The sequence below is a fragment of the Aotus nancymaae genome, unplaced genomic scaffold (genome assembly GCF_030222135.1).
Source record: "Aotus nancymaae isolate 86718 unplaced genomic scaffold, 86718_ANA_hifiasm-v0.15.2.pri h1tg000064l_0, whole genome shotgun sequence".
Lineage (NCBI taxonomy): Eukaryota > Metazoa > Chordata > Mammalia > Primates > Aotidae > Aotus > Aotus nancymaae.
Genome location: NW_026988478.1, coordinates 11,826,531 through 11,898,619, shown reverse-complemented (window position 1 = coordinate 11,898,619; position 72,089 = coordinate 11,826,531). Strand labels below are relative to the sequence as shown.

The window sequence follows — 72,089 nt, the reverse complement described above, 5'->3', positions numbered from 1 at the left end:
CCATATTGAAAATGTCTGGCATATGTAACCAATCAAATATTGTTACAATGATGAAATATGACCTCAGAGGCTAGATTATAGAGAAAACTTCAGTTTCTATCTTGCTCTTGTTGGAAAACTTGCTCTGGAAGAAGCCAACTTTCATGCTCAAGCAGCTCCAAGGAGAGGTCTACATGGTAAAGAACTGACGGCTCACAGCCAGTAAAGGATTTAGGCTTCCTGATAACAGCTATGTAAATTAGGTACCTTGGAAGTAGATCATCCAGACTCTGTCAGGCCTTCAAGTGAGCAAATCTCTGGCTGAGATCATGACTGCAACCTCTTGAGAAACTCCAAGCCAGAGCCATTCTGTAAAGCTGCTCCCAAATTTCTGACCAACAGAACATTACGAGATAATAAAAGTTTATTATGGTTTTAAGCTGGTAAGTTTGGAGTTAATTTGTTGTGCAACCATAAATAGCTACCATATTGCAAGCAGTTATATATTATAAGCAGAAAATCATTTAGTATACATGTATTGGTAATTCAAGGAATTTTGGGAAGAGTTTGGAGAACTGGGTTTACTCAGCGAGGAGCCACATCACAATCACACTGCAGAACTGGTCCACTGAGGACATTATCATGGCTTACTCTAATGACTGGAACAGTTGCCTGAAGGGTCTGGGTACTGCCACTAACATTGCTCCTTCTCAGGAAATCAGTCTCCCTGCAACTACTGGTACCATCTCAGAGAGCTTTTTGTATTCCCTGTGAATCTTTCATAGTTTCAATGGAAGCTGGTCACGTTTCAGTTTCTTTAATGTGGCGTATAGGTTTTTTTCTTCCTACCAAGGTTCATAAGATGGGAGATGCCTTTCCTCATATAAAGGGTGGTCAGATAGTGGACAGCCAGAATCAGCATGCTTGGCAATGTCTCTTAACTTCAATTAGAATACAATAAGCACCTTACTATGATTTATAAGACTTTACACATTTGGGCTCTAATCTCTTTCTGTAACTCCATCTTCCATCATTCTCCTCCCCCTTCCCTATGCCCCACATTGAGATTCTCTGTCTTTTTAGTACATAAAGCTGGTTCTCATCTATGTAACTCTGCACTTACTATTTCCTGTGTAAGAAGAATGTTTTTTCCTTTTCTTTCTTCACCCTCAGATTCCATGTTATCTCCTCAGAGAGGGATTTCCTGATCATCATAGTTAATTTGTGACCGTTCATTTGCCAGTCTCTCTCTCATTTCTAATTTACCCTTTTGATTTTCTAAAATTATGTTTATTTTCTCATGGGTCACCTATTTTTGGACAACAGATTCTTTTGAGTAGATATGTCACTCTTGTGCGCTGGTGTATTCTGAGTGCCTAGAATAATGTCTGCAGCCTTAATATTTTTAGTAAATATTTGTTAAATAGCTGAATAAATGCATAAGAATAATTATGCATCCTATTTATATAATAATTAAATATATGTAGATAATGAAAAGGTAATACCAATTTATTTATGTTATTCCTTCTTTGAAAAAAAATCCCTAAGGAGAAAAAATAGGCACTTTAAAATAGACTTATTTTCTTCACAGAAATATTTGCGCTTAAAATATTGTTGCTTGTTTTCATGAAATTTGTTTATCTCTCTTTTTCTAATCAGACCCGAGATTTTCTAATCATGGATTATGTGTGAAATTGACCGCACACCAACCCCTAACTATATTCCTAAATAAGGAAATCACATTCCTTTCATCACAGTAACTACTCAGAGGTTGACAAGGGAACTAGGTTGATTTAACCAAAAGAAAGTTCAAGATTTTATGTGCTAGTTGCAGAAAAAGAGCATATTTGCGTTCCTGGGTATTCTGGACAAAAAAGCCTGTAATTCTGCTTGAATCTGGTAACTAATCTGAGAACACCAGAATGTCCAGCGTTAGATAAAATTTATATCGTGGAAAGGAGTGGAGAGTCAGTACGAAATTCAGACTAACATTATTGAGGAACTACATCTTCCATGTTTCAGTTACCTGAGACACTAAATGGTTTCTGCTACTTTCAGCTGAAGGCAATTAACCTGCTATAAAATCAAACCAGAATCAAATCTCTTGCTCTTTCCAATGCCTTATGAGGATTAGATTTTGAGCACTGTATAAATTTAAACAAATTGCAAGAAAATTTCCTATTTATTTGTCATATGTAGACCTTTCTCCTCCTGTGTTAGGAATGAACCTTCATATTTTAATGGAATAAATGGGAAATAATCTGAAAATGATAGATAATTGTACAGTTGAAATAGGGTATCAGTGAGTGTGGTCTTTGTCATGAACATAAAGACAACTTAAATAATAGTGATTGCACGCCCATAGTAAAGCACAAGAATGCTTTTACTCCTTGATTGAGTTATATCCAATGTCACCAAATTCAGTTTGTGTGCCAAAACAGCCAGTGTCAGAGGGCATAATTGTTGGTAGTATTACAGTAGGTAGCTAGTCAGGCATGAGTAGGGCCTTAAAGGACTCTCTGCCACCCACCAGGAATGTCAGGCGACCATCAGGTGATGGTCTGGCAGCTGCCATACTAAAGCGATAATTGGTCACACCTGATGCCAGGGAGAAGCAATTTCCCAGTAGATTAAAAACACTTGAAATTAGTAATTGGCAACTTCCAGTAAAATCTCAGGAATTAAGTGAGTGGGCACAAGCATACATGTTAACAGACAAAATATGGAGTACGACCTTCCAGGGGCATTCCACCGTAAAAGGGAAAAACACCTCGGGTGAACATCCATATAACTTCTTAAACACATTGCGCATGCTCACCGCCCTAGTGCAAGGAGGGTACCCTCCATGCGGGAGGCTCACCCTAAGGAAGAGTGAAGGGAGAGGGATGCAAGATGCCAGAAGTGGGCCAGCAATATTAAGTCCTAGGATCAAGGTTAAACAAGGTACTTGACCTCCACAGTGCCTCCTGGATCTCTTCCAAGTGTGGTTTCCTTTCTTTCCTGCTCTAAAGCTTTTTGATAAAATTCCAGTCCTCTGAAATTTGCCTCAGTCTCTTTTTCTGCCTTATGCCCCTCAGTCGAATTCTTTCTTTTGAGGAGGCAAAATAGAGGTTGCTGCATACCCATAAGGATTTACCACTCCTAACTTGGAGATTCGCTGTCCCTAACAGAAGCAGTTCAAGAATGCTGATTTGCAACATGCCACATAACCAAATTCAACTTGACTTTTCAAATCATAGGATCTATTTCATCAAACTTTCTCAAGCATAGTGCTAAGGGAGTAGATTTCTTCTTATACAATGCAAAATAAACATTGTTGTATAATCTTTCATTCATTATATATTATCTATCATAACCATATATAGTAATGATGAATATAGATTATATTATATACACACATGTTTATGTACATAATCATTATATACGTGCATGTAAAATATACCTGTATATAGTATATAATATTTCTCTAGAGTAGCAGATTTTCTGTAAGTAAACTGATTCCTGAACAATGTCTACAAATATATAAAAATTATTTGTACGCAGCTATTCTGTTTACATAATATATACAAATCTAATTTTTGAGAGAACTTCTTTATAAGGAGTCACTGTCTCATGAATATAGTTATAATATAATGGTAAACTATAATGAAAATAGTTCAGCAAAACATTTAACAATTTTCTGGTAATCAAGTTAGACTAAAATACAATGTAAAAAATGTATAGGTACACTCCGGGTGTACTCAGTAAATCTATGGATACTTGTGGACAAGACAGAAAGATTATCATTCGCATAAAATAATATTTTTGATTAAAAATTTGTTAAATGAGCGTTAAAGTAGAGAAGCTATAAGTTTTTTAATGATATTTTCTGTAATACTGTTGTCACCTTAAATTTTCAATGAAAATAATGAGTTCAATAAAATTTCTGAGGAAAATTTCACAAACAAAATGTATTTTTATTCCAAAAATGTTTTTGACAAAGTGGTAGAGTTGTCACATAAATAAAAAAATTAATGTATCACAATTTCTAGAAAGCAATTATTTGATCTTCTGATACTTAAAAGTCATGTTCCAGTGACCCCCTGCATAGATAAGCTGCATGAACCATGCTCACTGCGAATGTACTGACTCTACCAGGAGGCAGGGCTGTGCTTTCTTCTCAGCTGTTCGTATATTGATGCTTTTGGATCACTGGAAAGAGAATAAAACTGCTGGTCCCTAAAAATAAATCATAATTTAGATTAATTAAAATAATTGAAAATATCTCAAATCTATCCTTTAAATGCATAATGAGATAATGTCTCTAGTGATAAAATAGTCCCTCAATAAAGACAGTAATCGAAGCCTTCTAGAAATTTTCAGTCTAGTAAAACTAACGTTTCTTTATTTTAATAGAAAACCTTAAGGATTTATGAAAAGACACACATTCTTCTCATTTGGTTATTTTACTTTTTGAAATTTACTTTTGCCTTTTTATTTTAAAAATAATATGTGCATTTCTAAATAATTAAAAAATTATTCTATGTAAACTAAATGCTGCCTAGACCCTCATTTTGATGACCAGAAGTAACCAGAGTTATTGGTTTTTCATGTATCTTTCCATTAATATGGTTTTGTTTCGATGTATGAGTATATTTATTGGATAAATTTTTTAATAGAATTTTTAGGTCAGGAAGTGTATATGTCAGGGGAGGTAAGTTTCCACTGCAGTAACCAATAATTCCAAAGCCTACAAGACTTTTTACAACATAAATTTAATGCTGACTCATGCTACTTATTTATGAATGTTCAGTTGAGGTCTCTGCACTGCCCAGATTAATGAAGCATCCAGTACCATTAATGTTGGTCAACATTAATGTAGAGGGTTGATCCTCATCCTCAGACATGTGCAGAGTAACAAAAAAATTGAGTTGCCTAACAGTTCAGGTTTCCAGTTGAGGACAAACACAATGATGCTCTGCATTCTTATTTTAGCTCTCATACCGTTTTTTTCTATCTATTTAGTACTACTTTTTTACATTTTGTGCTTTTCTATTGGTAATTTTGCCATTTAAAATGGCCTAAAGTGTAGTGCTACAGTGCTGTTTAGTGTTCCTATGCATAACAAGGCTGTGATGTGCCTTACAGAGACAATGCATGTGTCCAGTATGCTGTACTGTATTCAGGCATGAATTACAATGCTGTTGACCATGAGTTTAATGTTAACAAATCAGTAATACAATTCATTCAGAAAAGAGGAAATGCGCCAATCTATATGTCAAGCTGACCCAGAAAGTGTGCCAGTAACATCTATTGTATTAGGATTCAAGCTATATGGTAATTATTTATTTATTTATTTATTTTCAATTGCATTTTAGGTTTTGGGGTACATGTGAAGAACATGCAAGGTTGTTGCATAGGTACACACATGGCAGTGTGATTTGCTGCCTTCCTCCCCTTGACCTATATCTGGCATTTCTCCCCATGCTATTTCTCTCCAACTCATGCTGTCCCTCCGTTTCCCCCCAACAGACCCCAGTGTGTGATGCTCCCCTCCCTGTTTTAAATGAAATTTTGCTCTTGTTGCCCAGGCTGGAGTGCAACCATGCTGTCTCTGCCCACTGCAACCTCCGCCTCCTGGTTTCAAATGATTCTCCTGCCTCAGCCTCCCAAATAGCTGGGATTACAGGCACACACCACCATACCCAGCTAATGTTTGTATTTTTAGTAGAGACAGGGTTTCCCCATGTTGGCCAGGCTGGTCTCAAACTCCTGACCACAGGTGATCTGCCTGTCTCGGCCTTCCAAAGTGCTGGGATTATAGGCATGAGCCACTGTGCCAGGCCAGTAACATCTTAAAATATGCATAAGATGAAAAAAATGGCTAGACTTATGGATTCACTAGATGACAAACAATAAAAACAGTGTTAAACATTGTTACAAAAATTTCTTTTCTAAAAACAAATTTTTAGTCATGTTACCCAAGGTGAAGAAAATGCTAAACTATTCTTGGCTAGTGTTTTATTATAAAAAATAAACACTACATATAATTATTGGTGAGAAACACATGTTCATTAAGATATCTTTAAACAGAAAGACCTGTTAAAAAAGTATTATTGTTTGTATTGATTGGTAAACAGTCTACATATTGTGACCAGAGGTTCATAGAAACCCAATTGTGCATTTCTCGTCAGAGGAATGGCAGTATTTGATGAACAACCTGCATTGTTCATGGAGAATTTATATAACACAACTATTGTGAATACTGAGAATTTTCTATAGCTTGCATTTGTCCTTAAAGCCCCAAAGTGAGACATATAATTTCTTCTTACATTTTATTGTCCAAAGCAAGTCACATGTTCATTATAGGCTTCAATGGGCAAAGGAAGAGCAATTTTCCTACAGGAAAGGGAACTGGCTATTGGTAAATTATAATGCATATACCAAAAGGAGTTTGGAATAACCACAGTCCCTTCAAGAAGACTGTATTCCTAACAGTTTGGGAACGCCTGTTTACCCACATATTCACCTGCTGACATTAGTAAGGTGTCAAAAGTAGATCAAATATTGCCTTTGTTTTTATACAGCCTGTGTAACTTCCTGTAAATGTACTGCTGACCAAGGAGAAATATTATTCCTTTGGGAATTTCCTCTGAAGAATTATTTCTCCATCATCATTCTTTTGGGCTTGTCAGAGTGCTTCTATGTGTGCCATGCATAGGGTAATATTGAGAAAAGATTGTTCAGCAAAATAAAATTAGCTGTACAAAATTATTCTAGTTTATTTTGTCTAGATTAATACCTCTTTAAATATATTGATCATGTTTAAAGTCTTAGATTTATTTTGAGATGTGTCAGTATACATGAGCTATTGTAAGGTTGCTGAAAAAGTAGATCGAAGCCCTAATGTCTGTTTAACATCATAAGATTATATAAATATTTATTTTAAAGACTCTTGTCCAGAAGAGTAAGTGGTTCCCACATCAACCCTTATTTTTACATGAGGACTCAAATCTTTCTGTTTGTGTGTTCTATTAATTACCTGCTGAAATGTATTAATCTCCCTTTAGATTTTTAAATTTAGTTTTTTTGAGGTTTTCAATTTTGATTTATATATTTTGAGGCCATATTTTTCAGTGATCAAAATTTTTAAATTATATAGATCATTATTGTGAATTAAATCATTTTACTTCAAAAAAGTTATTTGTTTATTTATTTATTTAAGTTTTTTGAGACAGAGCCTCACTTTGTCATCTAGGCTGGAGTGCAGTGGTGCAATCTTGGCTCACTGCAACCTCTGCCCCCCAGGTTCAAGTGATTCTCCTGCCTCAGGGTCCCGAGTAGCTTGGATTTTAGGCGAGTGCACCATGCCCTGCTAATTTTTGTATTTTAGTAGAGACAAGGTTTCTCCATGTTGACCAGGCTGGTCTTGAACTTCTGACTTCAGGTGATCTGCCACCTCAGCCTCCAAGTGCTGGGATTACAGGAGTCAGCCACCCCAACCACACCCCCAAAAAAGTTTTATTGTCATAAATTCTATTTGTTTGAAATTATTTTAATAATGTTGGGCAGTATTTGCATGACATATTTTATTCCATTATTTTAGTTTATATTTTCTATAACTTTGTTTTAAATGTATCAAAAATAATTTCGGAAGTTCATGATTTTTGTTTTTTTACTGAAATATCAACTGCATATACATTTAATGCATTTACTGGTGTGTTTGAAATAATTTTACCATCATACTACAAGCCTTTTTGGCCCCCCCGCAAACTATATTGTTTAACCTGAGGGGTACAGCTTCTTAGTTTTCAACTCCTCAGGTGTGTTTTAAATCCCAGTCCTCTGTGTCAAGTAAGTTATAGGAAATGCCTACAGGGGATGCTTACAGAGCCCTTGAGAAGTCCCCTTCATTTGGATTAATACAAGAGGAAGCATTCTTTCCCTGCCCTCATGGAGTGGTACCATCTCACTGACAAGCTTTTCCAAACCTCCTGTGACTATTCAGTCTTCACTTTGTTTATATTTATGGCAGGTGGCTGGCCTTATAAAATCTAAGAAGCATTTGTCATGTTCTTGCATAGATGAACTAACATCTCCACGTGATGTGTATGGTTACTTGGCATCTATTCTATAGTTCTCAGCCTTTGGGGCCCCAGCCAAAATCAGGATAGAAAGATTATCATTTTAAACTCTTGTTGCATTAGTCTTGAAAATATGCTGGCATCCCTATTTTTTTTAAGTAGGATTGCACTTTTAAATCTAAAGATTTGAACAGACTTTTGTATTTCTTTTAATATGATTTGTGTGGATTAAGTTGCAGTCGTTTTCTGTTAATACTGTAAAATGTGTTTTATAAAAATGTGTCAGAACGGAGTAATGCTGATTTCATTAAAATTACAAATGTATAGTTCAAGGTCACTCTAAAGATTATGTTAATAGAATGGGCTTGAAGTTCAGCAAAAAAATTGTAACTCCAATTTGAAAACAAATGTTGTCAATAAGACTCACTCCTAAACCCTGTAACTGAAAAGATTATTTCCTTAAATGTTAACTACTCCTTGCCAAAGGCCAGTAGATTAGTCTAATGACATTTCAAACTTCTGATTTCTAAACCATCTCTTTTGTTCCAGGATAAGAATGTATTTTGATACATTGTTCAAACCACTAGGCTGCAGACTGTATTTTATTTGGCTTGGGGACATGTTCTCTCTGTCTCTTTCGCATTTGTTTTTCTCTGTTCCTTACATATATGAATACCTGTATATTTGAAATAGAAGAACAAATACTTGTGATGATTGGAGAGTGCTTCACTCTCCTTTAGGATGTTTTTGACTGCTTTGTAGAAGGTTGTAAGATAATTATGAACCACATTAACACAAGTTCATAGGTAGAGGTAAATTCAGTTCTTAAAGATAAAAGGAAAGATAATTAGTAAAAGAAAAAGGCTCTCTTAATGTAATGGGGCCAAAGAATTCTGCAGTTTTACTTGAGGACAATGTTTATGGATAAAAATAAAAAGTGAATTTGAATTTGTTTTTGTTTCTTTGCTTTTACTTAATTCTTACCGATATCTATTAACTTCTAATGCATTCATCTGACATTCATAAGCATTAGCTGTACCGGAATCAGGCAGCAGAAGAGTGAGTCTGACGTTGTTTTTGGAATATCTGGTGAACGTGGTAGCCTATTTTGGCTAATTCTTTTATCTTCTCCTTTCCATTGAAGATCAACTTTGCAGACAGATTTTATAATATTTATAAGCTAAAGTAGTTTTTGCTTTGCCTGCCAAACTTGCATTGATTCTATACACTTCCTCCATTTCTAGCAATCTTAGTCACTTTTAATGGTTTCTCATAGCCCTGGGGAATGTGGACACAAAACCCTTTTCAACCTGAAAACTATTAGTGAGGCAGATGGAAGTCAAATTGAGAGCCAGATATGCGGTTTTATGGATTTTTCTCCCTCCAGTATACATTAGCTTGACTAGAGAGCAAGAAAAGGCACTTCTCAAATTCGTGCCTAGACATTCAAAGTGTGTAGCAGGAAGGAGAGAGGCTGCCTTTGCACAAAACTTTCAGTAACATTTATTATTTTTATCTCTATTACATGGATGAGTGGAGAAAGACTTAAGGTCTTTAAGGCTTTTTTTGTAAAGTCACATGAAAAGATCATTATTTTCACAAGTTTCTTAAGTTTGCTTTTATGCAACTTATATTACCAACTGTTCTATTTTCCTATTGAATTGATAAGGAACAAAATAGCTAGATAATTTGTTCAAGGTCACACAACTAATTTGCAAGGCATTTTGATTCCTAATGCCTTGCCTTTTTCTATTGTATCTGCTACTTTTGGGATCGGATTTTTTTCCTTCTGCTACCACTGTGCTAATTCTTAGCAATGAGCATCTGAATCTTGTGACACAACATAAAGAGCTGAAGGTTGTGTGCCCAAATTCGCCCTGTGTTTGAATTTCAGCTTGTGCATTAATGCCTGTGGCCTCTTACATGATTAAACCTTCACCTCAGATTGCCAACCTGTAAAATGGGGATTATAACACTAAGTTGAATGGCTGTTATTACATTAGAAAAATATGTAATGCTTACTAAATAATAGACTATTAATGAATAGTATATGTTTTCATCATTATCTATGTTCTTATATTTTTGTGTTATATATCAAGCAAGCTGTATTCCAGTAATATGAGTAAGAAGGAGTGTGTAGGACAGAACAATAGCCATGGAAATAACTCAACTTTAGAGAAGCTTTTTATAGAGGGGAGGTTTCCAATGAGCCATATCAGAAAGTCATTGTAAATTCTATGGAAGCTGTAATTAGTATGGAGTGTACAGTTGGAGAATCAGACTGACATGACAGATGTAAAAGTGGGAATTCAGAGAGGGACATTCCTTGTCACCCATTTCATTCACAGTGGGTCTCCAGTAATTCAACTTTAAGAGCTAGGGTTCTATGCACAGCTCTAGTCCTATTAGAAAATAAGGATTCTAGGAGAAAGACCAAGGCAGAAATCAAGTTTTTCAAAATGATTCAACATGTAATGAAGGGGACAGGAAATATTAGAGTGTAGAGATCATACAAGCCCTCTGTGCTCACTTCTAGGGCAACACATATTAGGCCTATGGACAAGTTCATTCCGTCTATGTGGTGCTGTAAATGCTGATGAACTAATATAGGAAGAATCTACCCAGGAGCGAGGAAAGGGCTAAAACCACCACTATCATGTCTACAGATGCCATTACTACCAAGTCAGCCTGCGAGGGCCTGAGGAAAACAGGGGCTGACAGGAGGGAAAGGGGACTGAAACAGAGCATGGTTATTGTCATGGCCTTTGCTATAGAGAAAAGTGAAAGCTGGTTAGATAATCAATTAGCAGCGATTGCCTCCTCTTTTTTGTTTGTCTGGTTTTTGTTTGTTTGTTTGTTTCCTTACCCTTCTCCAGGTTGGAATAGCTTCTTTTGCTCACAGATGACAGAAAGGATGCCCGAGTAACTGTACTTCAAAGCTGCAGGGACTTTAGATCTGCTCCAGGTGGGGCGTGTGTGGGTGGTGTGTGTTCATGTGTTACAACAGGAAGAGACCAGTGGAGAGTGGGGAATGGGAATAATGTTATTTCTAAAATAGAAATACATCTGCTTCCACCAGAATACTTGGTTTTCATGTTTAAATTTAGCCTCTGTTAATCTACCTATGTACACAGTCATGCACCACTTAGCAACAGGGATACTTTGTGAATTGTGTCCTTAGGTCATTTTGTTGTTGTGCAAACATAATAGAATATACTTATACAAACCTATATGGTATAGCTTGGTACACACCTAGACTACATAGTATGGCTTGTTGCTCTTAGGCTACATATCTGTACAGCGTGTTACTGTACTGAATACTGTAGGCAATTGTAGCACAATTGTAAGAATTTGTGTATCTATGCATATCTAAACATCGAAAAGATACAGTAAAAATACTGTTATGATCTTATAAAAATCATCACAATATATGCAGTCTGTTGTTGACTGAAACACTGTTATGAGGTACATTATTGTGCATATGTATAAAATATGTACTAAATATCTCTATCTATCATCAGTCAATTCCATTGAAACAAAAGACAGGGGAGTTTTTAAGCACTGGGGTAAGGTAGTGAAAAAGAGCTGGAGGATGTTAGTGGGGAGGTTGGTCAATGTGATTAGGTCATCTGTGTTTGATAATTGGCACTTACCAAAGTTATGCACATACTCTTCCACAGAGACAAAGAGATGGGATTACAGTTCGTACCACCATGCCCAGCTAATGTTTTATATTTTTAGTACAGATGGGGTTTCACCATGTTGGCCAGGCTGGTCTTAAACTCCTGGCCTCAAGTGATCTTTCTGCCTTGGCCTCCCAAAGTGCTGAGATTATAGGCATGAGTCACTGTGCCTGATGTGATTAAAATTTAAAAAGGGAAAAAGGTAGAATAGCAAAAAAGCTTTCATCAAGGGAAGCACATTGACTTATCACATGATTAATAGCAGTAAAAATTCCACTTCTTACACAGCATTAAATCCTCCCCTTGTAAGCACAGGTACTTACAAGCCTAATGTCCCATTAATATTGGCGGGTGCACAATGAGACATGCCAAAAGAGTGAAATGGTAAACACTTTGTCAGAAATCTTGCAACCACAACCAGAAATGATTCAGGCATAAAAGAATATTCTCACGGATAAACAATAAAGGGGTGGTTACAATAAAAAATAATTAGAAGATAACTAAGATTATACCTAATGTACAGAGAAAAATAAAACTTGCATTTTAAAATCTTGAAGCAGAGGTTAAGGATACTGGCACAAATGGGGCTGTTTTGTTTTTGCCTTTTAGTTTAGTTTACCATGCTGTAAGTCTTTTTTTTTTTTTTTTGAGATGCTTTAAGTCTTTTTGCACTTACTGCTATCTGCACTCCATAAATACTTATGGGGAGAAGAAAAAGGAAGGAGAAAGGAAAGAGAAAAGAAAGAAAAGAAGGGAGAAAACAAGAAAGGAAGGAAAGGATTAGAGAAATAAATAATCTCCATGCCAGTATTGTAGAGAGAAATAACACAATTGAATATTGAGTAAGTATTATCAAAGTTATATGCACATAAGACAGCACAAAACTGACTACAAAATCTGGACAGAATTTCACACATATTTGTGCAGTTAAGTAGTAGAGAAATAAACCTCTCTTATCTCCCTGAGAGACAAGAGGACCTATTTGTGATTATCTCCTGTATTTATTATGAAAGACTTCTAAATTAATCTCAGAGAAACGTGTTTATAATTTCAGTGGTCAGAAGGTCCTGGATCTTACATTGAAATGAAAAGGTTGGGCCTTTTATTGGGACTCTTAAGGCACGTGTATACCTACGTAACAAACCGCCACTATCTGCACATATACCCCAGAATTTAAAGTATAATCGAAAAAAAAAAAAGAGGAAGAAAAAAGAATTTTTAAATGAATATTTTCAATGTGAAAAAGAAAACAAAAAAAGATGAGCAGGGAGAGATTGGGGAACAAACTACCGTCTTTCTTTTTATTACACACAGACAGTGTGATCTTTGTTTACTGATGGTAGATTACTCTACCTTTACAGCAGGAAGAGGAGGAGGGAAGAAAGGCAAAAGCCAGAAAGAGGACTCAAGGAGGAGGGAGACTGAATGGGCAAGAGGTTCAGTGATCTAAAGCCTAGATGTCCCACAGCAAATTGGGCATCCTTCCATTTCCCTGGTTGGGGTTCCCAGGAATAGCACCCTTATATTCCTTTGTTAACAGAAAAGCTAAACTCTAAAATATTTTAAAGAGGTTCATTCTAACCAGTCTGAGTGACTGTGACCTGGGGAAACAGTGTCAGGAGATAATGAGAAAGTTTGCTCAAGATGGTTGGATTACAGGTTAGTTTTATACATTTTAGGTAAAATCACAATCAACACATGGACGATGAACATTGGTTCAGTATACAGGGCAGAATATCTTGAAGGAGGGGGAAGATGGAGATGGGGCCTTACTAGTAATAGGCAGATTCAAATATTTTCTGATTGGCAATTGAATGAAAGGGTTGAGCTATGTTTAAAGACCTGAAATTGTTACCAGCAGCAAATGTGTATGGGTCTGCATTTTTTGCTGCCTCAGGAGACAGAATTCAACTGAGAGAACATAAGTCAGAGTGAGAGACTGAGGCAAGTTTTACAGCAGAAGTGAAATTGGCATAGGCAATTTAAATAATTATTTTAAAACTTTAAATAAAAGGCACCCCTGTGCCTCCTGACTAAGAGAGACCTCCCAACAGGGTTGACAGACAAGTCATACAAGAGAGCTCTGGCTGGCATTGGGCTGGTGCCCCTCCGGGATGAAGTTTCCAGAGGAAGAAGCAGGCAGCAATCTTTGCCGTTATGCAGCCTCTGTTGGTGGATACCCAGGAAAATAGGGTCTGGAGTGGACCTTCAGCAAAGTGCAGCAGACCTGCAGATGAGGGGACTGACTGTTAGAAGAAAAGCTGAAAACAGAAAGCAATAACATCAACATCAACAAAAAGAAGCCCCACACAGAAACCCCATCCAAAGGTCATCAACCTCAAAGATAAATCCACAAAGATGAGGAAAAACCAGTGCAAAAATGCTGAAAATTCCAAAAACCAGAAGGCCTCTTCTTCTCCAAACACAACTCCTATTCAGCAGGAGCACAAAACTGGATAGAGAATGAGACTTGTGAATTGACAGAAGTAGGCTTCAGAAGATGGGTAATAAACTCCTCTGAGCTAAAGGAGCGTGTTATAACCCAATGCAGGGAAGCTAAGAACTTTGATAAAAGGTTACAGGAACTGCCAACTAGAATAACCAGTTTAGAGAAGAACATAAATGACCTGATGGAGCTGAAAAACACAACATGAGAACTTCAAGAAGCATACACAAGTATCAACAGCTCAACTGATCAAGCACAAGAAAGGGTATCAGAGATTGAAGATCAGCTTACTGAAATGAAGCATGAAGACGTGATTAGAAAAAAAAGATAGAAAACGAATGAATAAAGCCTCCAAGAAATATTGGACTATGTGAAAAGACCAAACCTATGATTGATTGAGGTCCCTGAAAGTGACAAGGAGAATGGAACCAAGCTGGAAAACACACTTCGGGATATTATCCAAATCAGACTAATAGCAGATCTCTCTGCAGAAACCCTGCAAGCCAGAAGAAAGTAGGGGCCAATATCCAACTTTTTTTTTTTTTTTTGAGACAGAGTCTAGGTCTGTTGCCCAGGCTGGAGAGCAGTGCAGTGGTGCGATCTCAGCTCACTGCAACCTCTGCCTCCTAGGTTCAAGCAATTCTCCTGCCTCAGCCTCCTGATTAGCTGGGATTATAGGTGGACACCACCATGCCCAGTTAATTTTTTTTTTTTTATTAGATATGGGGTTTCACCATATTGTTCTGGCTGGTCTCGAACTCCTGACCTCGTGATCCACCTGCCTTAGCCTCCCAAAGTGCTGGGATTACAGGTGTGAACCACCGCGTCTGGACTCAACATTTTTAAAGAAAAGAATTTTTAACCCAGAATTTCGTATCCAGCCAAACTAAGCTTTGTAAGTAAAGGAAAAATAAAACCCTTTACAGACAAGCAGTTGCTGAGGGATTTTTGTCACCACCACTTGGCCTGCCTTACACAAAGCTCCTGAAGGAAGCACTAAATATGGAAAGGAAAACCTGGTACCAGCCACTGCAAAAACACACTGTGGACCATTTGCCTTCATTCACAAAACTATCAGTAGCTTATAAAATCTTTTAAATTGTAATGCTACTTAGTTGACCATGACATAACGATTTCAAAGAAATAGAGATGAGTATTGTTAGAAAAACCAACCAGCAACCAAGAGAAATTTTTTTACTTTAACAGGAAAAAATAATATGTAGAAACAAATAATTTCAGTATTAGCTATCTTTTATTTATTTATTTAGCTAGTTTTTTTTACAAACATTTATTAACAAAGTTAAAAATGCAACAAAATGCAATATATGTATATTTTTAATATTTGAGTTCCTTGAGTAGCTAGTTTGTTTCTTTCTCAAAAATGAGAATTATGTAATTCAACCTGTTTCTTTTTAATATCAAGATATCTTTATTGTTATTATTTTTTAATTTAAATAGGTTTTTTGGGAAAAGGTAGTGTTTGGTTACATGGGTAAGTTCTTTAGTGGTGATTTCTGAGATTTCAGTGCACCCATCAACGGAGCAGTGTACACTGTACCCATTGTGTAGTCTTTTACTTCTTAACACCCCTCTCACCCTTCCCTCCAAATCACCAAAGTTTGTTGTATCATTCTTATGCCCGTGCATCCTCATAGCTTAGCTCCCACTTATGAGTGAGAACATACGATGTTTGAGATTCCATTCCTGAATTGCTTTACTTAGAATAATAGTCTCCAATTACATCCAGGTTGCTGCAAATAACATTATTTCATTCCTTTTTCTGGATGAGTGTATTCCATGGTACATATCCCACATTTTCTTCATCCACTTGTTAATTTTGGTTCCATATTTTTTTTGCAATTATGAGTTGTGCTGCTATAAATATGCTTGTGCAAGTATCTTTTTCCTATGACTTCTTTTCCTTCGGTTAGATGCCGTGTAGTGGGTTGCTGGATCAAATGGTAGACCTACTTTTAATTATTTAAGAAATCTCCAAACTGTATTCCACAGTGATTGTATTAGTTTACAAGCTTACCAGCAGTGTGAAAGTGTTCACCACATCCATGCCATTATCTATTGTTTTTTAAAATTTTTTTATTATAGCCATTCTTGCAGGAATAAGGTGGTATCACACTGTGGTTTTGATTTGCATTTCTCTGATAATCAGTGATGTTGGACATTTTTTATATGTTTCTTGGCCATTTGTATAATATGCCTTCTTTTGAGAATTGTCTATTTATGTCCTTAACCCACTTTTTGATGCAATTGATACAATTGTTTATTTTTTTTTTCTTGCTGATTTGTTTGAGTTCCTTGTAGATTCTGGATATTAGTCCTTTGTCAGATGTATAGATTGTGAAGATTTCTTTTACTCTGTGGGTTGTCTTTTTACTCTGCTGATTATTTCTTTTGCTGTGCAGAAGCTTTTTAGTTTAATAAAGTCCCATCTATTTATCTTTGTTTTAGTTGCATTTGCTTTTAAGTTATTGGTCATGAAGTCTTTGCCTATGCCAATTTCTAGAAGGGTTTTTCTGATGTTATCTTGTAGAATTTTTATGGATTCAGGTCTTAGATTTAAATTTTTGATCCATCTTGATTTGATTTTTTGTATAAGGCGAGAGATGAAGATCCAGTTTTATTCTACATGTGGCTTGCCAATTATCCCCATGTGGCTTACCATTTGTTGAATAGGGTGTCTTTAACCCAACTTTATGTTTTTGTTTGCTTTGTCAAAGATCAGTTGGCTATAAGTATTTGGGTTTATTTCTGGGTTCTCTATTCTATTCCATTGGTCTATGTGCCTATTTTTATACAGTATCACGCTGTTTTGGTGACTATGGCCTTATAGTATCAGGTAATGTGATGCCTCCAGGTTTGTTCTTTTTGCTTACTCTTGCTTTGGCTATGCGGGCTGGTTCCATATGAATCTCAGGATTTTTTTTTGTTATTGTTGTTCTGTGAAGAATGATGGTGGTATTTTGATGGGAATTGCGTTAAATTTGTGGATTGCTTTTGTTGGTGTGGTAATTTTCACAATATTGATTGTATAAATGCATGAGTATGGGATATGTTTCCATTTGTTTGTGTCACCTATGATTTCTTTTAGTAGTGTTTTGTAGTTTTCCATGTAGAGGGCTTATACCTTTGTGGTTAGGTATATTCCTAAGTATTATTTTTTTTTTCAGCTATTATAAAAGGGGTTGAGTTCTTGATTTGCTGTTCAGGTTGGTTGCTGTTGGTGTATAGCAGTGCTACTGACTTGTGTACATTAATTTTGTATCCTGAAACTTTATTGTATTCATTTATCAGTTCTACGATCTTTTTGGCCAAGTCTTCAGAGTTTTCTAGGTATATGATTGTCTCATCAGCAAATAGTGACAGTTCAACTACCTCTACCAATTGAATGCCTGTTATTTCTTTTTCTTGTCTGACTGCTCTGTCTAGGATTTCCAGTACTACATTGAATAGAAGTGGTGAAAGTGGGCATCCTTGTCTTCTTCCTGTTCTCAGGGGATTTCTTTCAACTTTTCCCTGTTCAGTGTAATTTTGGCTGAGGATTTGTCATAGATGGCTTAATTACTGTAGGGTATATTCCTTCTATGCCATTTTTGCTGAAGGTTTTAACAAGGGATGCTGGATTTTGTCTAATGCTTTTTCTATGTCTGTTGAGATGATCATGTGATTTTTCTTTTTTATTCTGTTTATGTGGTGTATCACATTTATTGACTTGTTTATGTTAAACCATCTCTGCATCTCTGGTATGAAAACCACTTGTTCATGGTGGATTATCTTTTGGAGATGCTGTTGGACTTAGTTTGCTACTGTTTTGTTGAGGACTTTTGCTCTATGTTCATCAGGGATATTGTTCTGTAGTTTTTTTTGTTGTTGTTGTTATTGTTATGTCTTTTCCTGGTTTTGATATCAGGGTGACACTGACTTCACATAATGATTTAGGGAGGATTCCCTCTTTCTTTATCTTGTAGAATAGTGTCAATAGGATTGGTACCAATTCTTCTTTAAATGTTATATAGAATCCAGCTGTAAATCCATCTGGTCCTGGACTTTTTTGGTTGGCAGTTTTAAAATTACCATTTCAATTGTGCTGCTTGTTATTGGTCTGTTCAGAATTTCCATTTCTTCCTGGATTAATATAGGAAGCTTGTATATTCCTGGGCATTTATCTATCTCCTATAGGTTTTCTAGTTTGTGCGTGTAAAGGTGTTCATAGTAGCCTTGAATAATCTTTTGTATTTCTGTGATATCAGTTGTACTATCTTCAGTTTTGTTTCTAATTGAGCTTATTTGGATCTTGTCTCTTCTATATTTGGTTAATCTCACTAATGGTCTATCAAGTTTATTTATCTTTTCAAAGAACCAGCTCTTTGTTTTATTTATCTTTTGCATGTTCTGGTTTCAGTTTCATTTAGTTCTGCTCTGATCTTTATTTATTTTTTTTCTTTTCTTCTGCTGGGTTTGGGTTTGGTTTGTTCTTGTTTCTCTTGTTCCTTGAGGTGTAACCTTAGATATCTATTTATGCTCTTTTAGGCTGTTTGATGTAGGCATTTAATACTATGAACTTTCTTCTTAGCATCCCTTTTGCTGTATTCCAGAGGTTTTTGATAAGTTGTGTCACTCTCATTGTTTAGTTCAAAGATTTTTTAAATTTCCATCTTGATTTTATTGTTGACCCATTGATCATTCACAAGCAGGTTATTTAATTTCCATGTATTTTCTTGGTTTTGAGGGTGCCTTCTTTTGAGTTGATTTTCAATTTTATTCTACTGTGGTCTGAGAGAGAACTTGATATGATTTCACTTTTCTTAAATTTACTGTGACCTGTTTTGTGGCCTATCATATGGTCTGTGTTGCAGAATGTTCCATGTGCTGATGAGTAGAAGCTATATTCTGTAGTTGTTGGGTGAAATGTTCTACAAGTATCTGTTAAGTCAATTTGATGTAGAATATAGTTTAGATCCATTGTTTCTTTGTTGACTTTCTGTCCTTAGGACCTGTCTAGTGCTGTCAGTAGAGTATTAAAATCTCCTATTATTATTGGGTGGCTGTCTATCTCATTTCATAGGTCTAGTGGTAATTATTTTATAAATTTGGAAACTCCAGTGTTAGGTGCATATAAATTTTGTGATATTTTCCTGTTGGACTAGTCCTTTCATCATTATATAATGTCCCTCTTTGTCTTTTTTAACGGTTGTTGCTTTAAAGTTTGTTTTGTCTGATATAAGAATAGCCATTCCTGGTTACTTTGGGTGTCCATTTGCATGGAATGTTTTTTCCACCTTTTTACCTTAAGGTTATGTGAGTCCTCATGTGTCAGATGAGTCTTGTGAAGCCAGCAGGTACTTAGTTGAATTCTCATTCATTCTACTGTTCTGTATCGTTTAAGTGAAGCCTTTAGGCCATGACATTCAATGTTAGTATTGAGATGTGAGGTACTATTTTATTTTTCTTTCCCTTTGCCTACTAAAATGTTGGACTTATTTAGCTTTCAGGTAATGCTTGAAAAGTACAACATTTATTTTTTATTGCTTTTTAAGAAATATCTTATTTAGATCTTGACTTCATGTATATAACAAAAATTATCAGGAGATGAAAATAGATGTTGATCTCAATTATATGGACCCAGCCCCCTCATCAAAGCTGATGGCCATTGGGTTCCTTTATTTATTTTTTTAATTTTTTTTAAGTTAGAATTGAGACTTCTAGTTAATTGATTCAAATTTAATTTCTCTGTGCACTGACTTGGGAGCTGTTAGATTGCTACTTCTTTTTTTCTTCTCTAGTTGCCTCATTGTTGTCCTTTATTTCCTTGTCATCATCAGTCTGGGAGATACATGGAAGGAGGTTACTTGGGGGGAAGTTCTCACCGCTCACTTCTTTTTATGTCTTTCCTTTTAAGACAAACTGACATGAATTAAGATAGGATAAAACAAAACCCTTCAGTTTGCCTCCTCTGTCCCCTCTCCTTCATGCTGAGGTACCAGCTTTTGAAACTTTATTTATATTAGCTTCTTTTCCCCATTTTCTAAAATGGATAGTAGTATCTTAACTCTCAGGCATGTCTATGAAATACATAAATAATGCATAACAGCACTCTTTTCTGCCTGGATATAACATGATTTCAGGCTACTTTTTAACACATTACTACAACTGATTGAGATTGGCACATGGAAAGAAATCCACTTGCCATCTCATTTCCTGAGTCTTCCACTGGCTACAGTGTTCCACTGGCTATGCCCAAAGTGTAAATAAGAGCTATCACAAAATGGCTTGTAATGGGCTATATCACTTACCAGTCATTTGTTTGGGATTAGGAATACCTTTCTGGTTTTGCACAGAAATAGTGGATAATTAATTATCGTTGCAGTCTCAGGATGGTCCTCAAAAGCTTATTATAAAATCATTTATTAACTAGTACTGATTGAGAAATCTTTAGATGTCACTTATTTCATAATTTGTATGGGAGAACATATTTTATATTTTAGCCCAGCTCTCCAGAAATAGCTCTCTTTATACTAATTTCTGTCCTCTTTACCTTGGCTGCCTTGGTTCCTTCCCAACAGTCATGTGTTTGGATGTAAGGAAGCCGCTCCCTGGGTGCCAGGTTTTCATATGTTCTTTCCATTCTGGAGTCACTAAAGTAAATTTTGCATATTCACAGTTTAAAATATAGTTATTATGTTGTTTCCATAGTGAAAATATGATGGATATAATTGTAATTTGAGGTCAAAGTAGGTTATTTAAGATAAATGAAAAGCACAGTTTAAAATATGCTTAATTTAAAATGTGCTCATCTTTTTATTGTTAGTTATTTATAAGTACTTTTCATTTAGTCACATAATATTGGGCTTAAAAGTTTCCCTAAACATCCTCACCAGAGCATATGCAGGGCCATTTGTATGAGTTTAAAAAGGCCAAGAAAGACTGAGAAATGCCTTGAACACCTGTCAATTTAGATTGCATTCTTTGTCATGAGAACCAAAAGTTGAGGGACAAATCAGAGCTCTCTAGTAGGAAGCCATCAGCAGGCAATCTGGCACCTGCTCCTGCAGACTCTATGCCTGCCCAACAGCAGCCTAATGTAAATCTGCAAATTCTTCTCCTTTGCTTTTATTGAGGGCTCCCATCTTTTAATAACATATTTAGGTGGGCGTTTGAGGAGAAGAGGTAGGATGGATCTTAAAATAGAATATCCCTGCTTTGATAGGGGTGGCATAGTATAATCGAGTTCAAAAATGATTAAGTCATTTCTGGATCTGTTTCATCTAAGTCCCCACAAATTTTGCTAGTTACCTTGACTCCAGTTTCTCAGAGGACATTGAAATTGTCAAGTATTCACTCTTATATGTTACTTACTCTTCACCTTGAAATATCACAGGAGATGCATCTATCCTTCCTGCTTCGAAGGAAGTGTAGAGTTTCCTGTACTCTAGATCTAGTTCCTTATGTGTCTCCATATGTTGCCTTCATGATTATTCCTCCGCTCTTTAGCAACTTCAACTTCTCTCTTTCCTTTGGCTCCTCCCACTCTGCTTTTAAAAATTGCAAAGAATGTTCTCATAAAAAAGTCAAAAATCTTAATCACTCATCAAGTTATCATTTGTTGAAAAATTAGTAAGTGACTATTTAAATGCACACTCTGTGGTAGACACACCTGTTAGAACCATCCTCCCTTTCTCTTTCCTTTCTTCACTGAATGTTGGCGACCCCTGATCTAAAATTGTTTTGTCTGAATTCCTTTATAACAACATAAAATTTAGTTTCAGATTCTACCACACTAATGCTATTCTGTTGTGGTTTCTATATATCCTCTAAATAAATTCTTCTTGGAATTTGTCTTATTTTCATTTTAGAATTTAACACTATGGAATCTCTCATGCCTTTTTGAATACTCTCATATTGTTTCTGTATTTTTGCTATTTCTCTATTTTGCTTCTATGCAAATTACTTTTCTGCTACTTTTTCCCCCAGTATCTGAATATAAGCATTTCTCAAGCCTCTGACTTTGACCCTTGCTCATCTTGATATACTGTTATCATTGTTTTAACTATTGTTCCTATGACTTCCAAATGTAGATGTGATCTCTGACTTTTGCTCCAGAATCATATTTTCAGTATCTTTCTCATCTTTATTTGCATGTTTTGTCATTAATTGTATAGTCTAAATATCTCTACAGCTTTTATGTCCTGTTTGCCAGCTCCAGTCACCTCGTAGAGGTTCAATGTTTACGAAACACTTGAAGGAAGCTGTCAGTGTTATAAATGCCCCTTTTGAGAGCATTAGTTTCCTTCCAGGTGCTGTGTCCTCTGACCACTCAACCTTCCACACTCCATTCTTTCTCTTACCTTGTTTTCATTTTGTTAATAACTCTTATTGCTACCGGACATTACATATTTTTTAAATATTTGTTATTTTGTAAATTTTGTTAGACAAGACTTGGTCTTGTTCACGATTCTATACCCAATGCCTGTACCAGTATCTGACACACTGAAGAGGCTGAATAAATATTTATTTAATGAATAAATAAATGAATCAATAAACTTGGGATGCCAACCCATAATGTCAAGCTAGTGACATTTTTACTGTAACCTAGGCATCGACCCTGTGGTCCTGTGCCCTGTGTTCCCATAATTACACATGCTAGACAAAGACCAACCTTGCAAGCAAAGCTTTCTAAGGATAGCAGTCTCAGGTCTACTGTGTGAGCATAAAAACAAAGGTCGATAATGAAAACTTCAGTAAAATTTTTTGATTGCAAGTGTTATACTGAACACATGTCCACATCAAGTTGGCTAAAGTCCTTATTCATATTTGAATGCATGACATCTAGTCTTTTAGCAGATTTCCTTCAGTGTTGCAGAGGGTTTCCCAGGAATTTTTCATGCCCCACAGTCCTGTAGTCACTGACCATGTCAACCAGGCATGGACCAATGCTCTGCTATTTTTGATGGTTACTGATCTCTCTATTGCTGGTTACCTGCTGCCATCTCAAGGTATATTCCTCTAAACCCACTGCTCCTCTCTCCTGCAAGTAACATTTCCCCCCAAAACTGGCACACAACAGTTTTTCTCATTCACTCAAAGAGAAAGTGAAGATAGGCTGTAACTTTTAATCATGTACAGAAAGACTGGGAGTTATACAAGGAAAGTGGGGTACAAATATACTTTGACTCCTAAATGTGACTTACAAGCAGACACCACCAGCTATAATTCAAAATTTCAGAAGTTTTCTTGAGATGTTCCTCAGCCTACTTGCTAGTTTGACACCATTTGATAAAAGCAAGTTTACCCTGCAGAAGTGTTTTAATATCTCCATTAAAAGCTGCTGCCAGGATCCTGAGAGACAAATGCATTTCTTTGGCACGTCCACTGAAAGGTCTACATCTTCATTTTCATTTTTGTCATTAAATTACTAGCAGTCCAGAATTTCCAACCTTCCTATTTAAAATCTCACTTCTACCTCCAGGGATGTGGTCTGTTCTTATTCTTTTAATACAATAATCTGGTGTTGGAATATCCACTGAAGTCTGAGTTATTCAGCCTTAAATACAATCACACGTGAAGTATCACCAGGGCCAAGTAGCACATTCTTGAGTATAAAATTGGGCTGACAGGCCTTTCCTGTGGTCTATTGTTTCTCTGCTTCTGATCCCCTGTAACTTCTTGATCAAGAATATATACACACAGCTGTCTGAAAAGAAACACTAATGTACAAATAGAGGGAGGAAAAATGTTATACAAGAAATGTTTCTGCAAAGGATACATGGTACAGATGGCTGCAGACTTGTTCCCACCCCAGCCAAACTTTTATATCACTTGGATTTTCCCAAACAATTGATCCTTTAAGTTTTTACCTTTTATACAGAGAAGAGTGGCACTTAAAGTTCTGAAATTGCATGATTTTCTTGTTTTTTAACCTATGACATATACTTTCCTCACTGGAAAATGAAAACTAACATTTCTCAACAATACGTGTTTATGGCATAAGACAGGAATTAAACTTAATTGCCATTTTGATGTAACTGTATTTATGCTTTATATTCTTGATTTGAAAATCATGAATGAGAAATATGTCTCCCAAGGAGCTCTAAGAGACACTACAAATGTATTGTTTCAAGTTTGATTTTATCTAAGAAAATTAAGCCAATGTGACATTTTTACAGTCATATTAAAATAAAACATTAAATATATATATATATGTGTATATCCTAGAGGTTTTCAGTTATTTTTAGAAAAGTCCTCTATACAAAATTTGAATTATTTAGGTTAGCTTTAGTGGCTTGATAATTTGGTGATTGCTAGTAAGTGGAAGTAGAACATTTACAGAGCAATGCCAATGATCATTTGTAAAGTAATACTATGCAAGAGTTAAGAAATTACTGTGAGAGAACAGACATTTGAGTAGCCTTCATAAGTAAGTGTACATTTGACTTTTTTTTTTATATTTCATTGATTTAACGTTGAGATGTAAAACAAGGAGTATTTCAGATCTAAAATTCTGATACTCAGTTTGACCTTTGACAGAAACTTTGCCAATACTTGGATGAATGCTTGCAAAAATCTTTGAGAAACCTCCAGCAAATTCAAAAAGAAGAAATGCAAAGCATTCTAAAATGATGGCTTTGCTCGGAGGAGAGGCAAGGTCAGAGTTAACGCATTTTGGAACATGTGATGAGAGTAGAATTGCTTCCTAATCTGAGAATATTTTAAATCAAAATGTGTCAGTATTACCCTGCCAGATTAAAAGTTTAGTATTTTTTTATAACTACTTTCTAGTTCAAACCCTGAAGAAAATTTAGCACTCAGTGTTCATGCAAACATTTGATTAATTTTGGTGGAGAGTTTCTGACATAAGTGAAAAGAGATGAAAATGACTGCTCTTAATGATGTTATCAGATTCAAAATAAATATTAAAAAATCCCCCCAGCTGTTTATTATTTTAACTCTTGGTTATGAGTCATAAATGTAAGCTAAATGACAAGTAATTTGCCTAAAGAAAGTTACTAAACAGATTGTTAAAGAAGAATGGTTTTGGAAAGCCAGACTATGGATTCTTCTCAAAAGCAGCATTTAGCCAATGGCTTGAGGTTTAATTGCAAAGGCCAGAAATGAAGGCCAGGAAAGCTGGGATTCTGTGACTTGGATTCATGGAAAATAAGCTTATTATCCTTAAAGTTTCCTGAAAATTGAAATTGCATGTGGTTACCAAAGATCTTGAAAAAATACTGGCCAATTGACCCTCAAAAAGGAATTTTCTCCACTTGGCACAAACAGAAGCATTTAAATGAGACTTTGAGGAAAAATAGCACCATGCTCAAGCCACAGCTCTGAAGTATGCTGAGATTTCCCCTTTAGATCCTGGAAAATAAGAAATATTTATGAAATGGAAATTGTTTTTACATAATTTGTTTTTTTGAATTGTGAGGGAACAATAATTTGCTAAGTTTGTGATCACCAACCAGGTAACTTAATTTAGCCACACAAATATACTAGGAACTTTTGATGATTTTCTTTCTTTTCTTGCTATTATTTCTCCTTGAAATTGCTTTATCATATAGATATCACATTGCTCTGTTTTTCTCTTTACTTTTTTGACTGCTACTTTCTGATCTTCTGTATTGATTTTTCTCATCTCTTTAATCTCTTAATATCGAACTGTCCCAACATACAGTCCTTTACTTCTTTATTTTTTTTCCTACTGATTCCCTCTCTTGGGAAATCTCATCAAGTCTTAAGGCTTTAAGATACGTATACAAGTTAATTAACTCTCCACGTACATCTACGTCTTACCTCCCCTCCCAGCTCTAGACTCATGTAATCAACTTTCCAAATATCTCCTGTTGGATATCTACTGGACATTCCCAACTTGACATTTTAAAAATCAAACTCATAATCTCACCACCACCCACAAAACCTTATCTCTCCATAACAGGCACCTGCCTTCCTCTATTTGCTTTGACTAAAATCTTTGGAAGCATCTTTTACTCTTTTCAGTTGGTCATACCTCATACCGTATGCATCAGAAAAATCTGTTATTCTACCTTCAAAATATATCCAAAGTCTTTGTCCTTCAATCTCTAGAGCTAATGCCTTGCCCCAAACTTCTGTTACCTCTTTTTCTACTGATTCTATTGCAATGGAGCCAAATTAGTTATGTTGCTTGTTTCTTTCCTTTGACCTATTTCCAACAGAATCACTGGAGTAATATTGTTTAGAGTCATATTTCTCCTCATGCTTTATTTTTCTTCATAGCACTCATTATATTCTAACATATTGTGTATTAACTATTTATCTTATTTTTTGTCTTTTTAATCCACTAAACAGTACACTTTTTAAGGATGATAATTTTTCTTTTGTGTTACAATATCAGTAGCTAGAAAAGGGCCTTTATTGTAATACATACTAATTTGCTGAATCGATGATTAAAGCACACCACCAAGGTTGGAGCAGAATACAGTTGTCCTAGTTCATAATCAAAGTTTTTGGATTCAGTATAATAAAGGAAATATATGGGACATTCTAAGTACTATCTAAAGGAAGAGTTAGAATTGAGTTATTCTTGGGGCTCAAACTGGGAAGACTGACAGTGGAAATGTTTGACCCAGAGCTAAACAAGAGTAACAGCACTAAAAATCCATCATGTGTGAATCAAGTTATGCACGATGATTTACTGTAATAAATTTCCTAGTATTTATATCCAGAAAAGTGTAGCCAAGGAATTTTATTTTTATATAGTGGGTAAGAATTCAAATCTTAAATAGAGAAATTATCTTAATTTTTTTCTATTTAATTACTCATAAGCCACTCAGTGATTTATAGAGTGCTTTGTATAGAACAGTCGATCAAGGTGTGGGCTTAATATGTAATCAAGGTCTTAGGGGACTGCATGGATCACTTCAAGGAAGCATCAGGAAGAAGTCTCACTCTGTGCATAGTTTGAATCTGTAAGAAAAGTCTGGTTGGCTGATGAAGTAGTAGAAACCAGAACCTTGGAACAAGAGCACCGTGAAAGACCAAGACATATTCTTTTTGGAAATATCCTTTTGGATGTCTTAGATCCAAAAGGATGTTTCAAAACATTTTCAGAGAGTAAAAAGGTATTTTTTAGACCAGAAATTCCAAGAATATGTTAGTCTGAGAAAGAAGGTTCTGTAGTTTAATTGCACATGGAAATTATATTGTAATGATGCATATATTTTGAGACATCTAAGAATCTGGAATATCTACAGAGAACACCCTGTAATTTACAATTGAAGACATAGACAAATTGGAAGGAGTAACACATCATTAAAGCCAAGGAATAAAGAGTGCCACAATGTAATTGTAATATCTGAGAAGTAAAAAAGCCAAAATTAAGCTAAATCTTCAGAAAAGCATTAAAAATAAGTTAAAGGGTTTTAAAGACATGTTTGTAACAAAACAAACTACACTTATTAGATTATTTGCTTATGAGAACTTGAACATGTAACAATCACACAAAGAAAAATAATTTAATTCCAATATTGTCTGTGTTGTCAAAGATAATCATTTTAAACTGAAAAATGTGAAACAACTATGCTTAAAAGAGATCTAAAGTCTAAGAAAAGTAAAAGAATGTATACTTCTAGATTGGGAGGAGAAGAACGAGATCCACTGGGAAGAGATTTCATAACTATAATGGTCTGGGGAGAAATTTTTGCCTAACTTCAAATTTTTTACTATAGAGTCCTATAAAAGAAAGATCTTATAAAATAAATAATTTCACTTTGAGTTCTCTTCCTTTTGTCCCTTTCCTTTGGCTTTCACTCTTAGGTGAATGACATCTCATATAAGTCTTAGCTGTCTTGATATCTAGAGACATTCTGTCAATATTTTTCATATTGTTTCTAACAAAATATACTTTTCATCATTACATTTAACATAGTAAATAACTCCAGCAGTAGTTGTAAAACCATATTTACTTCTTCATTTAATTCCAGTTGATGTGATTTATTACCCAAGAGAGTGAGATTTCCCTTCTGTGTGGACTTGGAACCCTGGTGCAGTGGAAAAGCAGCGCACCACAGTGGTGCATTGTGACTGCTGTGAGTTATGGCAGTGGGAACAATGGCAATGAACAGATCCCAGAACTCTCTTACATTTTCCAGGAAACTATTTAGGAGGCAGGGGCTAGAGCATGTGAACAATGCTTTTTGTCTGTGGAATGTGAGCTGTGGAGTTGATATTAATTTTAGTTTCAAGGAAACTGAGATGTAAAATAATAATAGTATTAACATCTGTAGTTGTTGATTATTTGCCATATCTTTTTTCTTCTTCCAAAGTTTACAATATTTGATTAAAAGATGAAATTACTACTTGTGCCCCAAACTTCTTTTATGCATAGGAAAAAAAATAAAATCATGGTCTATCTTTATTCAGAGTGTATATGCTATTTCAATGTGATTTTAGATTTTGTAATGTGGCACTCAAGAATTATATGTTGAGTAAATGAAGGGCAGAGAACTTCACAGTTAACCATGTGAATGGATCAAGTCACTTAGCTTCAAGTGACTGTTTTGTAAAGCTTTAGATTACTTGAAGTTGTATCCTTAGAGATTTTTTAAACTCACCCTTTAAGGTCACTTCATTATTTTCTTGTTCACAAGAAAATTTTCAAAATGGAAAATACCTCTTATTACCTTTATATCTATAGCTATTATTAGGGAAAAATATACTATTTTGGTTTGTTGTTTGGTTCAATGGTTTAAAAAGTCTTGGAGTGTAATTCTTGTCCTGAGATGCTATACAAAATTAAATCAGGTTTTGAATTTTTTTCCTTTTTTGATTCAGAGAAGGTTATTAGTCATTATCACTAAAGATTCCTTCTATGAAATTGGATCTCTTTAAGCTGCTTATGTGTGCTTTTCTAAGGTACACATTTCTAAGACTAATAAAGATTATAAACCTGCTAGGAAGAATTTAAGACTATAAATTCAAATCCAGTTAGCACAAATTTAGGTAGCACCCTTGAAGTTATTAAATTGTTCTTATGGATATTTCTTAACTTCTGAACCAAAAGGTAAATGAAACAGTAAGTCTGAGAATCTTCCTCTGCTAGTGGTTTTCACTTTATTTAGAAAGCAACAGATGGCTTGGCAGTTGTTCAGACAGCATTTAATTCATTGACTTAAAATGAAACATAAGTTGTGTTTTTAATTCTCAACTGGGTCCAAATTAAAAATTCTAATTTTTATTTTATTATTTAGAATTTGCAAAGCTTATATAAAATAGTAATTGATAAAGAATAGTATTCAATACAATTATTTTGTGCCTTTTCTGGGGTTTTTGAAGAAAATAAGGAGAGTTAAGATCCTGCTCATTGTGAAATAACCTGAGACAGGAGTGATCAGTGAGAAGTAGATTCTAACATAAAAGACAAGAGATAAGAAACATAAACCCATGTTGAAATGTGATATCCCTTTCAGGAGGACAGTTTAGGACCCAAACATCCTCCATGGCTTTCTCCAAATGGAAAAATTGAGGCTTTCCAAACTCAATAGATGATACAGCAAAGGCCATTAACATTGCTTCATGCACAGTGTTTTATTATAATTCTTCCTGAGAATATAGTTCAGTTCTTGTTTGTCTGCTGATGCAATTAATCCTAGTGCAGATACCTAGTGCGATTAAACTAACCAACTGCATAAATCACTAATTTCTATGAATGTGTCTGATTGGAAATGTGGCAGTCAAGGTTTTTTATTTCTTTCTTACAATTCACAGGGATAATTAATAGCAACCATTTCTTAGATACCCAACTAGCTAAATCTGATACCCTTTTTTTATTTTACATGTTGTAGTCACACCCCAATCTGGTCTCAAGGATCTTCTATTCTTCTCTTTAAAAAATCCTTCCAGCACACAAAATGTAAATGTTTGTGGACATAGCCTATGTGGCTCCATTGTGAGAGAATCCTGTGTGGCTCCATTGTGAGAGAATTCTTAGACGCTTGAGCTTGGTTTCTCTTCAACATCACTCCATATGCCTTTTCTTTTTGTGAATTTTGCTTCGTATTTTTCCCTGTGCTGAATCATGGCTCTGAATATGACTATATGCTGGGACTGAGTCCTTCTAATGAAACTGCAGGTCTTTGGGACCCTTGAAAGAGAGAGTTAATAAATCTGTAAGTACTTTACATTAGTTACATTCTGTAGGGTTGTGAGAAACAATCTTACCCGGGATTCCTTTGACAGAAGTTTACTGCAGTGCTACACAGAACCATGAAGGATGAAAAAATGAAAAGCATTGCCCTCCTTTTAACTATTGCTTATTCTGGAACTGAGTGTTTCCATAATTGAAGTATACAATAGGCATTCAGAGAAACAGAAAAATAACACATTTTGGTGACTGTCTCTTTGTCAGAGGCCCAAGAGACAAGCTCTGGTTGATCAGTTGTTTTTTTTTTTTACCATTATATACAGGAATACATATTAGGCAGAATTTAGGCCAGGCTACCTCAAGGATTGGTGGCCTTCTTCATTTCCAGCCTAGACATGTTTGCCCTTGAGTTGGGCACCAGCTTCTGATTTAATCATTTGTGGATAATTTGTCAGTGTTGTTATGGCTTGTGTGTCACAATAAGAGCAGAATTAGGAAGAATGAGTCCTTCAGATTCACGTTTCACTGATGGGACATTGGTTGTGGCAGATACTCGAATTTTATTACAATAAACTCTTAGTCAGTAGTCAGGAAGAGGTATAATAAGAATGCATAGTTATTCTTCCTTTATAATGAAGAAAAGACAGGGAAAAATGGCATTAATTGAAAATAAGAAAAGGACACTTACTAGGATCTAAATAAAAATTTATTGATGCTCCTAAGAACAATGTGGCAGAGAAGTATAAGGTACTGTAAGCTCTATAAGGATGAAGTGTCTGCTCCAGTCCCTGCAAAAAAAGTCTCTTGTATTTTTGTTCATTCTTTCGAATTTTGTATGAATTGAATCACATTTAGTTAGTCTTGCATTTTTCACTAATAACCTAGCTACTTTTCCTGGCTCCCTAGATGAGCATCTTCACAAATATCATGCTCTGGCATTAGGGACTCATAACCAGATGAAAAATTCAAACACCTGAAGATGAGGTGTTTGAATTAAATTATTAAGGACATGTCTGAAAAGTAACAAGATTGCCAAGCAATGCTGAAAAATAAGTAGCAGAAGAGGATGTAATTTGCCTATAAAAAGAAATCGTAGATTTGGAAGTTCTATTTTTTTTTTTATAAGACCCACCAGAGTATTCTTGAGAGTATTCTAAGCACAAAGACCTTTTCTTTTAATTTATATCCATAGTAGATGACTTGAGGTAATTAAGCTAATACAACTTCTGGAGAAAGACTCTACAATCAATAGAAATTACAGGAAAAAATGAAAATTAAAAGTAGTGGCAAAAACCGAATTAGTTTTGCACCAACCTAATGGATTGCAAGAGCCTAAACTATGATGACATTTTGTGTCTAAGATGCTTGGCAATTATTGACGACCCTTCAGCTTGGTAATTTGTCAAACCTTTTCCAACTTGGACTACTGGGAATTCAGAGCCATTTTATTCATATCAAGGGCAGATAGCTGCCCAAAGTGGGCCTGACTAGTGAAAGAAATTATTATCAGAAAACAAAGAGAAAAGCTAATTTAGGCACATTAGACCCTATTATCATAGGGGCCAAATGGTTACCTTGAAGATTTTCTCTGTGCTGGGCTCTATTTCGGTACTTATAGAATTTTCATTCTAAAAGGTGGCTCACAGATGTCAGACCAGTATTATGGTCTGAAGGCCCTCCTGGTCTATTTCTCCAGCTCCCATTTTTACAGACACTACTGCTAATTAATTGTAATTCCATGTTGTCATCTGCTTGTTAGAAAACCCAAAATGACTCAAATTCTCTTCCCAAATTTGTATGCCTGAATAATTCTTATTATTAATAAGTGAAAAAGAAGAAAGAACTGAGGAACAGATTTTCAATAATGCAGCCTTGGTAGGGATGAAAGAAATTGAATGAATACATTCTCTGTCCTTTCACTGTGGAAGACGGAGATACTTGTGTAAGGGAGTTGATAGTTGAGTGGGGCATTCCTCGAGGACTAAGCTTCTAAAGGAAGTCATTATGATTAAATTATGTCTGTGGTCTGGGGAGAGAGGTAAGACCAAATCCTTATTGTCTCTTTGAATAGTATTGCATAAAACAACCTTTCCAGGTTTTCTCTCCAAGGCATTAGACCTACTCGTGACCTCTGGAACCACTAACATCTCAAACCCAGGGTGTATCATAATTTCTACCTGTTTTTCCAGACTGGAAACCTGAGTTTGGTACCATGCCTCTGTGTGTGTTACAATTAAAAGCTATCTATTTGATTTACTATTTCGACTGTTTATTAATATTTATTTTATAGTGACTCTGCCAGACTACCACTTATCTGAGGATAAGAAAGGAGGCTGGCTTTTTTTTTTTGTTTTACATTGCCATCACTTATTACAATGACTGGCACATGGAATGTCCCTCACGTGTCTAAGTGAAGTGAAAAGTGTTTCATAATTTGACTTTTTAGCATATAAATTGTCTCTTTGCTGAGTTGGATTTTCCTCAGTTAATGACTTTGTTGCCACATATATCTATTTAGAAATACATATTAAGAAAAACGAAAGAAACATAGCAACAAAAACACATTGCTTTATTGTAATATGATATTTAAGGCATTTCATTGCTGAACGATTTCTGTGGTAGTGTAAGTGTCATTGCCAAAGCATATTGAGGAAAATAAGGGTGAACAAATATGGTATTTTGATTTTAGAACATTATTTATTAGCCACACTTCCTCAGTTGTTGAAAATTAACAAACAACTCTGGCAATGTCAATATGTAAGGTCTTTTTTCCACTAATTATAGAGACATTTGTTTCTTTGTATTAAGAACCACTAATAATATTACCATTTAAAAATAGAAATTTAAAAGAGGAAAACAACGTTTCAAACTTCAGTTCTGGGTCAGTGTTCTCAGAGGGCAGAATTATTGAACATATGGTTACTGGATTATTTATATTTACAGTAGGTATCTATGGTGTTAGAGATCTATCAGTTTTACATTTTTCCTTTTATAAAGGAAGTGAATCGCAAACTTAGAAATCTCTTAAAATATAAAATGCCAAGTAAGATGTTAAGTAAGAGTGTTATCTAGGAATGGGGAAAAAATGAATTCATGGTTCTTGAATAGAGTTTTCTCTACCTAACACCACCCCTCCAGTAACTACCTGGCAATACACAGAGAACCCGCTAAGTACTCAACCATAGTAAGACCAAGTAAGAAGAGTGCTTTTATTCCTCTGGAATATCTAATGGCTTTCCTAGAAGGAGGGAAGGATGTGCAGGTAATATCATCTGGGAACAAGAAGCCTCACACACACCAGAAAGAAATGCATGCCATCACCTCTGATCCACTATGACTTTTGAGGCAATGGTCATACAGGGTAAAGAGGTGCCAAGGCACCAGTCACTGGACAGGTCAGGGTACCAGGGGAAGGAAGAAACCCCTGAGACACAGGGAGCTCTAAATTCTGCAGGTAGGGTGGAGTTCAGAGCAGAATCTTGCCTCTAATGTGCCTTCCAGGGTTTAATTACCATTATGGTGGGTCATCTTTTATGCCTTCTTGCTCTGTATAATGTATTTCATACTTTTATATATTTAAACATTGTGGCCAGCCACGGTGGCTCATGCCTGTAATCCCAGCACTTTGGGAGGCCAAGTTGGGCAGATCACCTGAGGTTGTGAGTTCGAGACCAGCCTGACCAACATGGAGAAACTTTGTCTCTACTAAAACTACAATATTAGCTGAGCGTGGTGGTGCATGCCTGTAATCCCAGCTACACAGGAGGCTGAGGCAGGAGAATCGCTTGAACCCGGGAGGTGGAGCCAAGATCAATCATGCCATTGCATTTTTGCCTGGACAACAAAAGTGAGACTCTGTCTAAAAAAAAAAAAAGAGAGAGAAAACAGTAACTATACTTATTTTATATTGTTTGATAGTTCTAGAATTTTAAGTCTCTATGAGTCAGATGCTTCATTAAGCCTGAGTCTTTTTATATTCAATCAAATATGCCACCATTTTTCTTGGACATTTATCAGTGGGAATTCTCTGGTGTTTGAATTGAAAGTGGGTAACTTGAGAAAAGATTTATATTTGCATCTGCCAGACATTTGAAAATACCCCTTTCCAGCCAGGGCCACTTTATGCTTAATTCTCAACTTCAGGTTTTTTATATTTCTCAGGATTCAGGATGCAAACTTACCTGAGAGCCAACTTAATGTTGCAAATCCTTAGGGGAAATTTTTTCTGCCTTTAATCTGTGACTATTTTCAAGACAGATCATTTTCCTTGCTGCCCACTGTATATGTATCTGCATTTCTAGGACACTCTAACTCTGGGGTAATTATCTTTGGATTTGATGGGGTTCTCTTAAAAGATTCTGCAATTTAAGTAGGCTCTGGACTTTTCCTCTCACCTCTAGGCCCTGGGAATCTAAGAAAAGTCAAGTCACAGGTATTACACTTGGCAACTTTCCTTAAGGGAAATAACAAATATAGGGCTCCACTCATGTTCTGGACTCTGTAGATCAGGCAGTTGCAATCTCTTTCTGCTAAGGGCCATATAAGAAACATTTTAGTGTTTGCAGGTCATGTACTTTCCAGGCCACATTCCTGTTGCCTATTTTCTTTTTCTTTTTCTTATGATTTTTTAAAACTGTTAATAACCATTCTTGGCTCCAGAGCCATAAAAACCCAGGTCGTGGTTTTGATTTGGCCCATTGCTTAGAGACTCCTGTCTAAGAGTCTAAATTCTCCTTTCACATAATTTTTGACCTCAGAGATCCTTCACAATTCACTGTCTTTTTAAAGTCTATAAAATATATTTTTTTCTGGCATTTTCAATGGTTTTCAGTTGGGGTGTCAGGCTATCCAGTACTGCTGAGAATAGAAGTTTTATTTTTATTTTATGCAGTCTATAAATATTTGTTTACATTACTGCTCACATTTGCCATTTTCTATTCTTCCCATGTTTTTCATCTCAGACCTTCTTTCTGACATAACTTTCCCCCTCTTTCAAATATATTCCTCAACTGTTAGTCTGTTGGTTGAATTCTTGCAATCTGTATTCTTTTAAAAGATTATTTTACCTTGTGTGCAATTATATATTCAATTTTACTTTTCTCAAAACTTAGAAGGTACTGTTGGTTTCATTTTATTTACCCTGAAAGGGATTTACTGTGCTTTCTGATTTTGGAGAATTATATATTTTTTTATTAATCCTGGGAAAATCTCAACAATTATCTCTCTGAATTATCCATCCCTCATTCTATTTTTCTGTTCTTTTGAAACTCCAATTAGATATATTAGACCTCTCAGAGTCCTTTATGTCTTTTACTTTCTCTTCCATTCTCTCAATTTATTTCTTTCTCTATCTTTCTTTCTTTCTCCCTGCACCCCTACCTATATGACTTTCGAGTAATTTTCTTTAAGCTCTTTTCTAGTTCACTCAGGCTCTCATTGGTTACTGTTCTGTTTTTTAAATTCATCTGTTGTATGTATTTTTGTTTCTTTATGTTTTATTCATTTATATTCTAATTCATTTTTGTTGATCCCTTAATTCTCATGTTGCTGGTTTTTTCATTTACATCCTTAAAAACATTAAGCGTGCTGGATTTCATAGCTTATGTCTGACAATTACAGTATCTGAAGAGTTCGAAGTTCTGTTTGTGTTATTTTATTCACTGTATCTGATGGTTTTATTGGGATGTTCATTGTGATAATTCAGTGATGCCTACAGTGAGAAGGTGGGCTTTCCCCAGGTACCTGGGTGTTTATCCAATTTAGAAAAGTTTATTTAAATTAACTAATTAATTAATTAAGACTTTTAAACCATGTGAGTAGTAAACATTGAAATATTATTCCTGCATGTGGCCTTACTTTTGGGTAAACTTCTCAGAGGAGAATATATCACTCTACCCATGACCAAATCAGAGATCAACAGATTTTGTTGCTATTTCTTTTGACAGCGGTTGGTTATTTTTCTAGCTTATGTTTTTCACTAATGGTGAATCTCTTCAGAGGCACAAGCATTAAGAGTTTTCTGTGTTTAGACTCTCAACTAGTTTTTTATAATAAAAGCTCTTTGTTGTCACAAATCAGCAAATGTTCCCAGCTGCTGCTGTTTTCAGTGATTTCTATGCCCACCTTGTTTCTAGCCTCTAGAGATTTTTCTTTTTCTCTCCACCTATATTTAAAAATGGACATCTTTAATAGTTTCGGAGTCATACATAGGTGTTTGAGAGCATGAGAATTTTCAGGATTTGAAAAATCTTGTGTTAGACATCTAACTTTAAATTGTTTCTTTCAGAAAATAGAAAATACTTAAGATACAGGTTGTAATCTTTTACTGGAGTTGGTTACTATTACGTGATATTAGGGAAGTCATTAATACTTAGAATCTCAGTTTCTTTGTCAATGAAATTAGGGTTCTAAAATTACCAGTCTCACAATACTGTGGGCTGGTATATATATGGTAATGGGTACCAACATACTTTTCAAAACCATTGTTTAAAGCAAACTAAATATGCCCTGAAAAGGATTCTGTACTTCTAGATTCAAGTCTTTGTGGATGAACTCAACCTAACTTAATAGGTAGATAAGATTGGAAACCTAACTTAGGAATATGCACCTGTAACAATAGCTGAGTCTTGGCCAATCCCAGGAGCTGTACTTCAACCACTCATACACTGCTAAGTGTTTAGACTGTGTTCAAATAAGACCAACAATGAGCTGTAACCAATCCAGTTGTTTCTTTTTTTTTTGTTTTTTGAGATGGAGTTTCGCTCTTGTTACCCAGGTTGGAGTGCAATGGCGCGATCTCGGCTCACCACAACCTCCGCCTCCTGGGTTCAAGCAATTCTCCCGCCTCAGCCTCCCGAGTAGCTGGGACTACAGGCATGGGCCACTGTGCCCAGCTAATTTTTGTATTTTTTTTTTTTGGTAGAGTTGGGGTTTCACCTTGTTGACCAGGATGGTCTCTATCTCTTGACCTTGTGATCCACCCGCCTCGGCCTCCCAAAGTGCTGGGATTATAGGCGTGAGCCACAGCACCCGGCCCAATCCAGTTGTTTCTATCCCTCACTTCTGATATCTATATGTCAGAGACAGCCAGGTGTGGAGGGGTCCCCAGAGAAACTCCAACCAGCCTGTGTTCTGAGAGAAGAAGCGGGGGTTTTGGGATGTTCCCGCCATTTGCAGGAAGGAGGAGCTAGCCCACTCCTGTCCCAGAGTGGAGCCTGGCATTCAATCTGTGAGGTGGGAAGCCTGTAATAGCAGGACTTTCACTCTTCTGAGGGTCCTTGTTTCTCTTTTTTCACCTTTTTTCTCAATAAATTCCATTTTCCTCACCCGTCAAAGTATGTGCGAGCCTAGTATTTTTCATGGTTATGTGACAAAGACCCCATTCTCAGCAGAACTAAGGAGAAAGTACTACAGTATCACTTCGCCTTTTTTTTTTTTTTTTTGGTCTATAAATTTATTCTGACCATGAGGCATCCCTGGACTCTCTTTGAATCTGCTGTGATGCTGGGGGCTTCCTGACTCACGAATCATTCATTGCTCAATTAAACTTTAATTTGACTGAAGATTTTCTTTTAACACCATAATGAGCCATACAAACATTAGGTATTATTGTTGTTATTATGATCATCATTATTCACATGTTTCAATCAGGTTCTCTAAGCCAAAAGTTAGAACTATTGCTGATATATAATGATAAATTTCAAATGTTTCTGATACAGAAAAATAAGTGTTTCTCCATGGACCTTATGAAAATGAATACTATTTTTTGGAAAACAAAACAAAAATCACATCTACAATTAAAATGAAAACTTATTTTTATGTATGTATGTATCACTTAGCAAAATAAGTTTCAATAAAACAAGTAAAACAAACAAGTAAAACACAGTTCTCCGATAATACTCTTGTTAACTTTGTTAATATTCCAGGGAAGAAAACTAAAAAATTCTCTTATTCCTAAGTCAAAGTCAAATATGAATATTGACTTTCTCAATGTAAAATGCTGTTTGCAAGCAAGGTAGAATTAAAGTCTAACAAATACTTTAAGGAACAAAATATTCCATTATTATCTGCATATAATGGTATATATGCCATCTATTTATATGATTTAAGAGACTGTTACTACAACTTTTGATTATAGAATCTATCTTTTACTTATTTCCTGCAATAGGTTTGCATGTAAGTTTTAATCATAATTATTCATACTACTTACAAAGATGTATTATGTTTCTGTGCTACATTATTTATTTGCCTGAAAAAGAATTTACTACTTCACCTTCCAGCGAGGGCAGTACAGGAAGACAGACCTTTTTCTCAACTATAAATAGTTGAAAGTTCATCTGGTTACACGTACGTTTTGTTCCATGATCACATGGTTACATTTGGGGCTTCTATGGGAAATACTACTGCAATACATGTTTATATTTTGGCTAATTTTTGGTAAAGAATCAAAGCATTGACTATTAATGCCAGAAGGAACTTTATCCTTCTTAGTTCAGTAAGCATTTATTTTAATTGGGTACATTTAGAAAATTTATGACAGGGAAAGTAAGGCTTGCTTCCAGAAAGCAAATGCAAAACAGCAAATCATTCAGAATCAGAATTCAACTTGAAATACTTTAAAAAAGTTTCTATTTATCTATTTTTTGGAAGTTTAAAACATTTCTTCAATTTCTAAAACACTAATAGAAATAGCTAACACTGTAACTATACTTCTAAGTACTGAATAATGTTAATTTACTTAGCCCAATAAACTTGTGTGTCTGTTTCCTACAGATGAGAAAACACAGAAAAATTGTATAAATAACTTGTACAAGGAAATTTAGATAATAGGGAGTGAAGTCCAAATCTGAACACGGCTTTGGAGTCTGTTACCTCCTCTCTATATTGCCTCCAAGTCAGTCTTTAGGAAACTAATTTTTCATTTCCAGTATTATTGATGCAGTGCTCATCACTTTCCTGATTTTTGAATGATTGGTCTTAAAAATATTTGGATTTTAAAAGACTGTTTGATGGCTTAAATAATGTTTTATTCATCTAATTTCAGTGACTATAATAAGGCAAAATGAAAAAAATCAAGGCAGCTGAAAGGAAGCCATTTTTTTTGTATATGGGGAGACCCAGGGAGCATATTCTGACCAATAAGTTATTCCTTAATTTTGCAGCTATTCTCTAGCTTTACAATTCTGAATTAGTTCTAAGTGCATTACCAAGAGAGCTTTAATATTCCCCTCAGCACTATTAAATTTTAGACAGGCGTTTTGACTTTAGGTCCCTGACCTTCCTTTTCTTAGGGCATTTACCTAAGAAAATTTCCCGTGTAAATTCTTTCTCTGACTCTTTGAGATGTAAATATTCCGCTGACCTCTTGCCACTTTTACAACCCTGGAGTGCATTTCTCAAGGACCTTGAGGCCATCCCTTAGAAATACAATAAAGAAAGATAGGGTCACTGTCTTCTAGTCTCTGTGGAAAGGTAGGAGTCAATTAGCAAATACAGATGGCCTAATCACATCAGCCAACTCCCCACCCACCCTCACACCAAGGTCCTCTAGTACTTTTCCACTAGCTCACTCCAGCATTTAAAAATCCTCCTGACTTCTGTTTCAGCCAGGCCCTCTACCCTGCTGCCATTGCCTTGACCCCTATTGCAGTTGTCTTGAATGAAGTCTTTCTTGTCATGTTTAACAAGTGTTTAGTACAACTTTTCTTTTACAGGGTCGAGATATCCCTCCATATCTCTGGAGATGAGCTCACGATCCAGAGGTGGACTCTATTTAAACAAATATTGATGTATGTTGTTGACTGCTTTGTATTATTTTCTTTTCTTCATTTTTAGTTATTATCTTAGCTAGTACTCTGATAATGTTTTTGATGTGATCCAGCCTACGTAGACTCAGCCATAAAATCCAACATTAGTCGAACACAGTAAATTAGGATATGTTCCGAGATGAAAGACATAGCCTTTAGCTTTGTCAAATTCAACAAATATTTGTATCTTTATATAAGCATCTCCATTTAACTATTGATAACATTAATTACTAACACACTAGACAATTTTAAAGTATTGAGTTTATAATGAAACAAGTGAGACAAATACCCTGACCTCCATGGGCTGTCGTTCTATTTACTTTTTATGAATAACAAAAAGAAAAAAGACCTCTACTTCATATTATTTAAGGATGAGCAAAATCCTAAGCTGGAAAGGATAAGCATTTGATCTTTGTGCATTTAAGATGTTTAAATAAATACAATTAGGATAAGGTTTAACATTTCATAAAAGGACTGCAGTTTTATATTCTTTCTGTATGTTTTCTTTTTTTATATTGTGCTTCTTTTGTCTACAGAAGGTCATTAACTGCTGATACACACTTTGTCAATTATGATATTTAGCTCTGGCTTGACGTGATTTGCCCTCTGCAAATCTTTAGGGCTGCTAAATGGAGCAGAATGCTGAGGTGATTGAGGAATGGAAATCTTACATTTCAGTAAGGTTTTTGAGGAGGCACACACACACACATGATAATATTGTGTGAGAAAAAAAGGAGAAAACAATTTCTGTATGGAGCAAGAAAAACTGAGAAATTGTTTAAGAGTTTATGTAAAAGTCAAATGTTTTATAATCTATGATATTTTCCTGTTAGTGTTTTACTTAGCATATAAAATGTCCCTAGAGTTTTCTTTTTTATATATTTACATCAGCATTTTATTTCTTTAGCTTGCTATAGAATACTTAATTCATTTAAATGTTACCCTATTTTTGAATTACAATACAATTATATTGCCATGTCAATGATGGTACTTATTTTTATTGCTGTCCTAAAGGTGATACATGCTCATTACTGAATGTATTACAAACGGAATGTGAACCATATAATTTCTGGGTAACATTCTGGAGATCTCATTTCTGTGACTTGATCAGCTACTTTAAAAACTGTAGTAGTTAGAGTAGGTACAACTATATTGGTATGTGAGTGTTAAGTAATGAGAAAAGACAAGTCTAAAATGAACTGTTTTTTTTTTTTTTCAGTAAAAAAATCTACCTCTTAGAGGAATTCTGTACAAAGCAACTGTTCTGCCATAAGCTTTAAATTAAATCTTGTTACCAAGAAGAAAGTTATAGCCTATTGATTTTCTTAGCCATTAATTTACTCAAGGCATCATTTTGGTTGCTGTAGAATTTAGCTATTTTAATTTACTTATCAAAGCTAAGAATAATCAGCTTCCTTTACCCTTTCACTAGGCAGATCAACAGAGTAATTTTCTCTAATCAGATACTATTGAGTTGGAAAGAAACAACTCTCACAGCACCCTGGCTGGTCACTTCATATAAACAAACAAAAAACAGACAAATCTCTTAATAAAATCGTTATTTTAGTTTCAAAAGGATGATTGAAAATATGGCAACACCATTGCTTTGCACATTGTAACACCACTGGCCATCTAATTCTTTTTTATTTTGCTTCCCTGTGTATGTCTTCGTGTTTCAGTGTGTTGCAGCAGTAATAGTTAACAAGTTACAGTATGTTAAACTGCCCATTATGTCCAAATATTGAATTTGATGCTTATCAAATTATGACAAAGAAACTTCTATGACAAAGAAAACACAACCTTTACTCAGGTATGTAAATCTAAATCCCCTGTTGAAATTCCATCATTAGTTCTTTCTTAAACTTTGTTGGAAGGTTATTATCCTATTGTTCTTTATCTAGCCACATTACCAAGTAAATTCATGCATGCTTGAGGTTTTAATTACCATTAAGGAAACATGCACTAATCTATCCAGTGTTGAGCCCCCTCAAATGTCAGCCTTGTCATATTATAATTGTTATTAAGGGAAATAACAATGAAGACATCTTTTTTACATACCCTACATTTATATAACTTGGAAAATATCTTCCCATATATTATCTTGTTTTACATTTGAAATACACTTGAGTTTAGTGGGAAAGGTAGTATTTTTTCTTGATGTGTCATCTAATTAGATGCCCTACTATTGTCTCAAGCTTAACGTTAACGAAATTAACCTCACTTTCCTACCCTCCCCATTGCTTCCTCTCAGAAATTCGTGCTAGCCTTCTCTGCCTTTTACCTGTTCTGTGAGAACATCCTATTGTCTGTTTGAGATGGCTCTTGCATTTGTACCTTCTCTACTTCCATATCCCTTCCCCATTTTTGCTCTTCATCACTGCATAGTTAACTCGCTCTAACAGCTTCCAGATGGTTTCCTTTACTTTAGGTTTTTTTCTCTTCATATAGCATGCTGAAACCAAGCCATCTTCCTAGTCTGAGAATTTCAGAAGCAGGCAAGCTCAAAGAAAATCACTGTTTTCCTTTGTGTAAATCCAAACTCTTCCTAGGCATCTAAGGACTTTATTCTCTGGCCTATCTATCTTGCATTTCTTGCTTTTACTACATCCCAACACACACAGCCTCCTGAGTGCAGTCAGATTTGACTGTAGTATTGGCCTTATACACTGCTTTCATTCTGACACCTGGATTTTGGCATATAATGTCTGACACTCCACAAAGTCTGTTCTCAACTATATCATAAAGCTGAAGTCTAATCTCACGTTCTCAAATCCTTCCGGCCAAAACTTAACTCCTCTTCTGAACCTTAATTTTTATGCTGTAATGGTTATCTCTTTGTTTTTCTTTATCTGTCTTATTACATTCACTTAGAAGTCATGTGGTAAATGTCACTTTTCCTTGCGTAGTGTGAACCATCTGAATTGTATTGCTTTTGATAGTTACATGCTATGTTTTGTGGGGCAGCAGGAAAATTATTTTTTCTTCTACTTTCTTCTTTTTGCCTAAACTTCTGTGATTGACTAAACTTTAACCTGCTGTATAGACACTCAGATTGGCATGTAGATGGTGAGACCTTTGTGTTTGATTTGTCTTTCACTATGAATTTGTGATGACTAGAAACTTCTGCTCTTCAAACTAACACTTCGTCTCAAGTTCTAAATACAAGCATCATGGCAGCTTGGGGTTGCAAGGTAGTATGGTCTAGCCTAAGTACACAAATTAATTTATTTCATATGGCCAATATATCCACAAATATCAATAAAATGCTTTGTTTTCCTTTTTAAAGTTGAGTAACAATATTACAATGAGTGTGGTATTTTGAGATGATTACTGAACATGTCAAGGGGCTAAGACTGACATTAAGCCTCATACATGAGATCATTGGCTAAGACGGAAAAAAAACCACAACTAAAAACCTTAGTTATAACATTTAGTTTCTGGAAGAGGAAGAATAGGTGTCATGAGCAGAGACTCGTGAGGATCATCATTTTCAATCTTCTATTAAAACTTGTGAGGATCATCATTTTCAATCTTCTATTAAAATAGCCTAAAGAGATGATACTTCTTAATAATGCAAAGCACCTTTAAAAAAAAAGAATACATTTAAATGAAAATAAGTGTTTGACAAAGTCCATTTTTTATACTGTATATCAAAAAAAGAACATACTCTGTCAAGTGCCACAAAATGGACAAGACTTGCACTGATTTAAGCACTTAATCTGGAGGTTGAAAGGGCACCATGAGAAGTGTGACACTGGACTTTATGAGAAGCATCGTAAGTTTCCTAGCAAGTGCTGTGGACGCAACTCTTTTCTTCAATTTTATTCCTTTTTCTAATACTAAATATATATAACGTTTCTCATTTTAACCATTTTAAAGTATGCAACTCAGTGGCATATAGTAAATTCAGTATTGTACAGCTATCACTTCTATCTAGTTTCAGAATATTTTCATCAACCCAGAAGGAAATCCTGGACCCACTAAGCAGCTATTTCCTATTTTCTTCTCCACCCAGCCCCCACCACCACTAACCTGCTTATTATCTCCATCAATTTACCTATTCTGGATGTTTCATATAGACAAAATCATGCAATATGTGGCTTTCTGTGTCTAACTTATTTAACTGGTATCATATTTTCAAATTCATTCATGTGGTACTGAAATGGCCTCATTGTCTGGAGTAACACTTGAGGTTTGTAGTCTCATGGCCATGGAGAACAAGGACGTGGACACACAAAGAGTGAGGTAGAGAGTGGAAGTTTAATAGGCGAAAGAAAGAGAATAGCTCTCTCGACTGCAGAGAGGGGTCTCAGAAAAATGGGTTGGTTGCTGAATCCTTGATGAAATGCAGGGGGTCTTATAGATGCACTGGTGAGGAGGTGGTGTCTGATTTACATAGGGCATGAAAAACTGGTGTGAGCACCAGGTGTGCTATTTGCATAGGGTGCAAATCTCTGGTAGCCCCCATCCTAATCTTTTATTATGCAGACAAGTTCTCTGCCTGAGCTGTGCCATGTTGCCCATTTCTTTGTTCCTGTACACATGGTGACACAAAGGGAAGATGGAGCCTCTATGTTCGATATGCCTGGCCCTGAGGTAGCCCTTTTCTATTGGTGCAGCTGCCAGGATTACCCTATGCAAGCTTCCAGCTAGCTTATCTGTGTTTGCAGCTCCATTTTTCACGCTACTCTTTGTTAGAAAAGAAATGCTGTTGGGGGCTGCTTTTTGTTAGAAGGGAAGCTTTGCTGAGGACTCTTTTGCACTCACTATCTGCCTAAATAATTTCTTTCTACCTCCTGTATCGGTAGCATGTGCTAGTACTTTATTCTTTTTATGACTGAACATATTCTGTTGTTTGGTGATACCACATTTTGTTTATTCATTCATTCGTTGATGAAATTTTCAGTTTTTCTTTCTTTTTGGCTATTGTGAACAGACCTGCTATGAACATTTGTAAACAAATATTTGTTTAGATACTTGTTTTTTATTTTGGGTATATCTAGGAATGGAATTCCTGGGTCATATGGTAATTCTATATTTAACTTGTTAAGAACCAATCAAACTATTTTCTACAGTGGCTAAATCATTTTACATTCCCATTAACAGTGTGTTACAGTTCTAATTTCTCCACATCATCATCAACACTTGTTACTTTCTATTAAAAGTGTTTTATTCTTATAGCCATCCTAGTATGTGGGAAGTTCTGTGGTTTTGATTTGCATTTGTTTAATGTCTAATGACATTGAACATTTTTTCATGTATTTGCTGGCCATTTGTATATCTTCCTGTGCCTAATACTTTACATTGATCCTATGATTCTAATACCTTTAATCTATAGCATAATTCGATCTATATCCTCCCAAGGATTATCTATAGGCTAATGCTAAAAGATGTTTTTAAAAAACTTCTAAGTTTTCTGGGCATAAGACTGTCCATATAATTTAGTAAACTGCTTAGATTATAATTTTTGGCTATTTTTTATGGAACAATTATTAATAAATTTTTGCTCTTCAAACAGCATGAGATTAAAAAAGTACATAAGACAGGTTTCCCTGAAAAGCAATTATTAACTAAAGTAAGATTCCATTATCTTGCCTTTTCTCCCCATTTTTAAAGAACTTTTCACTAAATTCACTAAACCAGCGTGTATCTGGGTGTTGGGGTTCTGAGAGGACAATCTCTTCTCTAAAGATTGCATCATTAGATTCTCCCACCCCATAATTCTCCCCTGTTCTATTGCTGTAATTCACATCTCTACCATTTTAGCCAGAAACAGGTTTGCCTACTTATTGAGATTATTATTCTATCCAAAAAAGTGAGACAAACTCTCTCATTCCATTGTGATGACCGTTTTTCCTACAACCTTAACTATCTCTCTTGAAGTTTTTATTTTTCTCTTTTTTTTTCTTTCATTCAACATTTAACAAATTAAAAAGATCCCGAGAGCCTGGTGAAGTGAGAGGATTTCAGCTTTGTGTTGGGGGTAATGAGGAGTGAGGGTACGGAGTTGCTGGTGGCAATTGTGGGACATTGCTTCAACCACACTGATTCTCTCTAGGATTCATTTAAAATGAAAAGGGAGCAACTGAATTCTTTTTCTGCCTGCTCCAGGCTGCTATTTGTTTTCATGCTGACTTTTATAATGATTGTAAGTATATAAGTACCCACCACTTTTTTTTTTTTTTTTAGACAGAGTCTCACTCTGTCTCTAGGCTGGAGTGCAGTGGTGCCATCTTGGCTTACTGCAACCTCCACCTCCCGGGTTCAAGCAATTCTTCTGCCTCAGCCTCCCTAGTAGCTGGAATGACAGGCATGCACCACCATGGCAGCTATTTTTTGTATATTTAGTAGAGACGGGGTTTCACCATGTTGGCCAGAATGGTCTTGATCTCGTGACCTCGTGATTCACTCACCTTGGCCTCTTAAAGTGCTGGGATTACAGGCGTGAGCCACTGCACCAGGCCATATCCACCACTTTCAGAAGAGAAACATGTTGAGTGTGACTACTGTTTCAAAGAAAACTTTAAGTAACTTGCCCCCAAGTAGATTCCTATCTCACACTCATGGTACTAGAGGATAATCATAATTGAGTATACTTACCATAAATAACAATGTATGTTTGCTGAATATAATATAGCTGCACACCTCCAAAAGAGGAAGCAAAATTTATTTGTTATATCAGAAACTTTCTAATTGTACAGCAAAGTCCCATAGATAATTATTGCAGTTAATTAACTGTAGATATAATAGGCAATGTTGGAGAGCAATTAGCCACTTCACTGTCATATGTGAGAGCAGAAGAGACTAAAAAATGCTGTCATGTAATTATTCAAGGTTATTGTAGAGAACGCTTGTCGATATTGCATGTTTAAAATGACCCTGGATCAACATAAGCAAATTAGTGATGCCTGTTTTGATACTTTCCAAAAATACTATTATTGGTTTACTCAACCAAATTTATTTAAAACATTGAGGCAACCCTCATAACATTAGGCAAACTTAAAAATGACAAGTAACCCTACATGCTATTAAAACGAGTTATTGAAAAAATTAGTGTTCATTAGAGTTACTTTCAGAGAATAAGAACTTAGAAAATTTCACTTTCTAGTTTCATAGAAAAAAAATTTTAATATAATTACTTATATATTAAAGAAAATTAACGTTGGAAACAAGTTGGTAAATATATAAAGAATTTGCTACGATTCAAAGTTCACTCTTTGAATTTTGCCTTACATTGGCTATAGAAACAAATAATTGAGGAAGAAATCCCTGAAGGTAATTAACTCTGACAGATGGTCACACACTGAAGTTTATATTTACTGCTTCCATGCTTGGAAAGTACTTTCTTTTTTTAGAATTATTTTCCAGATTGTGACTCATTTGCAATTTACTGGAAAAAACAAAGTATAGCAAAGTTCATTAAGGAGATGAAAGTATAATACATCTGATTGTTTTGGGCATATTATATTCTTTAAATGCTTTCCAAGCAAAAGAATTATGTGTGTTGTGATTAAAGGATATTAAAACAGAACCAATTAGTATATTCCATACAGACTTGTTTTATAATTGGAACAAAATCAGTCAAAGTCCTATGTCAGGATCTTTAGCACAGTTCTCTAGTGTTCTTCAGAGAGAGGTTGTGCTGAAGACCAATTTCTCCAGTGGAAGGCCAGCAGAAAAAGGAACAGGAATGGGCTGAAAAATACTTTTGCTTTCAGGGTAAGGCATATTCTTTGCAATGACAAAATTTGTGCTGGTTTACTTATTTCTGCTTCCTGGTGAATAACATAACCTTACCTAAAATAATGCTCTTAAAAACGAGGAACAAAAAGACACTACGAGTGTGAAGGGCTTGTTAATGTTGCCCGTTTACTCAGTCATTCATTCAACAGACACATTTTTCAGCATCTACATTGGATTAGAAATGTTAGAAATTAATCATATTTTCTCAAGGTGTTTCCTCAGGGAGCTCACAGGCTAGTAAAGTGATGGACTTAAATAAGTACATCAGTATTTTAATTTCTAATAAAGGTATGCATAGAGGATATTCTAATTGGGTTTAAAGGAAGGAGTGGCTATATTTTGGTAGGGAAGACTTTATAGAGAAATAACAAGAACGTATTGGTTCATTAATTCAACAGCTATTTAAAGATTGCATAGTGTTTTCCAGGTTAGAGATATAGCAACAAGCAAGACAAAATCCCTGTTCTTCAGAAACTTACAGAATTTTGAAAAATGTTTGGTTATCACCATCAGGCAAAAAGAAGAAGAGCATATTCCAGATGAAAACATGGAGGCTTTGTGTATGTACTGAATGTTAGTCACATACCTGTCCTACCTGCCTGCCTCTTCTAGGTTAAACTGCTAAATACCCCACTACCTCACCACCCCCTGCGCCTGCCATGCACAGGGAAATAATCCTTAGTTATTTTTCTGTGTAAAGGGAGATACTGGTAATTAAGTGGAGCAACAAAGATGTGAGACAATCAACACGTGGTTTGACTACAGAGCTAAAGTGTTGCTAAGTAGTGATGAAATGGACTAGATTTTTAACTTGATGATAGAATCATCAGTTGGTCATGGCTCTAGAGCTGAGAGGACTTTGAACACTCTGGTTGGTGATCATATTGTTCCATGTGCAAGATGAGCTGAACAGAGAAACCATGTTAAGAAAATAAAAAGAATGGAGCAGACTCAGGGAGACAGAAATTAAAGACCATGTATAAAAATTTGCCAAATTCATAAAGACTTTGTAATCCAGAGTTTTGCTCTTCAGGGAATGAATTGTACTTCTAATATCAGATTCTCTGACCTATTAATACTTTTGTCACAATTGTCTTCTATTTTCAGCTTGGCCGGCTATTCTACTCTATGATCAGGACGGACATCCAATTCAAAATATGCATTAAAATGCTTTCAGTGGGTTTCTGTTGCTTGAATCCAAAAGTAGCAAGTGGTGTTGGGATATCTTTAGGCAGTTTTGCAAGGCTAGAAAATAGTGTGAGAAAACAAGACACAGGAAGAGATCTGAGACTGGAAAGAAAGCCAGGGCCAGAACATGAATAGTTCCGTATGCTATGGTTAAGGGTTTAGCTTTATAATCTAAACAATGGAAATCACTGCAGGCCTCCAAACAAAGGAGTGGTATGATCAGGTTGCATTATACAAAGATCACTTGGGAGCTTTAGAGAGGTTATAAATGGAGACATAGCAAGGCCTCTTAGGAAGCCGTGATAATATCATTAGTAAGAGATATTAAGAATCTGTAGTAAGGCAGTAGGTATGAAAATAGAAAGATATTTAACTTGTCAATTTTATGAAATTTATAAGACTGGGACATTGATTTCAAAAAAAGGAAGGAATGAAAGATTAATGACTGATACATGCCAATGCTTCATCAATAAGGGAAGTCCTAGAAGTAATGGTACAAAGAATTAGTGAGGTTGTGAAGATATTAGTGAAATAGTCTCGTTGTCTGAGGTATTGCCCAAAGTTCTTTGTCTCATGACCAAGAAGAATAAGGGATGCAGCCACCGAGGGTGAGTTTGAGTGAAAATTTAATAAGCAAGAGAGGAAAGCTCTCCACTGCCTGGAGGGGGCCCAAGGAAGGTTGCCATTTCACAATTGAGTACAAAGGATTTTATGAACAAGCGAATGGGATGGGATGTTTCATTTGCATAAGGTGTAAAAAAACCAGTTAGGACTGGGCATCTAATTTGCATAAAGCATGAATTCATGACAGCTCTATCCTGCCCTTCTAGTGAGCATGTGGGTCCTTAGCCTGAGTTACTCCATTGTTTTATTTACCTTACTGCACATGTGTCAGGAGATGGAATTGTCCACTGTGGATGTGTTAGGTTCATGTAACTCCTCTTATCTGTGCAGCTGCAGGCATGTCTTAAGCAAGTCCCCTGTGTAAGTTCTCTTATTTGAGTATGCCCAAACAGGGAAAGATTGTGCTCACTGAAGCCCATCAGGTATGTACAGAATTCACTTCTTGCAGAAAAGACAAAGGTGCTTTTTTTTATTACTAAACTTTAAGTTCTGGAATACATGTGCGGAATGTGCGCATTTGTTATATAGAAATCACCATGTGCCATGGTGGTTTGCTGCACCCATCAACCTGTCATCTACATTAGGTATTTCTTCTAATGCTATCCCACCCCAACCCCCAATCTCCAGACAGGTCCTGGTGTGTGATATTCCCGTCCCTGTGTCCATGTATTCTCATTGTTCAACTCCCACTTATGAGTGAGAATGTATGGTCCCTGGTTTTCTGTTCCTGAGTTAGTTTGCTGAGAATGATAGTTTCCAGCCTCATCCATGTCTCTGCAAAGAATATGAACTCATTCTTTTTTATGACTACATAGTATTCCATGGTGTGTATGTGCTACATTTTCTTTATCCAGTTTATCATTAGTGGCCATTTGGGTTTGTTCCAAGTCTTTGCTATGCTGAACAGTGTTGCAATAAATGTATGTGTGCATGTGTCTTTATAGTAGAATGATTTATAATCTTCTGGGTGTATACTCAGCAGTGGGATTGCTGGGTCAAATGATATTTTTGTTTCTAGATCCTTGAGGAATCTCCACACTGTCTTCCACAATGGTTGAACTAATTTACACTCCCATCAACAGTGTAAAAGCATTCCTATTTCTCCACATCCTCTCCAGCATTTGTTGTTTCCTGACTTTTTAGTGATTGCCATTTTAACTGCCATAAGATAGAATCTCATTGTGGTTTTGATTTGCATTTCTCTAATGACCAGTGATGATGAGCTTTTTCTCATATGTTTGTTGGCCACACAAATGTCTTCTTTTGAGAAGTCTCTGTTTATATCCTTCATCCAGTTTTTGATGACCTTGTTTGTTTTTTTCTTGTAAATTGTTTAAGTTCTTTGTAGATACTGGATATTAGTCCTTTGTCAGATTGATAGATTGCCTAAATTTTCTCCTATTCTGTGGGTTGCCTGTTCACCCTGATGATAGTTTCTTTTGCTATGCAGAAGCTCTTTAGTTTAATTAGATCCCATTTGTCAATTTTGGCTTTTGTTGCCATTGCTTTTGGTGTTTTAGTCATGAAGTATTTGCCCATGCCTATGTCCTGAATGGTATTTCCTGGGTTTTCTTCCAGGGTTTTTATGGTTTTAGGTCTTACATTTAAGTTTTTAACCCATCTTGAGTTAATTTCCATATAAAGTATAAGAAAGGGGTCCAGTTTCAGTTTTCTGCATATGGCTAGCCAGTTTTCCCAACACCATTTATTAAATAGGGAATACTTTTCCCATTGCTTGTTTTTGTCAGGTTTGTCGAAGATCAGATGGTTGTAGATGTATCGTGTTATTTCTGAGGTCTCTGTTCTGTTCCATTGGTCTATATATCTGTTTTGGTACCAGCATCATGCTGTTTTTGTTACTGTAGCCTTGTAGTATAGTTTGAAGTCAGGTAGTGTGATACCACCAGCTTTGTTCTTTTTGCTTGGGATTGTCTTTGCTATACAGGCTCTTTTTGTTTCCATATGAAATTTAAAGTAATTTTTTCTAATTTTGTGAAGAAAGTCAATGACAGCTTGATGGAGATAGCATTGAATCTATAAATTACTTTGGGCTGTATGGCCATTTTCATGATATTGATTCTTCCTAACCATGAGCATGGAATGTTTTTCCATCTCTTTGTGTCCTCTTATTTGCTTGAGCAGTGGTTTGTAGTCCTTTTTGAAGAGGTACTTCACATTCTTTGTAAGTTTTATTCCTAGGTATTTTAATCTTTTTGTAGCAATAGTGAAAGAGATTTCACTCAGGTTTTGACTGTCTATTATTGGTGTATAGGTAGGAATGTTTGTGATTTTTGTACATTGATTTTGTATCCTGAAACTTTGCTGAAGTTGCTTATCAGCTTAAGGAGATTTTTGGCTGAGATGTTGGGGTTTTCTAAATATACAATCATCTCATCTGCAAACAGAGACAATTTGACTTCCTTTTTTCATATTTAAATACCCTTTATTTATTTCTGTTTCCTGATTGCCCTTGGCCAGAACTTCCAATACTATGTCAAATAGGAGTGGTAAGAGAGGGCATCCATGTCTTGTACTGGTTTTCAAAGGGAATGCTTCTGAAATTGAGGCAGTAATAAATAGGCTACCAACCAAGAAAAGCCAGAACCAGATGGATTCACAGCTGAATTCTACCAGAGGTTCAAAGAGGATCTGGGACCATTCCTTCTGGAGCTGTTCCAAACAATAGAAAAAGAGGGACTCCCCCCAACTCATTTTATGAGACCGATATCATCCTGATACCAAAACCTGGTAGAGACACACAAATAAAGAAAATTTCAGGCCAATATCCCTGATGAACATTGATGCAAAAATCCTCAATAAAATACTGACAAACTGAATCCAGCAGCACATCAAAAAGCCTATCTACCAGGATCAAGTTGGCTTCATCCCTGGGATGGAAGGCTGGTTCAACATACACAAATAAGTAAACATCATCCATCACATAAACAGAACCAATGACAAAAGCCACATGATTATCTCAATAGATGCAGAAAAGGCTTTTGATAAAATTCAACATCCCTTCATGCTAAAAACTCTCAATAATCTAGGTATTCATGGGACATATCTCAAAATAATAAGAGCTATTTATGACAAACCCATAGCCAATATCATACTGAATGAATAAAGGTGTATTTATGGTAGACCTTGCTTCCTTGTCTGTACTTGCAGCTTGATTTTTCAGGCTGCTCTTCCATTGGAAAGAATTCTACCAAGGATCTACCCTAACTACCTGCCTAGATGCCTTCCTTCCTCATCTCTTTTTCAGTGTAAGATGTTGCTGCAGTACATATATGTGAGATCGTTTTTCTGTGTCTGCTTTATTTTACTTAAGTGTTATGTCCTCAAGATATATCATATTGTTGCAAATGGCAGGAATTCATTCTTTTTAAAGTGTGAATAATATTTGTTGTGTGTGTGTGTGTGTGTGGGTGTGTGTGTTTGTTTGAGATGAAGTCTTGCTCTGTCGCCCAAGCTGGAGTGCAGTGGCATGATCTTGGATCACTGCAACCTTTGCCACCTGGTTTCAAGCGATTCCTCTGCCTTAGCTTGAGTAGCTGGGATTACAGGTGCACCACCAAGCCCAGCTAATTTTTTGTGTCTTTAGTAAAGAGGGGTTTGCACCACATTGGCCAGGCTAGTCTCGAAGTGCTGACCTCATTATCTGCTTGTGCTGGCCTCCCAAAGTGCGGGGATTACAGACATGAGCCACCACACCTGGCCGTGTTTGTGTTTATATCCACTCATCTATCGAGGAACATTTAGGTTGTTTTCATAACTCGGCTTTTGTGAATAATGTTGCAGTGAACATGGGGGTGCAGATATCTCTTTGAAATGCAGATGTTATTTTTTATTGGATAAACACCCAGAGAAGGGATTGAGGGATTGTATGTTATTTCTATTTTTAATTTTTGAGAGAATATCCAGGCTGTTTTCCATAATTGCTATACCAATTTACATTTCCATCAAAAGTATACAAATCTTTCTTTCCTCCATATCATTACCAGCAGTTATCTTTGTCTTTTGGCTAATAGTGATTCTACAGTTATACAATATGAGAGAGTTCTGTAGCTCTAATGTGCAGCATGGTGACTATAGTTAGCAGTATTGTACTGAATACTTAAAATTTTCCAAGAGAGTAAACCTTAAGTATTTTTACCACACAGAAAAAGAGAGAAGAAAAGAAAATGATATCTGAGTTGATAGATATGTTAATGAGTTTGATTATAGTGATTATTTCACAATGTATATAATAATATCAAAACATCAAGTTGTACACCTTAAATATATAGAGTCCTTATTTGTAAAAAAAGAAAATGTGGTAACTGAATATCAGGTGTAAATTTCCCTAAGCCTTACATCTTTTTAATAACTTGATGAAGACATTCTAAGTACAATGGAAGTCTCCGTGTTAAGTGTATTGTAATGTAAATTCTTGACCAGATTATTTTACAAAGGTAATATTCATTTTTCAAAATTAAATAACTGACATATTAAATGCTCCATAAATGGCTTACAATTTTAATAAAAAGCAGAATTCCACATAGGGAATTAAGCACAGACATACAGCTGGGTAATGAACACTTCCTAAAATCATTGTTATTAAGTTATACCTACACTTACTTTGTCCTTTTAAAAATTAGTATAGCTGTCATTTAGAGACTCTATGCCAGAGACTAGGTAACAAATTCATATGCATTATTTAAATTGTCCTAATAACTATTCTCTGAAGCAGCTTTTAATATCTCCATTTTACTGATGAGAAAACATAGACAAAATGAGCTTTATGTTCAATAACTTGCCCAAGGTCATAGTATCTATCAAACCGAGATCCGAGGCCACTTCTTTCTGACTCCATAGCCTGTTCAATGAACAACTGTGTTGTGTATTGCCTTCCAGATACCAAATAACAGGGGAACGAGAATGCACAACTCTCTATAGGATTGAACTTGCCCATCTGCCATTTGGGTTCTTCAGTTCTCTCATGTTCCAGACAAGTTTTCTGGTGACTCTGTGGTCTGGGCAACAGCAGGCAGGGTGAGAAGAAAGAAGATGCCATGGAGAAAAGCAGATTTAGGACCATAGAATCAAATGATGTCTTTCTCCTTTGTTGCCTCTGTGGCAGCAGCTACTGAACCTTAATATTAGCCCAAGCAGTATATGAGAACAGGAGGCCATGTGTAGCTGGTTCTACCTCCTGGTGTCACAAGAGAGACTCAGTGTGAGGGACTGTTTAATTTTGAGAGGTGAGATCATAAGACACAGATTTGAGACCAGCTTTTAGATTTATATTGCGAGTAAGACCATTTTTTCCTTGCTGCAAATAAGAAAAAAGTCACTTTTTATTAAATAGGGCACGGAGCAAATCTTAAATAGTTAATGTTAGTAACATCCTAGGAAACCTTTGCAAATGCCATCTTTTAGCTTGTTCTCCAAATGTAAAGGTTAGAAACCATTTCAGGATGCATGGTCACACGTTTTAAATATCTTCTCCTTTCCTTTAAGCTGCTATAAATTTATATACATAATTCACTGTTTTTCATTAAGGAATACTGCCAAGAGAAGAAAATAACAGGTTAAAAAAGTGATCTCATATTGGAAAAGAAGCAAAATACCAGGCCTGGACATCTTTCTAAATATAGAGTGGGCCTTTCTAGACAGAATACTCTATGTTGTTTGGGTAGTTTGCTTTGGGGCAGAATATAGGTTACCTGGTGTTGCATGATTCAATACTGTAACTATTTAGCCATCAGTCACAGTTTGGATTAAAATTAAATACAACTAGAAATTCAATTCCTTAGTTATACTAGAAATCAGAAACCAAAAAACAGATTAAAAAAAAACCAGTAATGAGTAGGAGGGAGTAGTCTTCTATATCAAAGAATGTTGCTTAATTACTCCTGCCTTTTGTATTGAGATTATGTGTCAAATATCTTTGATGTAAACTTCCTTCACATTGGTTTATTTCCAACTATTTCTTTAAAAATTAAAATCTGCCTCTATCTGTATTTTCTCTTTTCCTTTAAGCTAAGACAAAACACTTTGGAATGGTGCAAGTACTATGAGCATCTATTCATTCATCTATTCCTCCATCTACCCAGGTATCATCTGTGTTTCTAGAAATTTCTTTAGCTTTATAAATGTGTAAAAAAGTAAGAAATAATGGTAATGAACTATATTCATGATCTAAATATTTTGGATTGAAATAAGTACCCTGTAATAACATAGGATATGTACCTCTGTAAGCATTATCAAATGATCTATGAAGTTAATTAAATATATAAATAATATATATTAAATATAAATACATATAAATATATAAAATATATACGTTTCTTCTCAATAAAAGATCTTTATTATGTACATTTATTAAATGTTATATTCAAATATACTCATGAAAGAAGAGAATATTGGAAAATTATTTGATTTTTTAAAAATGATATTATTAAGAGACAGATTCTAGATCCTTTCAATAGATCCAAGAATGAAGAATTATTGGTTGTAATGTAAATTCAAAACTTAAATTTCGACTTTCACTCAAGCTTGATGTTTGGTTGATGGGAACCACATGGGTTCAATATGCCTATTTGGAAATGGTATTTCTGTTCAGGGCCCATGTCCCCTGGACACTGGACACTGCATGATGCTTGTTTGTAATGATTGCAAAGTGTTCAGATTTTGTAAATACAAATGTCATAAAAACTTTAAAAAGAAACCCAATCCTTGCAAGTGCAGGTGGACCAAAGCCTTCTAGAAAGTAGCTGGTAAGGAGCTTACAGTGAATAATTCATTTGATTTTGAAAAACATAGACATGACCTACGAAATACCAGCAAGAGCTATGGAAAAAAAACTATTGATGCAATGAAGAGAGTTGAAGAGATCAAACAGAAACGTCAAGCTAAATTTGTAATGAACTGATTGAAGAAAAATAAAGAGTCACAGAAAGTTCAGGAGATCAAAAAAGTCAAGCAAAACATCCATCTTATCTGAGCCCCATGTGCAGGCAAAAGAAAGCATCTGTAAGAGAAAATGGTACAGCAATTACAATAGGATATGGACGTGGAAGATGTTTCTTAAAAATCTCACTAAGTATATGAACAGACACTTTTCAAACGAAGACATATATGAGGCCAACAAACATATGAAAAAATGCTCATCATCACTGGTCATTAGAGAAATATAAATCAAAACCAAATTGAGATACCATCTCATGCCAGTTAGAATGGTGATCATTAAAAAATCTGGAGACAACAGATGCTGGAGAGGATGTGGAGAAATAGAAGTACTTTTACACTGTTGGTGGGAGTGCAAATTAGTTCAACCATTGTGGAAGACAGTGTGGCGCTTCCTCAAGGACTTCAAAATAGAAATTCTGTTTGACCCAGCAATTCCATTACTGGGTATGTATCCAAAGGATTATAAATCATACTGTTACAAAGACATATGCACACGTATGTTCACTGAGGCACTGTTTACAATAGCAAAGACCTGGAACCAACCCAAATGCCCATTGATGATAGACTGGACAAGGAAAATGTGGCACATATACACCATGGAATACTATGCAGCCATAAAAAATGATGAGTTTGTGCCCTTTGTAGGGACATGGATGAATATGGAAACCATCATTCTGAGCAAACTGACACAAGAACAGAAAATCAAACACTGCATGTTCTCACTCATAGGCAGGTGTTGAACAATGGGAACACATGAACACAGGGAGGGGAGCATCACACACTGGGGTCTGTTGGGGGGAATAGGGGAGGGACAGTGGAGGGGTAGGGAGATTGGAGAGGGATAACATGGGGGAGAAATGCCAGATATAGGTAACGGGGGGATGGAGGCAGCAAACCACATTGCCATGTATGTATCTATGCAACAATCCTGCATGTTCTGCAAATGTACCCCAGAACCTAAAGTGCAATTATATATATATATAAATCTCACATTTCTATATGTACATTTGAAAATGTCCTTTGGAGACTTAAAACTTCTAAATTATTTGTTTATTTTTTACGTGTGGTCACTGAAAAGGTGATTAAACACGTTTCTCCTACATTGCTGTCTATAAAACATCAGATATTATGAATGTTAGCTTGCTTCTCAATGCTAAACCTTCACTAATAGACATACTTGTGTAAAATACAGTAATGAATTGTGGCATATAATGGTCACATTATTTGGATAATGGCACCAGGAGGCATTTATGAAATAACTAATGACACAAACTCATGACTAGTTATATATAAAATAAAATATCCTTTGCAGTAAAATATTTCCTTTTTTAGTGTTATAGAAGGGGGAACATAATAAGAAACTAACAATTTGTATGACAGGTATCTTCAATTAGTATCTTTTATTTTGATTTCAGCGTTTCCTGTTTTGGTTTATTAGCATCTTAGAAAATAATTAATAACCTTATTTGATGAAGCCTAATTATGCTGGACTATTTTGAACTGGTTTAACTGTCCTGATAGGTAACTGTGGATGCTGGAGATGAGAGCTAAATAATCTTTGCCTGAAATGGCACTAAACTCTATAGTTTCTGCTTTAAAGAATTCTCAGTTTAATTTGTGATTCTTAGCAGAAAAACTTCATTTTTTTCTAGCCTAGCAATGATCTGGAAGCAGAGGAATCTCAGTGCCTTTTAAAATTCATTGTGTGGTTTTCTTTTTAAAAAATGCTCCTAATTGTTTTTGGAAAATAGAATTTATGGGTAGAACACTGTTTGGTATTTGCACATAAAGTAAAACTATTTTAGAAGTAGAACACAGAAACAAGAAAACCCATACATTTCCCAAAGTGTGATAACTTTTCTTAGTTTTTTTTTACTCACTTATATTCTGTGCCACTCGGTGTCTATGAATGTGATCAACAGATGGTAAAATAACACCCTGCCTGGGATCCCTTCACGTACTTTCATTGTATTGGAAATCTTTTAAAATATTCTATTATTAAATAAATCTACTTCACCACACACTCAAACTAGTGAATGCTTACATTAAGGTTTAACTTTATTAACAGAAATAATATAAAATGTGTTAGGTATTTGAATGACAGATTCTTCAACCTGCAGGTTGAAGGACCAATTTGTCTATTAGTTTTGGCCAATTAGCAATAGGATTTTTGTTATTAATATCCACTTTCAATATTTCAGTGCTTTGTTATGATTATTTCTGTAGCAACTGTACATTTGTTTGGATTCCTTCTTGTGTTTTTTCACTATTTAAAAAAATTTGGGGGGTATATAGTTGTGTATGTTTATAGGAGGCATGAAATGTTTTGATGTAGGTGTGTAATGTGAAATAAGAACATCATGAAGAATGGGATATCCATCCCCTCAAGCATTTATTCATTCAGTTGCAAACAATTCAATTATACTCTTTACATTATTTTAAAATGTACAGTTATTATTGACTATAGTCACCCTGTTGTCTTCTTTTTTCAGTGTCTTTTCGCTGTCCTTGAAAGAATGCAGACATCTTAGTTCAGTCTAAAAAATTTAGGCAAATATTTTTTAAAAAGTGGTACTGACTTTTGAACTTTTGCAATTTCCAGGTATTGTAAAATGAAGTTTTGATCATGAAAGAATTATAATTTCTTTAAATTAAATTGAATGTGTATCAGTGAAGTAAGGCTTAAAGATTTTAAATATTACTTCACATTATAATTACTAGTTAATTGTTTTAGGACAATGAAACATTTGTTATTTGAGATTGGGAATCTTTCTGAATTGGTTTCAGGCCAAAGACTACCTGTAAGATGCTCAGAGACAAAGAATCTGCTGTTTCTAGGCTAAAGAAATACAGTATTGAAACTGTTCCTATATACTTTACAAAATTAATCAGTGAAGAACAGAGGGGGAGAAACAAGAATAAACCAAGCTTGCAGCACATTCGTCATTAATCATAAGGTCAGCTTGCTCTTGTCTGCTTCATCAGAGTTGTCTGGTGCCTATTATCCTAGAATCACATAGACCTTAGATTACAGTTCCCTTAACTGTTCTGCAATAAAAAGTTGAACACTATGAAATGTTATTTTCCCTTTGAGATATTCTTTCAGCTCCTGCATACTAACATCAGCTAGTCTAAAGCATCCCACTAACACCAGCAGATCTAAAGGACCCCCAAGGAGCTGACTCACCAAATAATGTGGTTTCCACATCCTGATGATTTTATCTCCCTTGCCCTGACCAATCAATGACTCCAATTTTCCATCCCCTGGCCCTCCATGATCTCCTTAAAAACTCTTCTTCAGAACTCCTGAGGGAGATGGATTTGAGGATCCCCAAATCAACAGAATATACATTCTTCTCTGCACCACATTGCACCTATTCTAAAATTGACCACATAATTGGAAGTAAAACACTCCTCAGCAAATGCAAAAGAATGGAAATCATAACAAACAGTCTTTCAGACCACAGTGCAATCAAATTAGAACTAAGGATTAAGAAACTCACTCAAAAGTGCACAACTACATGGAAACTGAACAACCTGCTTCTGAATGAGTACTGAATAAATAACGAAATGAAGGCAGAAATAAAGATGTTTTTTGAAACCAATGAGAATGAAGACACAACTTACCAGAATTTCTTGGACACATTTAAAGCAGTGTATAGAATGAAATTGATAGCACTAAATGTCCCAAAGAGAAAGCATGAAAGATCTAAAATCAGCACCCTAATGCCAAAATTAAAAAAAAAAACTAGAAAAGCAAGAACAAACAAATTTAAAAGCCAGCAGAAGACAATAAATAACTAAGATCAGAGCAGAACTCAAGGACATAGAGACACACACAAAAAACTCCTTCAAAACATCAATGAATCCAGGAGCTGGTTTTTTGAAAAGATCAACAAAATAGATAGACCGATAGCCAGACTAATAAGAAAAGACAGAATAATTGAATAGATGCAATAAAAATGGTAACGGTGATATCACCACTGATCCCATAGAAATACAAACTACCATCACAGAATACTATAAATACCTTACACAAATAAACCAGAAAATCTAGAAGAAATTGATAAATTCCTGGACACTTACATCCTCCCAAGACTAAACTAGGAAGAAGTTGAATCCCTGGATACACCAGTAACAATATCTGAAATTGAGGCAGCAATTAATAGTCTACCAACCAAAAAATGTCTAGGACCAGATGGGTTCACAGTTGAATTCTACCAGAGGTACAAAAAGGAGCTGGTACAATTCCTTCTGAAACTATTCCAAACAATACAAAAAGAGGGAATCCTTCCTAATTCATTTTACGAGACCAACATCATCCTGATACCAAAACTTGGCAGAGACATAATTAAAAAAGAAAATTTCAGTCCAATATCCATGATGAACATTGATGCAAAAATCCTCAATAAAATACTGACAAACTGAATCTAACAGCACATCAAAAAGCTTATCCATCATGATCAACTTGGCTTCATCCCTGGGATGCAAACCTGTTTCAACATACTCAAATCAATGAATATAATCCATCACATAAACAGAACCAAAGAAGAAAACCACATGATTATCTCAGTAGATGCAGAGAAGGATTTTGACAAAATTCAATAGTCCATTGTGCTAAAAACTCTCAATAAACTGGATATCGATGGAACGTATCTCAAAATAATAAGAACTATTTATGACAAACCCACAGCCAATATCATACTGAGTGGGCAAAAACTGGAAGCATTCCCTTTGAAAAGCAGCACAAGACAAGGATGCCCTCTCTCATCACTCCTATTCAATATAGTATTGGAAGTTCTGGCCATGGCAGTCAGGCAAGAAAAAGAAATAAAGTGTATTTCGATAGGTAAAGAGGAAGTCAAGTTGTGTCTATTTGCAGGTAACATGATTGTATATTTAGAAGACCCCATTATTTCAGTCCAAAATCTCCTTAAGCTGATAAGCAACTTCAGCAAAGTCTCATGATACAAAATCAACGTGCAAAAATCACAAGCATTTCTATACACCAAAAACAGACAAACAGAGAGCCAATTCATAAGTGAACTCTCATTCACAATTGCTACAAAGAGAATTAAATATCTAGGCATAAAACTAACGAGAGATGTGAAGGACCTCTTCAAGGAGAACTACAAACCACTGCCCAAGGAAATAAGAGAGGACACAAACAAATGGAAAGACATTCCACACTCATGGTTAGGAAGAATCAATATTGTGAAAATTGCCATACTGCCCAAAGTAATCTATAGATTCAGTGCTGTCCCCATCAAGTTACCACTGACTTTATTCACAAAATTGAAAACAACCACCTGAAATTTCATGTGGAACAAAAAAGAGCCCACATAGCCAAGACAATTCTAAGCAAAAAATACAAAGCTGGAGGCATCACGCTACCTGACTTCAAACTGTACTACAAGTCTGCAGTAATCAAAACAGCATGTTACTGGTACCAAAACAGAGACAGAGACCAATGTAACAGAACAGAGGTCTGAGAAATAATGCCACACACCTACAACCATCTGATCTTTGACAAACCTGACAAAAACAAGCAATGGGGAAAGGATTCCCTATTTAATAAATGGTGTTGGGAAAACTGCCTAGCCATATGTAGAAAGCTGATAGTGGATGCCTTCTTTACACCTTATACAAAAATTAATTCAAGATAGATTAAAGATTTAAGCATGTGGATTTTTTTTAAAGCTTTTATTCTTGATTTAATAGACATTTATTAGCATTTTTGGTTAGACTTTCAATTTTCCATTTTGTCTTTTAGATAAACATACACCCTATAGACTCACAGGTCTGGGGGAGACATACAGAAGCTATGCTTTTACTAAGTCATCTTAGTCATCTAATTATTGGTACTTTATCCAAAATTGTGCACCTGACCCAAGTAAGGCCAGTTAGATTTTATTCCCTTAGTGGGTGTTTGTAAATGCGTCTATGATATATGCTGTATACACACACACACACACACACACACACACAGAGGAGTGTGTCAGCATTTTGTGTAAGTGTAGCTGTGATGATTTCAGGAACTTCAAACAGATACTGTCCACCAAATGCAATGGTGTGTAGAAGAAACCAGTCTGTAGAAAGAAATAGAATAAAAATATATGTGCAAAAATCAGAGATAAGAGCCCATTTCTGTGCATCCAGTGTCATTTAGATTCACATGTGTGTAATCCTGAGGCTTATCTACTTCCCCTTCCACACCTGATAGTCTTTAGGTTTTGAGGGAGCTCTACAGCCTTCAGATAAAACTTATCTTTTTGTATAAGACTTCTCTACAGGAAATAAAACAGTCATAGCTTGCACATTTGGGAAGAAAAACATTGTTAGAAGGATGAATAACCAATTATTCTTAAGATACTTTTTCTGTTTACCAGCTACAGAATGCTGCTGGTGCTGCTGCTGCAAAAAAAAAAAAAAAACATGTTGGATCTCCAGAGAAATGCTTTATGTGTTTCTCTTTGCATGACATTTAAAGATATTTGAGTTCTGTTAAATTACAGTTTTGTGAAAGATGCTTATAGTGGGCCACAGATACTGTTGAACATCTTTGCTCTTTGATAGGCACAGTAAAATGCATGGCAGTATCATTGCTATTGGTTGTATGAGGAAAAAGTCTCATCATGTTACTTGTAGTGAGATTCTTTTTTGCTGGTCTTTTAAAAAAATATGTTATTATTATTATTATTATTATTAGAGACAAGTTCTCACTCTTTACTCAGGCTAGAGTGCAGAGGCATGTTCATAGCTCACTATAACCTCGAACCCTTAGCTCAAGTGATCTTCCTGCCTTAGTGTCTTGCTAGGACTACAGGCATGAACCACCACACCAGGATAATATTTAAATTTGTTGTAGAGGCAGGGTTATCACTATTTTGCCTGGGTTGGTCTCAAACTCCTGTTCTCAAGTAATCCTCCTGCCTCAGCCTCCAAAGCACTGGGACTACAGGTGTGAGCTATTGCTTGTAGCCTGTTGCTAGTCTTTCTCAATCTGCTGTTCTTTAAATGTTGAAATAGCATTTTGGATACCTTATTGTGACAGTAATTAAATGTAAGAGCTTTTAAATGTATTCAATAATGATTATCATATATAGTCATGTGAAATATGCCCTCACCAATAATATTAAAAAAATTAAGACCTTGATTTTAAAAAGTATCGATTTGGGTGATATTTATTTGTTATAAAATGTTTAAAAACATTCAAAATATACATACAACTAATTGCATTTCAGCTTTATAAATTTTGTATTATCAATTTTGAGTAATAAGATGTATATTATCTAATGCCTGATTTAACACATTGCTGATTTCATTAAAACTCTTTTAGACCTACCCAGGAAAGGAGGACTAGGAATCAAATTGAGGAAACTAGAAAAAGTTGCCTTTACTTTCAATCACTGTACAGTGTGAGTTTAATATTTGTTGAAGTAAAACTTTTAGTTAAGCTCCATCTATGCAGCTCTTTCCAAGTACATCACAACTGGAGAATATGCATAAACAAGCTGACTGTTTACAACTTAAGCTGTTTTCCAACCGTTTGCCAGGCAGACAATTTAATTCGGTAATACTTACAAAGTGTTTACTGTGTGGCAAGAACTGTGTTTCCATAAGGCTTAGGGAATTATGTATTACTAGTTTCTAGGGAAAGGTAGACCTGTAGAACTGATATTTCAGATAGTTGTAAGAGCTGTTTCTGAGGCATGACAGAGTCCTATGGAACACAAATGAGAGAAACTAACCTAGGCTAGGGGTTCTTATATGGCTTTCAGGAGGAGGTGGTACTTTACGAGTGAGTAGAATTAGTTAAGTGGACAAGGAAGGGCTATTTTATAAATTCCAAACTGTCTGTCAAGGGCAAAGTCATAAAAAAGAGAATCTGTGAAACTGCAGTTTTGTGTTTGAAAAACCGGTTATCTCAATGACAAGGGTGGAAAATGAGGGTAAGAAATAAACTCAAACGGCTTCATGAAATCTGTATTTTATCCTTAAGACATGGTGGAGCCATTGAAAGATTTCATGCTGTGGAGAGACATGATAATATTGAGATTTCTAGATAAGATATTTTTGTTATTGAGATATAACATATACACAGAAAACTGCACACATCTTAAGATTACAACCTAATAAATTACCACAAAGTGAACACTATGCAGATGAAGAAATTAAGATACCTGCACAACAGAAGCCCTTTCCTTCACAACCTTGCTCTCCTCCCCAAAGGTAATCACTACTTTGATTTCAAGCATTGTGAATTGCTTGTTTTCAAAAGCTTCACACAAAATAAATCATGCAGCATACATCTTTGTGTGCATTTCTTTCTCTCAAATATTTCTTTTCTTTTGAGATTCATTGATTTGGTTGGGGCATCTGATGTTTATTAAGTTTACTTCTGTTTAGTATTCTATTATATAATGATATTTCATAGCAAACTACAATTTATTTAACCTTTCAACTGCTGGCAGACATTAGTATTGCTTTTGTCTGGAGTTATTATGAATAATGCTGCTATAAACATTGTACACATCTTTCGGGTCATGTAAAACTTTGTTATATATCTAGGAGTGAAAATTTGATCATGTTCAAATTTAAGATATCATATAAAACAGTTTTCAAAAGTGATTGTACCAATTTACATTTCTATTTTCATCAATGGCGTATGAGGTTTCAGTTATTCAACATCCATGCTCTCATATGATGTCATCAGGGTGTGTGTTTGTGTCTTCATTCTAACCATGCCGTTATTCTATTGATGCTTTAATTCATATTTCCCTGAGCAATAACAATGTTGAGCAACTTTTAAAAAGCTATTGACTGTTTTGCTCTTCCCTATTTGGTGAAGTGCCTATTCAAATTTCTTGCTCACATAAAAAATTGCTTTGTCTTCTTTTTCTTCTCAACTAGTAAAATGTCTTTATTATTTCTTTTCACCACTGCTCTATAGTGCCAATTTTGTCAAAATCAAGTATCCTTTTCTCTGTGGTTCTAGCTCTGGACTGTTCAGTCCAATTGGTCTGTTTATGTCTTGCACCAATACATTGCCTTAATTGCTGTAGTTTTATAAAAATTCTTGGTATGGTAGATGTTTCTAACTTTGCTCTTGGCTATTTTGAGCCTATTTATATATCTATTAATTTTTTATACTTATATTTCTTTCTACAAAAATAATTTGTAGAATTCTATTGAGATAACATTGAATTTACATATCAATTTGAGAAGTCTTTCTATCTACAGACATGACATTTCTCTTCCTTTATTCAAATAGTCTTTAATTTATCCCAGTAAAGTTTTATATATTCCTGGTGCATAAGTTTTGTTAGGTCTATTTTTTAGCACTTAATGTTTTCGATGCTATTAAAAATGCTATTATTTTAAAAGTTTTATTCTGTTGATGATACAAAGAAATATAATGTGTATATATATATATATATATAATTGAGGATCTAATTACAACTTGAGGCTTGGAGGCTCAAATATCCCAGCAATGGCTTTGGGTATGAGACAGAAGGGAACTGAGAGAAACAAAATCATATTTAGTGAACACCTGTTGCTTAGGCACTTTAAAACTATTAAGCACTGTAATTCTTACAACAAATCTGGTGGTAAACATTATTGTTATGTTCTTTATTTTTTAAAAGGAGACTCCGAGATACGGAGAGCTTGTAGTAAATTGGCTGTGACTCACAGCAAATAAGTGTCAGCCCTTGGATTTGGGCATTGGTGTGTTCATCTCTGGAGACCATCTCTTTTTCACTCTATCATATGGCAGAAGAAGAAACTAAGGATCAGAAAGATTTTTATTACTCAAACATGTAGAGCATTCTATATCTGTGCCCATGTTTGTCTCAGTTGTAGTCTCTGCATTTCCTCTTTTATCTGCTTCGAGAAACTATGTATGCACCTTCTCATTCTAGGGGGTTTGTAATTTAAATTAATATGTTGAAATCTATGAAAAAATCTTAAAAGAAAAACTGGTTTTGTTCAACTAAGCTTTCCTAGCATATTCCAAGTTTATTTGACTATGCCATGTCTATTTTTTTTGTGGAATCTATTACTTTCAGCTGATTTCTTATTTTGTATGAAGCTCATTGAGAAATGATGCATCACACTGGATGGCATCACAATTGAGCAAAAAGTGTTTAATGAAATAATGAAGACAAATTACACTTCCCCATTTTATACGGGCATTACTGCTGCTGATTGAATATGTACCTCTTATATTGTTTGAGGAAGAATAAGAATATTTTTGAGATATTTTCCACTTTGCTTTATTGAAGTTATCTAGCCCTGAAGAAAACACATAATAGTTATAATTCCATAATTTTCAAAGGCTATTTAAAAAAACTAGGGGAGGGAGATGATGAAACTCATTTTAGCATCTGAAATTAACTTGTGTACTGCCGGAAACAGTTATTGGTGTTGGAGTGCAGGTTAGCATTCAGGTCTTTTCCTGGCTTGAGTGTTAAGTGGAATTATGTAGCATTGTGCAAAATCTTTAACAGCAAAATCAGACTTTGTTAAAAATTTCACACTGGGTATGAAAGAGATTTAACTTTAAAAATAGATGGACAGGGTACCCTGACTTCTTCTTGAGAGAAAGTGTTGCTATTCCCAGAGCTCCCTGCGAATAATCGGTTCCTTGAATTACCTAAAAACAATTTAAATGCAATCAGATAATGTGATGAAGTGCTTAGTGAGCTGTAGCTAATTCCTACTTACATCCAACTGAGCTGTAAACGTGATCTGTGTAAAGATGGATTTTGTGGCTTTGTGAAATATATGTGATAAGGAGAGGCAGCATATTCTTAGTTTGGCACCTGATGTCATTTAGTTATTATCTTTCTTGTGACTTTTTTCCTCTTGTCCTACATTTCCAATATTCTATGAACCGCCCCCTCCAACCCCACACAAACCAAACACAATGTGAATAATGTGCTTAAGTGAGAGATGGAAGTGGGGAGAGAGACAGAGAAATAGGGGAGATTGAGAGGTTATTACTTTAGTATTAAAACTATGCTTAAGACAGGGCGAACATTAAGTCTGTTATAGGTTAGCGGAAACAACAGGTGCTAAAAGTTTGTAGTGACTGACTTAAGTAACACAGTGGTTAAAGTTTTATGTATAATTATAAAATCCCAGTTGGTACTCAAAATATGAGCTTGTCTCAAGGCATCATAAGATTTGCATAATAATATTTAGTTTAACTACGATTAGGCATAATTTGCTGTGCATATTTTCTTCTTTTTGTGTCTATGTTTGTATTTTTCCCTTTATATAAATGTTAAAATTCATGACATGGATCATTTTTGATGGAGTCAAATTTTCAATTTTATTTTATGAGGCAACACTTTATATATATATATATATTTTTTTTTTTTTGCAGGTCTTTAATGCATAGATCTTTTTTTAAAAAAACTTTTTTTTAATTGTATTTTAGGTTTTGGGGTACATGTGGAGAACATGCAAAATTGTTGCATAGGTACACACATGGCAGTGTGATTTGCTGCCTTCCTCCCCTTCACCTATATCTGGCATTTCTCCCCATGCTATCACTCCCCAACTCCCCGCCCCCCGCTGTCCCTCCCCTGTTTCCCCATAACAGACCCCAGTGTGTAGTGCTCCCCTCCCTGTGTCCATGTGTTCTCATTGTTCAACACCCGCCTATGAGTGAGAACATGTGGTGTTTGATTTTCTGTTCTTGTGTCAGTTTACTGAGAATGATGGTTTCCAGGTTCATCCATGTCCCTACAAAGGACACGAACTCATCGTTTTTGATGGCTGCATAAAATTCCATTGTGTATATGTGCCACATTTTCCCTGTCCAGTCTATCATTGATGGGCATTTGGGTTGGTTCCAGGTCTTTGCTATTGTAAACTGTGCTGCAATGAAGATTCGTGTGCATGTGTCCTTATAGTAGAATGATTTATAATCCTTTGGATATATACCCAGTAATGGGTTTGCTGGGTCAAATGGAATTTCTATTTCTAGGTCCTTGAGGAATCGCCACACTGTCTTCCACAATGGTTGAACTAATTTACACTCCCACCAACAGTGTAAAAGCGTTCCTATTTCTCCACAACCTCTCCAGCATCTGTTGTCTCCAGATTTTTTAATGATTGCCATTCTAACTGGCATGAGATGGTATCTCAATGTAAGAAAATATCTCCAAAGATAAAATGTACTGTAGCAGAATGAGGGTGAAAAAGATTCATCTCTATTTATGGTTAACAGGATTTACTTTAGACTTTCTATGGTTATCAAAACAAAAGTTTACTTTCCAAGGCTAAGAATTCATACAGAAGCAAACAATTTAGTAGAGTAGTCAGAATGTTTATGGGATTATTTTTCTAGTGAACATTATTGAGGGTGGAAAATGGAGTATGGAGAACTTATTGCTGAGCATGGTTTATACAGGGCTTGACAAATAAAGATGATTTGGAGCAATTTTTGAGGTTTGGAGTTGGAGGTTTAATAATTGAATTGAGAGAAAGATAAAGAAAGAGAAATATTTTGTTATATTTTCCATTTGATAACATTGGTGTGGCCCATCAATAATGTATGTGGTGGAGCATGGGTAGAAAAATAAATGTGTGTATTTAAACTCTGATACTTCCCTTTGTATAGGTATTATAAATAGCATTCTTTCTATGAATCATTTGGTGCCATTTCTAAAATAATTTCAGAAATGGTAAAATGAAAATTATTACTGTTTAATTTCAAAGACAGACCTAAGACTTAAACAAGTCAAATGGATGAGATCACTTTTCATATGGCTCAGTATGAAACAGTCTTTGCTGCTCAATTTTGGTCTTTTGAATTCAACTTTCCAGGGCATTGTAATTCTTGTTTATGCATAGATGAGTTATGGCATTATTCTTTGTAAAGCCACTTGCCAATAGATTTGAGCATGACTTAGCATCTATATGGCTCATTAGGCCTTAGAAATGGAAGCAAAATATTGTTTCATGTATATTGCAGTATAATAAAAAGTAACGATATGATAGAAGGTAAACGGGTAAACTACTGATGCGTTCATTGACATTTCTAAATGTGTGAGGTGATAATTTTTTTTTTCAATAAATGGATCAATGGAATCAGCTTTGAAATTAACTTAGCCATAAACCACTACATTCTTCATCTTGTTCCCCTGGCTTTTCCTTCTAGCGCAAATTTCATGTCCACATGAATGATTCTTAATATCTCTAACTCTCCCCTTTCTGGAAAACATTGCACACATTAGCTTCTTCATTAACAGATAACACTAAAAATACAATAAAATTGCATCACCAGCTTTTGATCATCTCCAACATTGTAACTTCCCATTCTGTGCTAGGACCTGAGAAATTTACTGTCCCACACACCCTTTTATAAACACCATGAAAATCCCTATCAGAAGTAAATGTATCCCTATTTATATAAATAAAAAAAGGTATAAAAAGATAGATAAACTTCTCCCAAATCTGTAACTAGTAATTATCAGGAATCAGTTTCAAATTTAGCTCTGATAGACTGTAAATGTCATATTTCCACTACACTGTGTTTCTTTCCAGTAGCAGCATTAAAATAATCTGTTACAATCAATAATTTCATTTAATTCACAGCAAATCAGTATTAAATAACAATTTATTTCATTATAATGTTATGGTGGCTTTAAAGAATAAGATATTTTCCATAAGAGATAAGTGTTATTCTATTCTGCTTGGGGATATCTAATGAGTTCCATATCTAAACACAATGGAAGATTAAGAATATTAATATCAAGACAATATGGAAATGTTGTAAAAGCTGTCTGTCTCTGCTTTAGCATTAGCCTAGGCCAGCCCTGTTTATTAGAGCTATGGTAGTGGTCTAGATACGTCAAGCCTAGCAGTATCCACCTACTTTTTTTCCTGCCTGTGACCTCGTCAATTGTCCAGAACTTTTTGAAAAGTTCTTTCTTTGGCTAGGTTCCAAGTTCTTTGCCATTTGCTAGATGGACAAAACAGGCACTGGCCTGTCATTTTAGAGTTTATGCTCTAGTAGGATATACTCTGTGTGTGTGTTTGTGTGTGTGTGTGTGTGTGTATAAGTAAATATATATATGCATATTCTTGCATGTAATTTATACATATATGTATATATGTATATGTGTATATATATACATGTTTGTTTAAGTGTTGCTATGTGCTATAAAATTAATTACGACAGCTCATGAGAGACAATAAAGGTTAAGGATATAGTTTAGATGGGGTGGTTCTGGCAGTCATCATTTGAAGTAATATTCAGGCTGAAACCTGAAAGATGAGCAGGAATTAACTCTGTGAAATAGCTGGGAGAGGAAAGATGTGTCTTTTTTAAAGGCATGAAAGGATGCCAGTGTATTTAGAGCATAGTGCCTGGGTCAGAGGAATCACATGAGATAATACTGGAGAGGTCAGTTGGTTCAGATTATGTGATCATCTCAGCTCCTTCAAACCCTTTGGATTTAGGTCTAAGTATAGAAATAGCATGGAAGAGAGAGGCTGTTAATAGGGAATCCATTTGATTTTTAAAATAATACTCTGGCTGCTGCATAGGAGATGGATCATAGAAAGCCAAAAGTGGAGACAGCAGTTAGACAACTGTTGTATAAGGATACTAACGGTATTGCTGCCCTCAACCAAGAAGACCGTAATGGAAATGAAGAGAGGCAGATACGTGAGAGACATATTGGAGGTGGAACATGAGCCAAGGGTGACTCTTAAGTTTCTAATGTAACCAACTGGTAACTGCAATTGTGTATGGTGTCTGTGTAAAGGAAAAGCAGTGTAGTGTCAAGCATCAATGACTCAATTTTGGACATTTTCAGTTTGATAAAGCTGTGGAATATCAGAGGATGTCTCAACGAGATGGTCAAAATATATACCAGGAACTCAGAAAATAGTTCTGTACTAAATTACCTGAAGTTAATCAGCTCATAGAGGGTATCAAATGTCAAAGGAAAAATATCAAGTATGAAGCAACTGTAGGTTGAAAGAAAAAAAAGAGAGGCCCAAGAGAAATCCTGAGGAATTCTAAATTTTAGTGACTGCACAAAGGAGAACTATAACTGTGTTTCTTATTGAAGGAGAAAAAAAAATAGGAGACACTAGTTTCACAGAAACTAAATACTTCAATAAGGGGGAAATAAGTAAATGTGTCAGAGCTTCCATATGCTCTAGTCAAGAGTAGAGCTGAAAAGGGGACCTGGGCTTTGACAATATAGAGGTCAGTGGCTGCAGGTAACAGAAAATCAACAGAAAGTGTTTTCAACAGCAAAGGAATTCATTCTTCCACATAAGAAGAAGGGCAGTCAGAGCTGTTCTAAGATTGGTTTAGTCAATGGCACAATGAAGTAATCACCTTTCCTTTTTACAATTCTCACCACAATGGCTTTGTCTTCAGGTGGCATTCCAGACTGCAACTCTTCAGGTGGCATACTTAGATGAAAGTGTCAGAAAAAA

General features: G+C 35.4%; 1 pseudogene; it reads left to right on the top strand.

Moving 5' to 3' along the window:
* Positions 1-56,240: 56,240 nt before the first annotated feature.
* On the top strand, positions 56,241-56,739 carry LOC105716311 (probable ribosome biogenesis protein RLP24; annotated as a pseudogene).
* The last annotated feature ends 15,350 nt before the right edge of the window (positions 56,740-72,089 follow it).